The 72089-nt window shown below is 38.0% G+C and overlaps 4 protein-coding genes across 4 annotated transcripts; 1 reads left to right on the forward strand and 3 right to left on the reverse strand.

The window, feature by feature from the left end:
• Window positions 1–31364: 31364 nt before the first annotated feature.
• Window positions 31365–32039, reverse strand: LOC141587967 (uncharacterized). Its single transcript, XM_074409428.1, has one exon. It carries the CDS (start codon window positions 32037–32039, stop codon window positions 31365–31367), a length of 675 nt encoding a protein of 224 aa, XP_074265529.1.
• On the reverse strand, window positions 32036–32761 carry LOC141587968 (uncharacterized). The gene has a single exon (XM_074409429.1). The coding sequence runs from the start codon at window positions 32759–32761 to the stop codon at window positions 32036–32038; it is 726 nt and encodes a 241-aa protein (XP_074265530.1).
• Window positions 32762–40441: 7680 nt separating this feature from the next.
• LOC141587969 (uncharacterized) lies at window positions 40442–41215 on the forward strand. Its single transcript, XM_074409430.1, has one exon. The coding sequence runs from the start codon at window positions 40442–40444 to the stop codon at window positions 41213–41215; it is 774 nt and encodes a 257-aa protein (XP_074265531.1).
• A 10674-nt stretch (window positions 41216–51889) lies between these two features.
• LOC141586703 (putative transcription factor KAN4) lies at window positions 51890–56488 on the reverse strand. Its single transcript, XM_074408012.1, has 6 exons — window positions 55733–56488; window positions 55459–55535; window positions 54951–55011; window positions 54198–54342; window positions 52339–52429; window positions 51890–52235 (listed from the first exon to the last, which is right to left on the reverse strand). The coding sequence occupies exons 1-6, from the start codon at window positions 56145–56147 to the stop codon at window positions 52074–52076; spliced, it is 951 nt and encodes a 316-aa protein (XP_074264113.1). The 5' UTR covers window positions 56148–56488; the 3' UTR covers window positions 51890–52073.
• Window positions 56489–72089: the final 15601 nt, after the last annotated feature.

Raw genomic sequence — 72089 nt, forward strand, 5'->3', positions numbered from 1 at the left:
TGGATGTAATGAGATGTGTTGTAAATGTTGGATGTTTGAAGTAGGAGTTGAGAATATGAATGAAATTGAGGAGATATATATATATATATATATATATATATATATATATATATATATATATATATATATATAGAACGGTGTTGGAATGAGAAGCATGTTGAGTAATTACTATGTGGTATTAATAACATGATATAATTGTTTGTTAATCGCATGAGCAGTTGAGTAGCATAGTATGCATAATTATGAAATGATATCGTGTTTATAAGCTGTTTTACATGTTAGAATATGTTATAGCATACGGGTAGCATATTCGAGTTAGCATGACTCGATCGAGTGGGACTGACTCGATCGGGTGGGTTTTTGACGATTTTGAGTCCAGAATCGTGTTTTTGGGTACTCGATCGAGTAACTAGGGGTACTCGATCGAGTAGGGGGTCACTCGATCGAGTAGCCTGGCTACTCGGTCGAGTATGTTAGAGGTCGGAAGGTCCATTTGTGTTCGAAGTCGGGGTACTCGATCGAGTATGTTGGGCACTCGATCGAGTAGCCCCTTACCCGATCGAGTAGGTATGGACACTCGATCGAGTGTCACCTGGGCAACTTGTTTTTGTGTTTTGCGGTTTAGTGCACGTGTTTATGTCTACCCTTTCTTATATATAGCTTCAAGATACCGCCTAAGAGAAACGCTTACTATGCGAGAGCTGAGACCATGAATACGGATGATATTGTTAAGATGTTGGAGCACCAGGATGCTCTTACTGAGGCCTTAAAGAAAGTGAATAAGGATAAGGAGGTTGATCACTCTAAGATCAGCCTTTACATAGCTAGGTTCAACCCAAAGGAGTACAAGGGGATCGGGGAACCAAACCTTCTTAACAACTGGCATCGTGAGATGGAGAATATACTAGACACTGGTTCATTGTCCGATGAGATGAGAGTAGAGCAAGCTGCGTTCTACCCGAGGGAGGCGGTGGTGAGTGGTGGGATAAGGTGAAGGTGAGTGCCAAAGAGATGTATGCCAATTAGGGCTTACCTGCTATACCTTGGGATGAGTTAGTAGGGCCATGAGGAAAGAGTTTGTGCGAGCATGTGAGAAGTAAGTGAGAGAGGAGTTTGATGGGTTTAAGATGACATCGACATGTCCGTGGTGAGTACTATAAACAGTTCAATGAGAAGTCTAGGTATGCTGAGGATATCGGTTTGAGTGAGGAGAAACGGCGCCGAGGTTTGAGAGGGGGTTGACTCTAAGATCATGGATAAGCTACCGTAGGAGTCCTTGCGATGTCAAGGAAGCTTATGAGAGAGCTGGGAGAGCGAGAGGTTAGTAGAGATGGCTCAAGAGAGGTCGGTGTGGAGAAAATAAAGGCGGAGAGTGAGAGTGGTGGCCAATCTAGTCACAAGAAAGGCAACCACAATCAAGCTAAGGGTTTTCTTTGGGTCGGGGTTTAGTCTTTGGGGCTTCCTTCGGGCGTGGCCGTGGGAGTAGTGATAGTAGTTGGGGTATGACTTGCTTTGTTTGTGGCAGTGTGGGCCACAAGAGACATGAGTGTACGAGTATGCCGGAGCTTTTGGGGGGGAACGGCTCTGGGAAGCTATTCTCGGGGACCGCACGAGTTATGCGAGCAAGGACCAAGTGGGTCATGGTCTAACCGGGAAGTCGAGCTATCGGGGTGGTGGTAAGCTCGCAATGGCGGTAATTCTTATCGAAACCAGCTACGAACAACAACAACAATCGGGGTCGGGGGCTAAAGCGGCCACATCACCCGATCTTGTCCGGGAGGTGGAGCGGAGAAGACGAGTGGAAAGTCTGTTCATGATGGATAAGAAAGCGGTGAGGAGGATGCACATGTTATCTTGGTACCTTTCTTGTTAACGGTATTCATACCTTTGTTTTGTTTGATTCGGGGCTTCGGTCGTTTGTATCGTCGAGTCATGCTAAAAGGTTGGGTTTGAGAGTATATGAGTCTGTGAGTGAGAAAGTTTTTATACCATCGGGAGAGTCTGTATCTTGTGGGAGGTTGTTTAGAGATGTGTCTATGATAGTTGGGCAAGTTGATCTACCTGTGGACTTGCTAGAGTTTCCTTTTAACGGTTTTGAGATGATAGTCGGGATGGATTGGCTGGGAAAGTATAAAGCTAAGATAGACTGTCATCAAAAGAAAGTATCTTTGAGAGGGCCTAAGGATGTTAGTGTGTCTTATCGTGGGTTTTTAGTCAAACCCAAAGTTAAGTTGATTGCAGCTGTCACCTTGAAGTCTTATGTGAGGAAGGGATGCCCGTTGATCTTATGCCATGTGAGAGATGACCGGATAGAGAGTCCGACAGTTGATGAGATACCAGTGGTGGGAGAGTTTGCCGATGTTTTTCCTGACGAGATTCCGGGGTTACCGCCGAAGAGAGAGATAGATTTCACCGTTGAGTTGAAACCGGGGACGGGGCCAATCTCTAAGGCACCGTACCGGATGGGTCCTAAAGAGATGGAGGAACTCGGAAGCGAGTTAGATGATCTGATAGAGAAGGGATACATTAGACCTAGTGTATCGCCGTGGGGAGCACCGGTTCTTTTTGTGAAGAAGAAGGATGGGAGTTTGAGGTTATGCATAGATTACAGAGAGCTGAACCGAGTGACAGTAAAGAACAAGTATCCTTTTCCAAGGATAGATGACCTGTTTGATCAGTTGAGTGGTGCATCAGTCTTTTCTAAGATTGATTTGAGGTCGGGGTACCATCAAGTGATGATTAGAGAGGTGGACATACCAAAGACAGCTTTCACGTTGAGGTATGGTCACTATGAGTATGTGGTGATGCCGTTTGGGTTATCTAATGCACCGACAGTGTTTATGGATTTGATGAACAGAATCTTCAGACAGTTTCTGGACAAGTTCGTGGTAGTGTTTATAGATGACATCTTGGTCTACTTTAAGACTAAAGAGGAGCATGAGGAGCATCTGAGGATCGTGTTGCAGACTTTGAGGGAGCATGAGTTGTATGCTAAACTGTCCAAGTGTGAGTTTTGGTTGGAGAAAGTTGATTTTCTGGGGCATGTGATCTCTAAGGAGGGAGTAGGCGTGGATCCAGCAAAGATTGAGGCAAAGTGTGGAAGTGGGAAGCACCAAAGAATGTCGCCGAGATTAGGAGTTTCTTGGGTTTAGCTGGATACTACAGACGGTTCGTGAAGGATTTCTCCAAGATAGCTAGACCTATAAATGACTTTGATGAGGAAAGAGAACAGGTTCCGTTGGGATGAGAGTTGTGAGAAAGCGTTCCGGACATTAAAGGAGCGTTTGACCACAGCTCCTATCTTAGCATTACTTGAAGGGATCGAGAACTTTGAGGTTTATACAGATGCCTCAAAGAATGGGTTGGTATGTGTGTTGATGCAGAGCGGTAAGGTGATTGCCTATGCTTCTAGGCAATTGAAGCCGTATGAAGAGAACTACCCTACACATGATCTAGAGTTGGGTGCGGTGGTGTTTGCTCTCAAGATTTGGAGACATTACCTTTATGGGGCGACCTTTAAGGTATTTTCGGATCACAAGAGTCTCAAGTACATCTTCACTCAAAAGGAGTTGAACATGAGACAGAGGAGGTGGATGGAGCTGATTGGCGATTATGACATGGATATTATCTACCATGAAGGGAAAGCCAATGTCATTGCAGATGCTTTGAGTAGGAAGAGTGTACACTCCACGTGTACAAATGACTCTATCTTTAGTGAGGTGAGAGATGAGGTGGGGAAGTTCGGGATACATATGATTGAGAGAGGAGATGATGTGGGAGATTTTGATGCGGCCTTATCTTTATGATGATATTCGAGGTAAACAGGCTTTAGATCCTAAGATGGTTGAGTGGAGAGCTGGAGTAGAGAAAGGGACAGTGTCCCGATTTTCTATTCACACAGATGGTAGTTTGAGGTTTGATGGTAGGTGGTGTGTCCCTAATGATGAAGAGCTGAAAAAGACAATCATGACAGAGGCACATTGTACACCATATTCAGTACATCCAGGCGAAGACAAGCTATACAAGGACTTGAAGAACACATTTTGGTGGCCAGGATGAAGAAAACAATTTGAGTTCGTGGCTCGTTGTTTGACATGCCGAGAGAGTTAAAGGGGAACAGCGACCGACCACAAGGTAAGATTCGGTCTTTAGAGGTACTGAGTGGAAGTGGGAATCCATTTCTATGGATTTTATCGTGCGTTTACCAAAGAGTCAACAGGGTAATAACATGATATGGGTGATAGTGGATCGATCGACCAAGTCACTCACTTTGTTACAATGATGAGATACATGGACTAAAGCACAATTGGCTATGGCTTATCGAAAGAATGTGCTTAAGTTACATGGAGTCCCTAAGGACATAGTGTCCGACAGAGATGCGAGGTTTATATCAAGGTTTTGGAAAGAGTTGCAGGAATCTTTGGGAACAACTTTGAAGATGAGTACTGACTTTTCATCCCTGCGTGCACGGTCGGACCGAGAGAACAATCAAAACTCTTGAAGATATGTTGCGAGCTTGTGTGATGGACTTTGGTGGTAGCTGGGAACAGAGGTTGGATTTGATAGAGTTTTCTTACAACAACAGCTATCACATTAGTATAGGCATGGCACCGTTTGAGGCTCTATATGGGAGGAGATGCAGGAGTCCGATTTGTTGGGACGACAGTGCTGAGGCATTGGTTCTAGGACCAGAGATGGTACATGAGATGGTTGAACGGATTAAGATGATCAGGGAACGGATAAGAGCTCGGGATAGATAGAAAAGAGTTATGCAGATCTACATCGTCGGGACATAGAGTTTCAGGTTGGGGATAAGGTTCTTCTGAAAGTGTCTCCTATGCGTGGGGTTAGAGATTCGGGAAGAAAGGCAAGCTGAGTCAGAACTTCATCGGTCCTTATAAGATCTTAGAGCGGGTTGGAGAGGTTGCTAATCGTCTGGCTTTACCTGCTGCGTTAGAGAGAGTGCATAATGTGTTTCATGTATCGCAGCTGCGGAAGTATGTGAGTGACCTGTCACATGTGTTAGAGGTAGAGAGCTTAGAGCTAGATGAGTCTTTATCATATCTTGAGGTACCTAAGCAGATTCTTGACCGGAAGGTTAGGAAGACTAGGAGTGGTGAGACAGTTTTGCTTAAGATCCTTTGGTCTAACCACGAGACTGAGGAAGCTACATGGGAGGCAGAGGATATCATGAGAGAGCGCTACCCTTTCCTTTTTGATCAGGTATGTTTGGTTACGAGGACGTAACTTTGTTTCTTTTAGGGGGGTAGGAGATGATCGCAAAGACTTTTTAAGAAGTTTGATACCCTTTTTATGTTGCGTCGGTATGGTTGTTGTCGTTTGAGTCGGGTGGAGTTCGAGTCAGTAACATGTTTTATGTTGAGTGTTGTTTTGGTTGTTGAGTCGGGAGCGTTGTAGTGTGAGTCTTTGTTTGGTGTTGGTTTGAACTTCGGGGACGAAGTTCTTTTTAAGGAGGGAAGACTGTAATACTTCGTATTTACGAGTCTTAGGGTACTCTATCGAGTAGGCTTTACTCTGTCGAGTAAGGAAGTTTTGCGAAATAAAATAGTTTCTGACCTGTTGGGTACTCGATCGAGTAACTAGGGTACTCGATCGAGTAGGGGGTACTCGATCGAGTACCATGAATACTCGATCGAGTAGCCGGTTTACGGGGGTTGTTTTCTCGGGTTTTGTTAATTATGCGATTAAGGTATATAATCTGTTCGTCATTCATTCTAATCACTTTTCTAAAACCTAAATCACTGTGAGAAGAGAAAGTAAACTACGTTCATCACCTTAATCGCATTGTTAACAAATCCCGGAGCTTGGAAGGTCGGATTTCGCTTTTCTTTACATCATTGTAATCCTTGCGTCGAGGGTAAGACCTTTATACCGTTTTTATTATATTTCGTCAAAGTTAGTTAAACCCTAATTTTGGGAATTGGGTATTTTGTTGTGTCATGTGCATAGTAGTGATTATGTGTTTGTATAATTAGGAGGAGGATTCGTAGAGGAAGCTTTCTGATATCAGCTGTGAGATCGTCTGATTATTGTGCTTTTCAGGTAGGGTTTCCCTACTCAGTATTACTTACATGTGGTGTGGTGTTGTGCTGTAATTAGTATAATTGGTTGATTCAGACGATGTTGCGATTGTGATTGTGATTGTTTGTCTGTGGTTCTCGAGATGCGTTCTCGGCTGAGTGGAGTCACTTGCGGGAGTGGCTTCACGCCCTAGTTTCGCCCTTCGTGGAAACCGCCACGGAAGGGGATGTGCACATTAATGGGACAGGGTTATCGCTCGGTATTATGAGCGGGGCTTAGGTGGGAACGGCTGCGGTCCCCCACTGGCAGGGCTGGTCCAGTGGACAGTCGGTGACGGATATGGAGTAGAGTGCTTGATCGTGTATGATTGTTTGAGTTGTGTTGGTTACTGTATTGTTAATTATATCACTTGTGTAATTAGTACTGACCCCGGTTAATGTTTTTAAAACTGCGGTGATCCATTCGGGATGGTGAGCAGATATTGAGCAGGTATGACATGAGTCTTTGGGATAGCTGGGATTGCCACGATCCGATGATAGGAGTCTTCCACGTAGCTTAGTAGTTTTCATATACATTCAGTGATTCGAAGAGATGACCATTTTGAGAACATGTATTAGTATTTGGTTTGGTTTTTGGATTGTAACCTTTCATTAAGTAATTCTATTTAAATGTTGTTTCTTCATTGTTTATTTGATTATCATTGCCTCGGGTAACCGAGATGGTAACATCCTTATACCTGGGTGGACCTGGTAAGGCACTTGGAGTATGGGGGTGTTACACTTTCCGCATCATTGCCCAACTACTATAATATGTACAAAGGCCTTCTAATCGTGCCTCTCCTTGATGCTTGGTCATTGAATTCAATCAATTTAGTCTCATTTTGCCATGAAAATGCAAGGTTTGCACTCCTTTCCTACCAAGGACACAAAACCTCAAAGAATATGCAAAACAAAGAATTAAAGACAATAAATGACCCAAATATGTACTAAAAATCATGGGAAAAAGGCTAATTTGGGGACTAAATATGCGCTAATTATGGTCACATCAAATATCCCCAAACCGAACCTTTGCTCGTCCCGAGTAAAGAGGTGACAAAGATTAGGACCATTATTTAAACTAACCTAATAATATAGCCGATATGAGACAATTAGCGGGTCTCACTTCGCCCCTTCAACTCACAACAAGACAACCATGAGGTAGGATGCCTTCTTGCAAGGCAAGGTGGGTCTTGCCAAAATGGCGACACATCCAAACATTAAGCACACAAAATCAAATAATGGATGCATCTACAAAAGGAATAGCCACTTCCTCATCAAGTGGCGAAGTCAACTAAAAGAGAACAAATTTAAGAGCATATATTCCGTCACAAATACTAGTTCAACAAATCACTAAGGCTAAGAGGATGGCACTAAATCACCTCCAAATGGTGTTAAACTAGACTACTTTCGTCCTCAATTTCCAAATGCTTTCGTCAAGAGCGATCGGATGGTGTGGAATGATGATCCCCATGATGCTAGTAGCATATGACATGACAAGTCTCGAGTTCTCTACAAAAGTAAAGGTCATGGATCGTCCCAAGCTCGACAAAGTGGCTTGACAAAAAGGCTTTTTGGGAAAGAAATGCTCAAATCGTTATAAACAAGGGTGGATATGACTAACATTCAAAAATTGACCTCATTCAACTTTCACATTTCAAAAATTAGAGATGGGGTTTGTCCCTTCCGTAGTAATGTCCTTTGCTTTCGTCAATCGCTTATTAGGCATTCGGTTAACCTCTAGACAATAGTTTTTCGGGGTGATAGTCACTCTGTCTCTGGGCGGTTGAATTCACAACCGTGTGGGGGCCCAATTCAATGGATCCCTCTCCAAAGCACATTGAAGTGGTACGCCTCCATCAAAACAACTAAAATTCTCAATATTTCAACATTTCATAACATTTGAGGTTTCCTTGGCAATAAAACGTTTCCACATACAAAATCTTTGAAATGAGCACTTCAAACTTATTGATAGAAAGTATTTTTGGGTTGCCATACCACAAGGTCAATCAAGGTCACCTAGACAAGTTAACCAAGTCCACATCGCATCACGGGGTTGGAATAGGTGACTTACATGCAAACCCTTGACTAGGCTTTGGGTCATGGGTCGAAAGACACTAGTATGACACAACCTAGGGTGTTTTACATCCATTCTAGTAGGCAAAGTCTTAAGTTGAAAAAGTATTTGTAATGGCTTAGTTGCACTTGTCAAAGTTCTCAATTAAACACTTTTCAAAACATTTCATCTAAATGCAACTATATGCCATGATGCAACTATTATATACATCCTAATGCAAGTGATTCTACCAACTAATATGACATATAAACTAAATGTAAGTCCTAAGTTCACATTGTTATACGTACCGCATCAATCAAAATAAAGCCACATAGTCATTAACATAAAGAGGAAAAAGGAGATTGGAAAGATCATACCATGCGGTCTTCAATATCCTCATGTCTCGGATGTGGCGTAGTCGATCAATGTGAACAAGGATAGAACAAACACAATATATACACTAATATATACATGACTACACTACAAAGGAAATGAAATTTTTTGTTTTTTTTTTTTGGATTTTTGAATAAAAGTTAAGCTAGAATTCCCCATCCCCACACTAATATGGGCATTGTCCTCAATGGCCAAAATGATGGAAAATTATGCAAACATGATGCATGATTTCTACACTAAATGCAAGCTACACTAGTCTACACTACATGATGCATGGTTTTTGTTTATGACGGAGAGGATAATTTAGATTACCTCCCGTTGTGTATGCATGTACTTCCCCAAACCGAGTTAGACATTATTGCTAATGTCCTAAGGTTGGGTGTAGTTCATGCACACACGATGCAATGCATGAAACTAAATTTTTCATTTTGGATTTTCAAAAGGTGGGAGCAATAAAATGAGAACACCTCAATGGGGCCGAGGTGTTAGTCCTCTATGGTGCTAGGACTACTCCAACAATGATCAAGATTAATAAAATACAAGTTAACAAAACACAAACTTCTTTTCATGAAACTTTGAAAATAAAAGAGAGGAGATGAGGAAACTTCACTTAAACTTAGGTGGGTGCCTCTCGCCCGCTCCACCTAGCTTTGAAGTAATCCTCTAGAGATCGGCATCATCTCCTTCTAGATCGCTATCCCATTTCTCCTTTGATGCATCACTCATACTCGGGTCCATGAACTCGTCCTCTTCACTTTCAAGCTCCACCGTGTCCCCTCCGCAAGAATTGTTGCTTCCCTTCTCTTGTCTCCAGTGTGCTCCTTCATTTGCCCTCTCCGAATTGGGGAAGAGTAAGTCCATTTGAGCCCATGAGGGAAATGCTCCTTTCTCACTAATCTTTCCCTTTTGAACCATATCTTGGTATTGAGGATAGAGTGCATAGTAAATGTCCACGTTGGTTTCGTATTGGCGGAAGTGCAAATCTTGTAGAATTCCCGTGACAAAATCGTCACGGGGAAGGATGAAGGGATTGGGATGGTTGTACGGTTGATAAGGAAATGGGTAGGGAGGCACTTTGATCTTCTCATCTTGGGATTGTTGCTCTTGTTGTTGTTGTTGGGGATTTTGAGGTGGTGGTGCTTGTCTTGGCTGGGTTGGGTTTGGAGGGATGAGGTAGGATGGGATTGGAGACAAAGGTCCTCTTCTCGGGGAAATTCGTGGTAGGCCGGTCATCGGTAGATATATCGGATCACTTCCTTTCGTTAACCACTTGATCTGCTTATCAACCCCCTCAAGGGTTATCCAATGATGATGAATGATAAGAAGATCTTCATTTATCCTCGTGTTTCCCGAAAGTGGAGCATACTCATTATTCTCATTGAATCTCGGATTGAAATGCTTCGCAAGCCTAGTAATGAGTCCTCCATTCATAATGCGTTTCATCCCGTCATCATCACCATTCCTAAACTTTGCCCATTTCTCGAGTAATACTAGAGGTGCATTGAAGTGGTACACACTTCTTCCTTGAATATTGAGGTAGGATTCCATAAACACAAGGTCTAATTGGTTCACGATCGCCGGATCTCGGTGAGCAAAGAGGGTGCCCGAGAGGAACCGGTAAGTGACTCTTAAGATCGGATTTTGAATATGAAAAGCAAGACATTCCTTGTTGTATATGAAGTCCCGGCCGGTCATGGCCCTCCACAAAGGTTCAACACTGTATTTCTATGGCTTCGATGTTCGGGTAGGCGAAACATCGAGTCCATGCACATTTGCGAATTCTACAAGGGTCATCATTCTTGGGACATTTTCCAACCTAAACTCTATGCATATTGTTTTGTTCAAGGTTGTAATCTTCAAAAAGCTCAAAAACTCAAGCATAAGAGATCGATAAGTTTGCTCATACATGTGGAAGAGGGTGGAGAGGCCAAATACTTCAAAGAGAGCTTCCACTTGGTGATAAATCCTAAGTTTCCTTAAGGTATCATGACATAAAAACTTAGTAGGAAGAATGTTCTTACTTAGAAGCCGGTGGAAGACTAATCTTTGCACATCATTGACAAATTCCACATTTGAGAAGTCATCAAGCCTTGTAAGATCTACAATCTCTTCATGCTCCCTTCTTAATGTGTTGACATGGGAGGTAGAAGAACTTCCCCTCATCCTTGGTCTCCTCCTATTCCTAAAAGAGGATCTCCTTGGTGCCATTCCTTGATTATTGAGCTGGATTCTTTTGATTTGTGAAGGAATAAAGATGCTCCTTGTTGATTGAGTGTTGCCTTTGGAACCCTAGAAATTTGAGGGTTTTTGATTTTGTGGGGTTAAGGAGTGATTGGGATATGCTTTGGAGTCATAAGGGGGTGGGTTTTTATAATGCAAGTGGAAGGAAGGGTGATGTGTCACTAAATGTGTGGTGGGGTGTAATTTAATTAAGAAAAGACGGGCCAAATCACCGCGGGAAGACGGGCGGATTCGAGCAGAAGACGCTCGGATTCAAGCTCTTCGGGCCGGGCGGATTCTGGGTAAGACGCCCGGATTCGGTCACAGCTAACTTTCCAAAAATATGACGCCACAGAGACGGGCGGCTCGAGCATAAGACGCTCAGATTCTTTCTTATCGGGACGGGCGTCTTCTGCTGAAGACGAGCGGATTCCTTTCCAGGGAAATTTCTTAAAATGCACAGGTAGAAAGACGGCCGGATTTCTGCAAAGACGGCCGGATTCTTCAGGTCGAGCGTCTTTCCTTCTGAGACGCCCGGATTCTTCTTCAGTCCCAAAATCTTCAAATTCTCAGCTTAGCAGGACGGACGGATTCTTCACAGGTCGCCCGGATTCCAGCAAGACGGTCGGATTCCAGGGAACACGCACGTGTTCAAGCTGTGAATTCTTCCTTTGACTTCCTCCTCTCATAGACGCTTCCCCACACTTGAAAATTGGTACCTTCCTTCATTAAGAATTCGTTAGTGACCCTCCCTCACTTACTCTCATGAAAAGAATTTATGCTTATTATTAAAGAAATGTAATAAAATTATAAATGCAAGTTAAAGGGTTAGTATATTTACAAGTGGTGGTTTAGGGAGGACTCCACCAAACTCTCCCTTTGATGGTTCTTTCAAGGATGAGAAGGCCCGAGGTAGGTGACCTCGACCTCTCCAATAAACGCTCCTTCATAGTATGGCTTCAATCTTTGACCATTGACTTTGAACTTGCTTCCATCTTCCGCTTTGAGTTCAAAATTTCCATATTTTCCAACTTCGGTTATCACATAGGGACCCATCCATCTAGAATTCAACTTTCCAAGAAAAAGTCGGTAGCGGGAATTGAATAGAAGGACTTTGTCCCCTTTGTGCAAGGCCTTTTGTCTAATTCTCTTGTCATGGAGTAATTTCGTTCTTTCTTTGTAAATCTTTGCATTCTCATAGGATTGTAGTCGGAATTCCTCCAACTCTTGAATTTGAATCATCTTCTTTTGACCACTTAACTTGAGATCGAGATTAAGAGCTCGGATCGCCCAAAAAGCTTTGTACTCCAATTCAATTGGCAAATGACATGCTTTTCTATAGACAAGCTTGTAAGGGGAGGCTCCTATGGGAGTCTTATAGGCCGTCCTATAAGCCCAAAGAGCATCATCAAGCTTTGTGCTCCAATCTTTCCGGGTCTTGTTCACAACTTTCTCAAGGATTTGTTTGATCTCTCTATTTAAAACTTCAACTTGACCGCTTGTTTGAGGATGATATCCCAAGCCGGTTCTATGTTGGACACCATATTTGGTCAAAAGAGATGTAAGTTTCTTCTCATGGAAATGCGTTCCTCCATCACTTATAATTGCTCTAGGAACTCCAAATCTTGGGAAGATTATCTTCTTGAAGAGCTTGGTGACCGTTTTTGCATCATCATTTGGAGTGGCAATTGCCTCCACCCACTTTGAGACGTAGTCTATGGCCACAAGGATGTATTTATTCCCATTGGATGTCACAAAGGGACCTTGGTAGTCGATTCCCCAAACATCGAAGATCTCCACCTCTAGAATGCCCATTTGTGGCATTTCGTTCCTCCAAGAGATATTCCCCGTTCTTTGACAAGCGTCGCAATGAATGATGAATTCTCTTGTGTCTTGAAACATTGTAGGCCAATAGAAGCCCGATTGAAGAATCTTTGCAACGGTCCTCCTTGCTCCATGGTGCCCACCGTAGGGTGATGAGTGACACCCGTCCAAGATTCCTTGGACTTTCCATTGAGGGATGCATCTCCGGTAGAGCCCATCACTACACTCCTTGTAGAGGTTTGGGTCATCCCAAAAGTACCTCTTCACTTCGAATAGGAATCTCTTCCTTTGGTTGTGGTTCAAATTTGGAGGGAGTACTCTTCCAACAATATAGTTAGCATAATCGGCAAACCATGGGGTGATGTGCCTTTCAAGTTGTGTTTGAATGGCCATCAAAATATCGTCGGGAAATGAGTCATTGATCGGGGTTTCTCCATTTTCATCATGAAACCGGATCCTTGACAAATGATCCGCCACTACATTCTCGGCTCCTTTCTTGTCTCTTATTTCCAAGTCAAATTCTTGAAGAAGTAAAATCCATCTCAACAACCTTGGTTTTGCCTCCTTCTTTATCAAGAGATGTCGGAGAGCACGGTGATCCGAAAAGACAATCACTTTGGATCCAAGCAAGTAGGAACGGAATTTGTCCAAAGCATAGACAATGGCAAGAAGCTCCTTCTCGGTGGTATCATAGTTCACTTGGGAGGGATCAAGAGTCTTGCTTATATAATAGATGGCATGAAGAGCTCTTCCTACACGTTGGCCAAGAACCGCTCCAACGGCGTAGTTGCTAGCATCACACATAATCTCGAATGGTAGCTCCCAATTTGGAGGTTGGATGATCGGTGCCGAGATTAGTGCTTCCTTGATTCTATTAAAGGCTTCAACACACTCATCGGTGAATTGGAATTGGGCATCTTTAAGCAAAAGTTGAGTGAGGGGTTTCGCTATTTTTGAAAAATCCTTTATGAAACGGCGATAAAAACCCGCGTGACCGAGAAAACTTCTCACCCCTCTAACGTTCATGGGAGGTGGGAGTTTATATATCACCTCAACTTTAGCTTTATCGACCTCGATGCCCTTTTCCGAAATTAAATGACCCAAAACAATTTCTTCATTGACCATGAAGTGACACTTTTCCCAATTTAAAACAAGACTAACATCTTCACATTTTTGCAACATAAGAGAAAGATTATGCAAACATGAGTCAAAGTCTTTTCCATAAAAACTTCCATTATGGTCTCTAAGTAATCGGAGAAGACACTCATCATGCATCTTTGGAAAGTGGCGGGGGCATTACATAAACCAAAAGGCATCCTCCTATATGCAAAAGTACCATAAGGGCATGTGAAGGTGGTCTTATGTTGGTCATCCGGGTGTATAGGGATCTGGAAGAATCCCGAATACCCGTCAAGGTAACAAAAGAATTTGTTGGAGGCTAGCCTCTCAAGCATTTGGTCAATGAATGGTAGGGGGAAATGATCCTTTATTGTTACGGAGTTTAATTTTCGATAGTCAATACACATACGCCAACCGGTGATCATCCTTGTGCGTATTAGTTCAATCTTTTCATTTGTCACTACCGTGGTACCTCCTTTCTTAGGTACCACTTGGACGGGGCTAACCCACAAAGAGTCCGATATGGGATATATGATTCCCGCATCAAGTAATTTCATAACTTCTCCTTTGACAACTTCTTGCATGTGGGAGTTCAATCTTCTTTGAGGTTGAATGGTAGGTCTATGGTCTTCCTCTAGATAAATTCTATGCATGCAAAAGTTGGGACTTATCCCCTTAAGGTCATCTAGACTATAACCTATAGCCTTCTCATGTTGTTTCAACACATCAAGCAATTTTCCCAATTGGTTCTCATCAAGTCTATCATTAACAATCACGGGTTTGGTCTTTGATTCATCAAGGTAAGCATATTTCAAATTTGGGGGAAGGGGTTTTAAAGTAGGAGTTTGTACCTCAGTTTCCTCCTTTGGAGTTTCATTGAGAATTTGCTCCATCTCCATTAGACATTCCATTCTCATAGCATATTCAACTTGTTCTTCATTCTCATCAACCTCATCATATTCAAATTCCATGATGGGTTCCTCTTGCTCTTGAGCTTGTAAAATATCTTCTAGGATGGATTGCTCATCTTCTATGGGTTGACATGCTTCCACAAGGATGTTATGCACTAATTCGGATTGTGCATGAGTAAGTTCTTTGTTAGCTAGAGCGGCCTCAAAAAGATCCACCTCCAATTCCCAATACATATTTTTAGCCTCGCTTGTTTCCAAGACTTCCAATGCTTGCATGGGATATTTGAAGAAAGGTATACTTAAGTGGTCCTCTACAAAACAATCTATAAGGTCCATCTTGCAAAATATCGAACAACTTGAAGACAATTAGAACAAACCTTGAGGAGTTTTACTTCCCCAAGGCAAAGAAAGACACAACTAATAACAATATAAGAAAATCTAAATCAAGTTAACGCCGTCCCCGGCAACGGCGCCATTTTTGGTCGGTCGGAGCTATATTCTATTTTTTGGAACAATTGTCGTTGGAAGCACCTAGACCAAAACACAATTTATAACTTCACAAACAACTCTACAATTAGTAAATAGGCAAGTAAAGGTCGGATCCCAAAGGACGGGAATTGAGATGAGATTTCTATTGAAACTAGTGGTGTCTTAGGGGTGTCACAATTTGGGTTGATGTAGAAGGTCACTAAACTAAATAGCAATGAAAGTAAACAAGCAAGATGAATTAAAAGGGTTGTAAACAATTGATAAAAAGCACTAGGGTGTCATGGGGTCATAGGGGATTCATGGGAATTGATCATACAAACATGTTCTCAAATTATAAGCAAGCAATTATTGTTGTGATGGATTGAGTTGGGTTATATCTTACAATCCTAGGAAAGTTTGGGTCCTGAGCGAATCGATTAGATTGTACAACACCTACAAGTCGACTTAGTCTTTCCTACTCAACAACATGCATGGTCTAATGAGACTCGAGTTGGTTTATGTCTTACAAGTCTCATTGAAAAGATAGGTGATGGGTAAAAAAATGCAAGGATTCATAGGCTCGCATTTCATCAAACATAACATGTGCATGAGTTGAGATCAAAACAAGCAAGCAAATAAACCATGAAAGCATATTAATTTAAGCATGAATCATTCCCCATGTTGGTTTCCCCTAATTACCCATTAACCCTAGCTAGGTGACTACTCACTCATTATCATGTTGATCATGCTAGCAAGGTTGTCAATCATACCAACAAAGTAAAACATGATGAATAAATGAAAGTAATTAACAATAATTAAAAAAGGATTAAGAGAATTATATCTACTAATGATTCCAATAATAAAGCAAAGAATAAAAGAAGTACTTGATGCTTGATTGAGAGGTTGTCAATCTCCCAATAATAACCCAAATAATCTTCAATTACCCAAAATAAAGGATGAACAAGAGAGAGATTAAGGAAATAAAACTTGTATTAAAACTTGATTAATTGTTGATTACAAAACTAAAGAGAGATTTGATTGATATTAACTACTCTAAGAATTGATAAGAAGAACATATCTTCAAATTAGACTAATGGGGTATTTATAGTGGAAATTAGGTGGATGCATTAGGGTTAACTAAGGGCTTAAATGACGATTAAGTCCCTACTTAAGGAAACGCCGGTATTTTCTGAAGGATGGGCATCTTTCTTGAAGCTTGAAGAAACGAATTTGCGTTGTCTTGGAATCCGTGCGTCTTAGGCTCGGGACGGCCGGATCCTGTGTCTCTGCCCGGGCGTCTTTGGGAGAAGACGGGCGTCTTCTGGTAGCTGCTGCCCGGGCGTCTTTGGTAGAAGACGCACGGATTGTAGTGCTGGGGACGGGCGTCTTCTTGGCAATCCGCACGGATTGCTGCTCAGACTTGTTTCTTCTTCTTTTCTTCCCTTTTCTTCATAAAATCCTTGGGGATTTCCTTGGGGATGCAAAGATCTTTCCTCATCATTGCCCAACTACTATAATATGTACAAAGGCCTTCTAATCTTGCCTCTCCTTGATGCTTGGTCATTGAATTCAATCAATTTAGTCTCATTTTGCCATGAAAATGCAAGGTTTGCACTCCTTTCCTACCAAGGACACAAAACCTCAAAGAATATGCAAAACAAAGAACTAAAGACAATAAATGACCCAAATATGTACTAAAAAGCATGGAAACAAGGCTAATTTGGGGACTAAATATGCGCTAATTATGGTCACATCAACCGTACAATGCCCTCATTGTACCAAAACATGGAAAGGAAACGCAAACTAAAAGAGAGAGAGTAAATGCGGAAAACTCACAAGAGTACGCAAATAAGGGACCTCCCCAAACCAGCCAGCAACGTGGGAGGTCGCAAACAGCTGCCAAATACCATCATAAGAAGCTAATCCAAGCAATGGGCGTCCAAAGGCACTCGATCGAAGAAGAATAATGGTCGATCGAAGACTTCTGTCTTTGCAGGTACTCGATCGAGTAGAATAAATGCTTGATCGAGTAAACTTAGCAGCAAAAGCTCTCGATCGAGTACAAAAAGTACTCAATCGAGTCACTCTTAGTATATTCCTGCAAAGACGCAATAAAAACAGCCCGCAAAACTAACAAAACAAGCTTAGCCGAATAGTCTATGGTATGAAAACCAATTATTACACACAACTAAAAAGAAATGAAATATTCGAAAAACAATTAAAAATAAAATATCCGGGTTGCCTCCCGGGTAGCGCTAGTTTCAGTCAGGTCCCAGCTTGACCTTTTTTTCTTCGAGCCTCTCATTAATTAGCCTGGTCAAAACAGCTCAAAGCGCGCAGCAACCGATCAAACAGCTGCACATGTGCTACACAAAAATGTAAGTAGCACCATAGTAGAACAGAAGCATAGGAAAATAAAATGTACAAACGTTTAAGCCTAACAAATTTCCTATGACAACTCCTAAATTTGTCAACAAAATAAAGGAGCTCATGAGCAATTAATAATAATCTAGGGAAGCGTTTCAGATTATCAAAATTGAGATGACAAGAACGATGAAAAACTGTTAAATTACCTGACCAACTGGGAAGGGGTAAAGCATCGGAAGAAGAAAAAATAGGAGTCAGTACTATTAATACCAACAATAATAAAATTATCGTTAACCACCTCAGGTTGGTTGCTCTCAAAGTCGGAATTATTAACAAAAGAATTTATTACCTCATCTGTGCTAGGAGCAATTACCGACTCAGCTGTCTACTCGTCACCCTCCTCTGTGGATATCGTCCTGTAATTCGCAGCCTCAAGCGCATCCAGCTCGGCCTTGAAAAGGGGCGATTCACCGTAACCATTATCATCATCAAAATCATCATCTAGAACAAACCCACATGACGAAACAATGCTCTCACTGACCAAACTACTCGATCGAGTAGAATTATTACTCGATCGAAGGATTTCTTCCTGATTTTTACTCGATCGAGTACATTGAACTGCTCGATCGAGTGAATTTTGCAGTGCATCGCAGAAATCTTCATAACTCGCTTCATTTTCGGATAGATATTCGTAATCCGAGTCATCCAAATCATTAATAGCGCTAGGCAACTCGGGTCTTTCATGGGAAAGACCACTCTCGGTAAAGTACACCTCCTCTGGTTCCCTGCTATTCGACTCAGCAGATAGCTGAGCTATTTGAGGCTCCAGCTCAATGAGTTGAGCTTCTATACGTCTATCATACTCTTGCCTTTTGGATGCAATTGTCTTCAACAAATATTTCAGCTCCGCAATCTCTTCTTCCCGTATATCAGGAGGAACTTGTTGTTGCGGTGGCCAGATAAACGGAGGCTGTTGGTAGCCTTGTTGATAAGGTGGATGTGGCGGAGCAACTACAGAAGGTTGACTAACTCGTCTACACTGGTTGAACGTGTAGACCTCGTCATTCTCAGCTAAGCAAACAGATGCATTGTGCTCAGCAGCACCACATCTCCCGCAGTAAATCACCTGCTCCGCTAGGTGACGGGTCAAAGGTACTCAAGCCTTCCTTTTGAAGATCTTTTACCTAGAACTGTCTAGGTAGGACCTGTAGGGCCTATCAAAATAGCACTAAAGAAAAAGATTAGAACGGCCTCAAGGGGAAAATCCCTTGAGGCTAAAAACAAACATAATTAAACAAATAAATAAAGTAGTTGCCTCCCCGGCAACGGCGCCAAAATTTGATACCGTCGTCAGCTACCAAAAATAAAATACCTAGTTACACTAACAGAAGCTAGCAGTAAGTAGGGTCGATCTCCACAGGGAGGCGGTCACTATCTACTTATCTATTCGGTCTGTCTACGGTCATAAGATGGGGGTTTGATTTTTTTGACTAAACTAACGAGATTAAGACAAGAGAAATAGAGAGAAGAGAAATAAAACAGAGGGAAAGGAAACTAGGATGTCGGTTCATTAATGAATGTCAATTAATTGCAGTTAAGGTCACAGATTAGTCGATGTGTCGGTCTAAGGGGCAATGAATATCTCCTTCCGGTCTCAATTTGCCCTAAAATACTATTAGCTTAGCTTCCGCCCTCACTAAACCATTCTATTGTTCACTGCGGGTCTCACCCCTTCCAACCTTCCGGTCTAGGTCAAGGCTTACCAAAATTAAAAAAGGCTAATTGCATCGATTCAATCAGCAAGATACAATTAAAGCAGTGATTAGTAACATAGACAAAAACATCAACAACAATCTGCAAACTAATTAGCAATTAACATTCATTCATTGAATCCCCTAATCCTAGCAGAGAGAAATTAGCTACTCATATTACTAATGTTGTCAATACTAATAATAATGAATAAACTAATTAAAGGCATGATAGAACAACAATAATTATGCATAAGATGAATTAGGGCAGAAATTAATATATAGAGAAACCAGGATTAAATCAAGGAAATAATAGATTAAGATTAATAAGGGAAGAAAGATTACAATCACAAGAGTTTCGGCGTAAAGAACAAATCCACTAGCAAGAGATTAAAGGAAGAGCAAAGTTACAGTGGAGAGAGATTAGAGAGATTCAGAAAATGAGAGAAGCGTAAGTAAAAAGTGTGTTTATGACCTAATCCCGACTTCCTTTATATAGGGAAGTCATTATTAACATAAAATAAACCTAACACGGGTTAAAAATCCCGAGTATATAAGCTAATCACTCGATCGAGTAACTTTATATCACTCGATCGAACAAAACCAAGCTAAAACCTCTCGATCGAGTACTTATTAAATAGGCACTACTCGATCGAGTAGAAAAAGGGGTCGATCGAACACAATTGTACTCGATCGAGTACTTTCCAGCGCACAATTCCTGCTTCGCGCACTGAACTTCAAACGGCTGCCATTTCTTCGTTACGTGGGCAAACAGGGAGATTCCGGTGGCGTTGGAAAGCTAAGAGGACACCATTTCATATCCAATTGGAATCAACTAAAAATAAGTTGTAGAACTTGAGATATATCTCTTCAAAGTAGGCACTAGTAATTTGAAGTTCTTCCTTTGCTCGCCTTGCTATCTTACTTCTTTGCGCATCTCAAAATAGCTACATTCCCGCTCCAAATTCACTCTTCCTCCAAATTCATGATAAACGGACGGCAAAAGGCTCGATTTCACTATTTTCTGGTCCATTCCTGCAAATAGAATAAAACAAACCAAAGTAGCATATTCGGGGCATTTCGTAGCATAAAACTACGATAATAGCATAGAAATACGTGCATAAAAAGGCCAAAAAGACTATATAAAATGCACGTATCACACAACACATCAATTACTCGACTATTTCTTCAGTTATTTGCTGCCAGTGACATCCCCGGCCGCCGGCAGGCCCCTCCTGCTCCTCAATTGCATGTTTCAGTCGAAATGTCATTGCTGTTGTTTTTGTTTCACATTGACTTTGGCTATTAGCTTTAGTATTTATTATTATTATTATTACTATTATTATTATTATTATTATTATTATTATTATTATTATTATTATTATTATTATTATTATTATTATTATTATTATTATTATTATTATTATTATTATTATTAATCATTGTAATTAGTATTATAGTTAGTATTATTACTAGTGTTATTATTAGATTATTATTATTATTAGTTTAATTAAAATTGTAATTAGAGGATGCTATATAAGTCCCCTCTCTCAACCTACCTTAGACATTAGAATTAGTCTATCTTACATTAGACACTCCATTAAATTAGATAATTAGTCTCTCTATTATTCCCTCAAATATGTAAGAACCCTAATTAATTTCTTTATGCTATCAATCTTTCATTAATCAAATTATAATCTTTCTTCCATATTAGTCTAATTCCTCTCTAGTCCATTCAAGATCTACACTAGTTCAATTTTTTACATTTAGATTAGGGGTTGTAATTAGAAGAAAGAAGAGATTCCTCCTTTTATTTTCAATCCAAGTTCCTTCCTTTAATTAGTGTTGGTATAATTCTATCTCTTAGTTACTCTTTATTTCAATTGTTTACATGTTTATGGTTTGTTCAATTACTTGTTTCTATATAGTGTTTCATCTTGTTATTTTCATCTTAAATTGTTCATCTTTTATTCTCATCTTCATTACCATGTTTGAGTAGTGTATGTCTAGGGAGGAGGGGAAGGTCTTGTAGGATTAATGGGTCGAATTTGAGTTGTATTTGAATGCTAATTGTTATGGGTAACTTGTCTTTTATCTCATGCATACAAGGTGTTTGTTGAAATGCTTAAGTGAGAATTTGAGTTTTTCATCATCCTTTAGCTTGTTAAGGTGAGAGCCTTAACTTGTGCTTTGATTGTGTGCTTGATCATGGGGTTTTGGGTAGTTTGAGGGAGACCTTGACTAACCTTCACTTTGAAACCTCTTAGACCGAGAGGTCAAGACTTCACCTAGACAATTACCCATATTCGTAGCTTCATTTGCTTGTGTATATCATTGGATGTTTGCCTCTTGCCTTGTGTATTGAGCATGTTGGGGGAGTGGTCTAGACGAGAGTTTGGTCTCTTCCTTGCTTGGTTTGACTCGCCTACGGCGAGAGTCGGGACTAGTTAGACCGCACCAGGCAAGTGAGTTAGGACTGGTTAGGATGAGAGTTCAACTAGAATTTACCCAAGGATCATCTCGTATCGAGAGATAGAGACACACCTAGACTTCATTCTCCATTATATCCTTTTGCATCGACTCAACCTTGTACCCCTCCTACTTGAGTGACCCCGACACCCTAGCCCCTCTTCTCATTGTGCTTACCTTGTTTGTTTACTTACTTGTTCGATTATTTCATGTTGTTAGCTTAGAATTTAGCATAGAAATCATATCAATCTTCTTGATCGACTAGACTAAAACGGAGACATAGACTCATAACCCGATTCTAACCTCACCATCTCTTGGGACCGACCTCCTTACCCTACTACATTTCATTAGTTTGGTATTGAGCTTTTATAAATATTGTTTGATTGAGGGGACCGCGACATCCCTACTATCGGCAAATGAACCACATGTTTCCTATAAGCCAAAGCTAACTGTATCTTGGTCCAAGTATCTTTCATCGGAAAAAAGTGAGCTGATTTAGTCAATCGGTCAACCAAAACTCATATCATGTTTTTACCCTGTTGACTCCTCGGCAAACCCACTATAAAATCCATGGAGATAGACTCCCATTTCTACTCAGGTACCTCAAGAGACCGAATATTACCTTATGGTCATCTTCTTCAAATATTTATATAACTTGTCACCACATGGATGTACTGAATATGGTGTGCAATGAGCCTCTGTCATGATCATCTTCCTCAATTCCTCGTCATTAGGTACACACCACCTGTCATCAAATTTCACACTGCCATATCTGTATGAATAGAGAACCTGGACACTGTCCCTTTCTCTACTCCAGCTCTCAACTCCTCAACTTAGGATACAAGGCTTGTTTCCTGCGAATATCATCATAAAGATCTGGTTCCACTGTTAAGTCCCCTCTAGCATCCCCTTTTTGTATCATATGGATTCCCATCTTCCCCACCTCATCTCTCAACCTCATCAAAGACATAGCTGTGCATAGAGAATGCACACTCTTCTTGCTCAACGCATAAGCAACCACGTTAGCCTTCCCTTCATGACATATAATATCCATTTCATAATCCCTAATTATCTCCATAAAGATAGTGCCTCCAAATCTTGAGAGTAAACACAACTGCACCCAACTTCATATCATGTGTCGGGTAGTTCTCCTCAAAAGGCTTCAATTGCCTAGAAGCATAGGCAATTACTTTCCCGTTGTGCATCAACACACATCCTAAACCATTCTTTGAGGCATCTGTATATACCTCAAAGTTCTCACACCCTTCAAGTAATGCTAAGATTGGAGATGTGGTCAAACGCTCCTTTAATGTTTGGAACGCCGTCTCACAAATTTAATCCCAATGAAACCTGTTCTCTTTCCTCATCAACGCTCTCATAGGTCTGACTATCTTGGAAAAGTCTTTCACAAACCGACGGTAGTACCCTGGCAAACCCAAGAAACTCCTGATATCTGCCACATTCTTCGGTTCTTCCCACCGAGTAACTGCCTCTATCTTTGCCGGATCCACAGCTACACACTTCTTTGAAATCACATGCCCTAGAAAGGCAACCTCCTCGAGCCAGAACTCACACTTAGACAAGTTTGCATATAGCTGATTGTCACGCAAAGTCTGCAACACTATCCTCAAATGCTCCTCATGCTCCTTCTTAGTCTTAGAATAGACTAAGATATCGTCGATGAAGACCACCACAAACCGATCCAAAAACTGGCTGAAGACCCGATTCATCAAATCCATAAACACTGCAGGTGCATTAGATAACCCAAACAACATCACAACATACTTATAGTGACCATACCTCGATGTAAATGTTGTCTTCGGTATGTCCTCATCCCGAATCTTTACCTGATGATAACTTGACCTCAAATCGGTCTTAGAAAAGACCATTGCCCCGTTCAACAGATCAAACAAATCATCTATCCTTGGCAAAGGATACTTGTTCTTCACTGTAACCCTGTTCAGGTCTCTGTAATCAATGCACAGCTTCAAACTCCCATCTTTCTTTTTTACGAACATAACTGGTGCTCCCCACGGTGATACACTAGATCTAATATATCCCTTATCAATCAAATCATCCAGATGTTTCTTTAGCTCCTCCGATCCAACTCCTTATGACCCATGCGGTACGGGGCCTTAGAGATTGGTCTCGTCCCTGGTTTCAGCTCCACACTGAAATTTATATCCCTCTTTGGTGATAACCCTAGTATCTCCTCCGGAAAGACATCTGGAAACTCTCCCACCACCGGTATCTGATCAACTGTCGAACTCACCATACTATGGCCTCTCACATGGCATAAGATCAACGGACACCCCTTCCTTAGATAAGAATTCAAGTCACTGCTGCAATCAACTTGACTTTGGGTTTGACAACAAACCCACGATAAGACATAGTAAGTCCCTTAGAACCTCTCAAGGAGACTCTCTTTTGGTGACAGTCTATTCTAACCTTGTACTTACCCAACTAGTCCATACCAACTATCATCTCAAAATCATCCAAAGGAAACTCTAACAAGTCCACTGGTAGGTCAACCTGCCCAACTATCATTGATACACCCTGATACAACCTCCTCGCCTGACGGTACAAGGACTTCCTCTTTTACAGACTCATACTCTCTCAAACCCAAAAGCTTAGCATGACTCGATGATGCAAACGACAGTGACGCCCCGGAATTAAACTAAACAAAGGTAAAGACTCCATTAATAAGAAAATTACTCGTGATTACGTGAGCATCATCCTCAGCTGCTTTCTTCTCCATCATGAAGAGTTTACCACTGGTCTTCTGTCCACCTCCCTGGACAGTACTGGCAGAAGTAGATGGCTTAGCAGGCGACCCCTGGTTGTTGTTCATCGCCGGTCTTTGATATGAATTACCGCCATTGCGGTTAGCCCCACTATTGTTGTTGTTCTGACTACCCTGATTACTCCATGACCCAGCCGGCCTATTACTACCGTAACTTTGAGATGGACCCTGGGCAAAACTCCAATGTGACTGCCTCTGAAAACCCCTGCCCGCTGCAATGGTACACTCATGTCTCTTGTGGCCCACACCGCCACAATTAAAGAAAGATAAACCCCAGCTATTACTACCACCACCACGGCCACGCCCGTAAGAAGCTCCACCACTGAACCCCGATCCTGAAGAGTAAGCCCTCACCTGGTTATGGTTGTCCCTCTTGTAACTAGACTGACCACCACCCTCACTCTCGGCCTTCCTCTTCTTGGAAGCTCTCTCCCTATTCTCCTTAGCCATCTCTACCAACCTCTCAGCTCTCCCAGCACACTCATATACCTCGTTAACATCAGTAAGGACTCCTACCGGCAGCTTCTCCATAATCTTGGGTGTCAACCCTTTCTCAAACCTCAACGCCAAGTTTTATCGATTCAGCCCCATATCCTCTGCATACCTAGACTTCTCACTGAACTTGTGATAATGCTCAGCCACTATCATATCAGAAATCATTTTGAAGTCATCAAACTCCTCCCTCAACTTACTACGCACATGTTCCGGCATAAACTCGCGTCGCATAGCCCTCTTAAACTCACCCCAAGGTATAGCAGACATCCCCTGTTTCACATATAGGTCTAAAGCACTTTCTCTAACCTTATCCCACCACTCTCCAGCCGCATCCCTCAAGTAGATCGCAGCTTGTTCCACTCTAAAATCCTCAGGGAAATGAACCACATTAAGTATGTTTTCCATCTCTATGTGCCAATTATCAAGCAAGATCGGTGCACCTGTGTCCATGTACTCATTTGGGTTAAACCTTGCGATATTTATACTCATCTTAGCGAAATCCACACCCGCCTCTTTGTCTTTCCCGAAATTCTTTAAAGCATCCGTGAGAGCATCTTAGTGCTCTAACATCTTAACTATCTCATCGATACTCATGTTCTCAGCCCTAGCATACAACGCATTTCTCTTTGGCGGCATCTTGAAACTATATAAGAAGAAAGGTAAACATGAACACACATCTCATACCTCAAACATGTATATGACCTGCACTGAACCTACCCGATCGAGCATCATAACCCACTCGATCGAGTTGAGGCCACTCGATCGAGTTGCCCACCTACTCGATCGAGTGCCTCGACTCCAGAATCTAACCAGAATGCATCCAAAACATCACTCCATTGAGCCACACTCTTACTCGATCGAGCTGACTCCACTCGATCAAGTGCCCCTACCTACTCGATCGAGTGCCCAAAAACAGTGCACTGTCCAGAAACGAAAAACACCCCACTCAATCGAGTCACACCCACTCGATCGAGTAACTCACCTACTCGATCGAGTGCCCTCCCACTCGATCGAGTCATGCTGACTCGTATACTACCCGCATGCTTTTTCAACACTTTCCCAACCAACAACTATACGTATATATGTAAAAAAACGATAATATACGAGTATACGTCACAAACAACACCCTATTTCACATGTTTCTATCAAGCCACGTTATAAATCATTCATCATACAATTCCATTATCCAATCAACATATATACTCATGCTACTCGTCACTTTCACCACAACATTTTCCATCTCCACATGCATTCATCCACCAATTCACACAACATCTTTTCTACATAAACATGCAAAATACTTAAATAAACACATAACGATCCCAAGACACACCCCATAGTGACCGGTTCAAAGTTTTAGGGCGAGATCGCGACTTTAGGACGTCTCCCAAGTCTTTGCATTAACTCCTAACAACTCTTACCCGGGTTCATTTTATTTTGACTCCCTAAGTTCATTGGGTTCATTAGTTAGAGGTTCCAAAATCGTCGCTCTGATACCACTTTGTAAAACCCCTATACTCCAAGTGCCTTACTATGATCACTTAAAGCATGAGAATGCTACCATCTCGGTTACTCGAGGTAATGTATATCAAATAGACAATAAAAAACCGTACTTAAATAAATAAGTTTAAAGTGATATAAATCCAAATCCCAAAACTGATAAAGTAAATGCAAATGTTTCTCAAAACTGTCAAACCAACTGAATTAAAAGTAGTTCATGACACAGCAGAAGACTTCTAAACAGCTCGTGGTGACTCAACCCAGCTATCCCATGCGCATCAACTCATATCTGCTCAATAACTTCTCACCATCCCCGAATGGATCCCCATAGTTTTAAAACAATTAAACGGGGTCAAACTGATTACACAACCCATACAACAAAAGCAATACAATAATCCAATCCAACCAAACCAATCTCCATCATATCGCCACACACCTGACTACACACTAAAGTGTGTAGTTCTGCCAGAATACTCATCGCAAAAAGTATTCCACACCGTCATGAGGGACCGCAGCCGTTCCCACCTAAGCCCTGCTCATCTCATCCGAGCGATAAACCTAAGTTCCTAAATGTACACATCCCTTCTTTAGCAGGTTCCACAGAAGGCGAATCAAGGGCGTGAAGCCACTCCCGCAAGTGACTCCACTCAGCCGAGGACGCACCTCGCAAACCGCAGACAGTTATACAACTAACAATACAATCAACCATTATCCAATTCAATACCGATATGATATACAACAACCACAACAACCAATTATCAACAATGCCATGTAAATAATACTGAGTAGGGAAACCCTACCTGGAATAGCAATCACACGACTGTCCCAGCAGCTAATCAATATCGTTCCTCTACGAATCCTCCTCCTATAACACATATACATACAATTACCACTAAATCCACACAATACACCCAAAGCCCCCGAAACTACCCAATTAGGGTTTTAAACAAACTTATTAAAACATTATAAAAATTATACAAAAAACTTACCTTCGACACAACGATCACAGCGGCGTAAAGAGGAAGATAATCCGACGGTCCTAGCCTTGGGATTTGCTAATAACGCGATAAATGCAAACTACGTAACTCTTTTTCTTTTCTCTTGAAAGGTTTTAGAAGGTAAAAGTGTTTAAGAATAATGACGTAAGCCTTTATATATTAATCTCGCGTTATTAACAAAACCCGGCTAAATCAACTCGTAAGACTCACTTACTCGATCGAGTAAGTGACTTACTCGATCGAGTAAGTGACTTACTCGATCGAGTAAGTGACTTACTCGATCGAGTAAGTGACTTACTCGATCAAGTGCCCCTTACTCGATCGAGTGTCACACGTACTCGATCGAGTACCCATCAGGTCAACTACTGTTTTGCGTAAAAACATAATTACTCGACAGAGTAAGCCCCACTCGATAGAGTACCCATAGACGTAGAAACTCGTAGTATTACAAAGCTCGTTTAGAAAGCTCGCTTCCACTCGCTCATGTCCAAGGTTGGCCTTACTCTTTAACCATCCATCTTGCGGGAGCATGTCAAGGATATTACTTAGTATATGTTAATATTCCTATTTCTTTTGTAATTATATTCCCTTTTATTCTCTCCTTATTTAGTGGTAGTCACTACAAAAATAACGCGGGAAACATACGGAAATTCTGACGGATTCTTAAGGCCGTCAGATAATTAGGGAAACTGACGGAATAATGACGGAAATTCCGTCAGTAATACAATACTGACGGATATTCCGTCAGAATACGTCAGGTAAAGATGGCGCGTTGAATAGTGTTAATGTCGCTAATATATTTTGACGGATTTCTGACGGAATATCCGCCAGAATGTATATTTTACTTACGGAAAAACAGTCGTATAGGGATAATCCTGATAAAGTAAAAAAAAAAACATGTAAAGTAAGGATTTCTGACGGAATTTCTGTCAGAAAAGTAAAAAAACTCTTGACGTAAAATCCGTCATATATGTCAACTATCATATTCCCGTAACTTGACTCCCCCTTCCTCATTCATTTCCCAAATCAATTACGTAATTGCTAAATCTCACACACCATTTTACTTAATCCTACACATTTTGCCATTGTTTTCCATCACTACCCTCCATGTTTAAATAATAAAAATAATAATAAAAAAAATTCACCCAAATTACCAGGCCCCAACCCGACACCCCCTACCACCCCAACCCTTCCCTCTTACCATCATTGACAACCCTTCCCGACCACCCAAACCATCCCGCGAATGACGACTCAGACCGTCTCGCCGTCGACCACCCATCCCGGCCTCGCCGACAACCACTCTATCCAACACCGACGTCGATTTCAATGTTCCTCTCCGTTGATCACACCTTACCCAGCCCTGACCACCCAGACCATCTGCCGGCAACCACCCAGACCATCCCACCCGCGAGTACCCAGGCCGTCTACGCCGTCTGCGCACCCTTCCAAACCCCTTCTCTCTTCCACGTTGCCGACGACCCGAACCCTTACCCCTATCGTCATTGTCGCACCATCCCAACCCCTTCTCTACGCCGGCTACCCCAACTCTTACTCTCGTCGTCGTTACCGGCGGCTGGTGGCTTGACTAAAGGGTGGCTGTTACATTGTCTCACCCCTCTCTCTCTCCCCCCTTTTCTTTCTCTCCCTAGGGTTTTTTTGTTTGTAAAAATGTGAGGGGTTAAATCGGAAAAAGATGGAAAAAAGTGTAGGATTGAGTAATTTTGTGTGTTGGAAATAGCAAGTCCCATCAAGTAAACCCTCAGTCATTTCTTCTTCTAGCAGTCCTCCTGCCTCACCCCATGATCTATGATCGTCGTCCGTCTTTGTGTTGCGTCGCCATTGCACGCACCGCCGCTACCATGCTTGTGTTTTTTTATATTTCTTTCTTTTGTTTTAATAAGGTATGTGGTATTCTACTACACTAGATTTATTTCAATTTTTATTTCTATTTCAACAAAGTGAGATCTGAGTTTTTTTGGGGCTATGATAGTTGATCTTGGGCTTAATTTACATTGTGTGATGATTGATTAATTTTGCCATTCTTATTTCAAGTTTGTTGCTCTTATTTCTGATCTAGGGTTTTTATTTTTGTATATAATTGGGGAAAATTGGATTTGATGTTTGCTTTTGTCTAAAACTTACTCTTGTCGCCAACTTTCTTCAATTGTGTATTGGGGATCTGTTGTAGGAGAGGCGGGTAGTGGGTGAGAAAATAGTAGTGTTGGAAATGTTTGTTGCATGTTTATCTATACCTTTTTAGCCGTAAAAACCCTTATTTTGACGTAATGTGCAAATATATTCTCAGTATGATATGCTTTTGTGTAGCGCAGCTCACGACATGATAACATCTCAATTCAATTCCTTCGAAGTGTATGAGATGCACGTGAATATTCTAACAATTGATGTGCATTAACTCTACCATAGATCAACATGGTTTTTGAGGTAAATGAATAGTGTAAGACTTATATGATACTCGTATCTTATGACTGTAATCATTTGACGTGGCAGACTATTTGACACTCAATTTTTTATTGTTTCCTCACATTGTATACTACACTAGGTTTGACTGCTTTGGTGTGAAAAAATGGAAGGAAAAACGGAAATAAAAGGTGGTGAGAGTTGAACCCTCCATGCTTACTACTAAGTCATTTGAAAACATATTATCTGACAGTCCAAATAAGGAATTCTCCTATGTCCTATTAGATTGTTGTATGTGGTCACTTCTTTTGGGTTTTATGATCTATTTTGCAAGGTTTCTCAGACGATAGTTCAAGTTGTCAAAATTTATAACTTCTCAATTTTTAAAGAGTATTCAATTTTGGAATGTAATTATATCTGTCAATTTTTCAGGTGTTACAATGCGCCTAGAACTTTTCTTCATATATAACAACACTGTCAAATTTTTTCCGATAACTGATGATAGTAGACTGTCTGGCATAATTGTCTGACACAATTCACTACTTGGCGAAGGCTTAGGTTGGCGCAACGAGAAGAAGGCGACTTGAGGCTTGTTTATGGATTTTAGTGGCGACACTTTAGAGCCAGGTTGACTTTTCTCTAACAATTTAAGGATGTTATAGCTCTTGCCTAATTTATTACGTATACATATTGGATACGGTATAGGAATACATGCTAACCACCCCTGTTGAGAATGTTGAAGCCAATTAGTATTGGAAAATTTCAAAAAGTTGACAGAATGCAAACGAAAGTTAGTATTCCTATGTCTAAGGACCATGTCCAAGGAGCCTATGTAACAAGGTTAACTGCCAGTGGCTTTTTGGGTTACTTTGTTATCTTGATAGATACACGTCTTGTTTGCAGACCAAAATCGTTAGGCCTAAAATTCTGTAGTTGCTTATTTTGCGTTTCATTTTAATTATGGTGAGTACCAAATCTTATTGTTGATGGTTTGAGTCGTTTGGGTACTTTACTTATTTATTAAAATCAGGCGCTTGTTGTTTGACACCAGGTACATTTACGGGAGGTAGTAGATCAAAGTAATAAAGGAGAGCTCCTTCGCACTTTTTCATCATCACACCAGGTATGATTTGTGTTGCTAAGAAAGTTAAATGCCTGCTTATTTTTGTGTGCTATTCATTTTTGGTTCTTTACTACAATCTGCCTCATTTAATAAAATCACAAGTGTTACAAAATAGGAGATTCTTGTAAGCAAATATAGGGTAACTTACAAATTCTTAAATTGATTGTTGTAAGCAGATATATAACGACAAATAGGAGTTTTATAGTTTTATACTTGATTTTACCCAGCGAAACGTTCAGGTACTTTCTTATGGTCTTCCCTTCACATTTATGTTTGTTTTTTTGGTGAAAGGTTAGCTTCTCATTAAAACCAAAGAACAAACAATTTACAAACTACCAACTAATGGTACAATTTTAAGGCAATGAATAATTATAATTAGGAGCTAATCATAACTATCCATTCCTTATCTCTAGTAGACATTACATTTTGAAGCCAAAAAGTACAACGAATTTTCATCATGCTAACTATATCACGGACAACCCTATTCGGATGAGCTAGGGTGCCATCCACAAAGACTTTGTTTCGTTGAATCCAAACCATATAGTATCGCTGAATCCAAGCAATAATGACCTTCTTTTTAATCTTCGACCATGGCTTGCTATGAATCCAAGCCAAGGTACCAGTGAGGGGAAGACTAACATGAAGCTTGACACTGAGCATCCCAATAATTCTTCTGATGAAATGGCACTGATGGAAAAGGTGTAAATGAGTCTCATCAGCCATTCCACAAACCAAACATAAAGTATCCTTACTAATGCCCAACAGAAACAGTTTATCCTTCAGACGCAGGGCCTCTCTGACTATTAACCAATTAATAAAGGTGTGCTTAGGCACACTCCAGACATTCCAAGTGTATTTTGACCAAGGGACACGTGGGTAGTGAGTCCTGATCAACTCATAACCACTGGAGACAGAATACCCAGGAGGGGTGGTACTCCATACACCAGTAGAGAAAACCAATGGGAACTTAGATTTTAGTTTGTAAATAGACCTCCAACTCCAAGCAACATCTGGTTTAGGGGAGTAAGAAGCCCAAGGAGTACCCTTCATATAAATGTGATTGACCCACCTAACCCAAAGAGCATCAGGCTTGGAATGAATCCACCACACAAGCTTACCCACAAAGAAATTTGCATTCCATAATAACTATTTCTAACACCCAATCCTCCTTCATTTTTTGGCACACTCAATTTCTCCCAGCTGACTGGAGGTGACCTCAGGAATTCAGTGGAACTATCCCAAAGATAGTTCCTACACAAGGTATCAATCCTTATGAGTACACCCTTAGGAATCATAAAAATATTGGCCCAGTAGCTATACAAGGAAGTCAGGACTGCATTCACCAAGGTTAACCTGCCACAATAGGAGAGTTTCCTGGAACCAAACCCTCTAATTCTGGCTGTAACTTTATCAATCAGAACAGCACAGTGATTAGTTGAAAGCCTACCAGACACAATAGGTACACCTAGATATTTGAAAGGCAAGGTACCTTCCACAAACCCAGACACCTCAATGATATCAGCTTTCACAGAATGATGAACTCCATTAAAATAGATATTAGATTTCATAGAATTCATTTGTAATCCAGTAGCAATGGAGAAAGTGGCAAAAGCCCTTAATAAGATCATAATTGAATGAGTATCACCCTTTGAAAATAGGAGCAAGTCATCGGCAAATAAAAGGTGAGATAATTGAAGCCTACCACATAAAGGATGGAATTTGAAGGACATGGTAGTGGTCACATGATCCAAAATCCTGCTCAAATACTCCATAGTGATAGTGAACAGAAGAGGGGATAGAGGGTCCCCCTACCTCAAACCTTTAGCCCCCTTAAAATATCCAAAATTCATGCCATTCAACACTAAAGAATAAGAGGCAGTTCTGACACAGGTCATTAGTAAATGAGTAAAAGGAGGAGGAAACTGCAAAGCCTCAAGCATTTGTTCCAAGAAACCCCAATTGACAGAGTCATAGGCCTTCTTGAGGTCAACCTTCATCAAGCATCTAGGTGACACAGATTTCCTATTGTACAACCTCACAAGATCTTGACAAATTAAAATATTCTCAATGATGGTCCTACCTTTTACAAACCCCCCTTGATTAGGGCTAATAATATCAGGGAGGACCTTAGACAATCTAGTAGCAAGAATTTTTGAGATGGCCTTATAAAGAACATTACAACAAGCAATAGGCCTATATTGTGTGACATTTTGAGGAAGATCAACTTTAGGAAGGAGTGTAATAAAAGTATGGTTCACCTGTTGAAGTAATTTGCCAGAGGTGAAGAAATCTAGGACAGCATTGCACACCTCATCCCCAATAACAGACCATGAATCTTTACAAAATGCACTGGAAAACCCATCAGGGCCGGGTGCCTTGTGGTTTGGAATGGAAAAAATAGCATTTTTAACTTCATTTTTACTGACAGGATGCAAAAGAATATCCCAATGCTCAGAAGAACAAACCTTCCCCAGCTGAACCACAGACTTACTAACAGGGGTAGTAGAAGAAGTAGTTCCAAGCAACTGGTGATAATAATTGAGGAAAGCTTGCTGAATTTTATCCCCATCAGTGTGAGTATGGCCATCAATATCAGTGATCTTGAAAATTTTGGAATGAACATGCCTATTTTTAAGAACACTATGAAAATACTTAGTGTTATTGTCTCCTTGATTAACCCAAATGGCCTTAGTCTTCTGAATAAGGAAATTATCACAGGCAGACTGAAGCTCTCCATAAGTTTTAAGAGCCTCTCTTTCCTGATCAATAAGAACAGCATCAGTAGGGTTGTTATGAACAGCAGTTTGAATAGCTTCTAAAACCTTCCAAGCATGAGCTGTACTATTTTCAATATCAGCAAAAAGTAGCTTGTTCAAATTCTTCAAAGGCTGCTTCAAGCTCTTCATTTTCATTACCACTTGAAACATTTTAGTTCCCTGCCTATGAGTATTCCAAACTTGCTGAACATAGGGTAAAAACTCAGGCACTTTACTCCACATGTTAAAAAATTTAAAACTCTTCCTCCCAGTAAAAGAAATGGCAGAATCATGAATGATACAGGGGGAATGATCAAAATAGCCTTCATTTAAAAAATTTGCATAGGCATCAGGTTTGGCAAGTAGCCATTCCTGATTCACCAACACTCTATCCAAACGAGAGTAAACCCTAGTAGATGGCTCCTGCTTATTGTTCCAGGTGTAAAAGGAACCAGTTGCAGGACTGTCTAATAAGGAGCAATGATCCACACAAGCCTGAAAATCTTCCATCTCCTCAATAGTAGTGTGACCCCCAAGCCTTTCAGTAGGAGTAAGGACACAGTTGAAATCTCCACACAAAAGCCAAGGACCAGTAACATTAGTAGCAAAAGTAGACAGATCAGGCCAGAGAACCTTCCTATCTATGGTGTCATTGAAAGCATATACCATAGTGAGATGAAATTGGAAAGAAAGTACTAATCTCGTAATCCTCATATGCATTGCCTGGGGCACTGTAGTGAAGAAAATTAACTTGATATATGTTAGGTTTCCAAAGCACCCAAATTCTACCTCCAGGATGGCAAGAAGTATTGGTAGAAATAGACCATCCATCACACAAATTAGTTCTAATGGCATTTAGAGACAAAGGCTTTACCTTTGTCTCAAGGAGACCAAACAACTCTACCTGATGAGTATGTAAGAACCACTTAATATGCTTTTGCTTAGATAGTTTGTTTAGCCCCCTAACATTCCAAAATCCAAACCTAGGCATTACTCCCAGGGGGGAGTAATGCACTACCATTAGTACCTATGCCAACTTTAGGGGTAGCATTGTTCAGAGCATCAATGAATGTATACTCCCTGAAGTTGGATGTAGCTTTGCCAGCAGTAATGATATCCCTCCTACTAATAGCAAGGGGTTTGGCAGGTGTATTTGCTGGTGCTGGAGTATTAACTTGCTGGTATGTTCCACTTTTATTCCATGTCACCTGAAGTTTATGCTGAACCTCTTGAGGAGTAGTAGCAGCACCAGAGGAGCCAGCAAACCCAACTGCAGCGGACACAGGTTTAGGTGTAGACACTGGAACAGGCTGAATGATAGGGTCAGACCTAATAGGATTAACAGGAGGAATGGAATCAATCCTAATAGAGACAGCAGGTTGAGACACAGCCTTTGGGATTACATCTTTCTTTTGGACCCATTCTTGCTTTGGTTGAGTAGAAGGTTTCTGATTTTTGGACTTTGGTTTCCTGCATTGTTCAGTAGCATGACCAGTCCCTCCACACACACCACACGAAATGGGTTGCCATTCACATTCAACATTCAATTTAACAACATGACCATCCTCATCCAAAAATTTAACATAATTAGGTAAGCTTTCACCAAAGGGAACCTCTAGCAAAACCCTAGCAAACCCTAATCGTGTTTTCCCCTCAGTGGACTGGTCACATCGTAAAAATTTACCTAGCAAGCCTGCAATTCGAGGTAGACATTTACCCCAATATTTCAGAGGTAAATCCATGATTCTCACCCAAACAGGCACCTTCTTAACATCATCCTTATTAAGCTGAACATGAGACTCCCAACTCCTAACTATAAGCGACTTATTATCAAACAAAAAATGGCCTTGCTTAAGAACAGCCAACTTACTAGCCTCAGAAGAGAAACGAACCAAAAAGATACCATTTGGCAAGAAAGATACCTTGTCAATTGGATAATTTGCCCAGATTCGTCGAACAAACCCCTCAATAATTTCCCATGGAGGATTAGCGCCCAGGATGAAACAATAGACCGAAGATTTCCAGTAGTTAAGCTCTTCATGTACATCTTCAGTGGTAAATTGCATCAAACCCTCAGGCTCCTCGTCAATTCGTTCCAAGACAGCTTTCCTTTTGCCTTGAACATACCATCCTTCCCCAGATTCATCAATTTCAATAGAATCCAAATTAAAAGGAGCAACACCAGTAATCTCATTCACATTTTTCGTCTTCCCAGTATCCGTATCAGAAGGTTTATTAATTTGTGTAGCAGAAGATGATGAACCAACATTTTTTTTGAGAATTTGTGGTGATTTGGTGGCAGTACGAAGAATAGTCGATGAAGATCGAGCAGCAATCACCATGACTGCGCACACAAATCTAGGGTTATTGTTTTCTCTTTTTTTTTCCTTTTCTTTTTTGATTAATTTCAGAGCTTTTCTCTCTCTAGATTCTCTCTCATCTCTATAGATTTTTTGCCGGCACATTTATGTTTGTTGTTGTTAGTACTTTATTATTCGAGACGCATCCTTTCTATTCTGAATTGAAGAATGGTGATTGAATGATTAAGTTATGAGGTCTAGCCATGTATAAATGCTTGTTCTGGTATTCATCAATTTTATTATGACGTAGTGTTTCTAGTCTGCTTTTTGTTCTAATCACTGATAGAGTAATATGGATAGAGTAATATGTGAGTAACAAGGACAATATTCCTAGTTTTTGTAAAACGTTAAATATTAGTTAAATTTGAAAAAGTAATCAAGTTAACAATAGCTTTGTATTTGGTGTTCCAAGATCCAAAATTTTGCATATAAAGCAGAAACTAGTCAAGAGATACCTATTGTGCTTGGCCATTTTGTTGTTAGAACTGTAAGCATGGGGTCTTTCAGGGTGCTAGCTAAATTTTTGTGTATTGTTATTTGTGGGTGTATAGGTTATGGCTGACTTGGTTAAGCTTCAAGTTGATAATCTTTAAACTGATATTGCTGATTCTTATATGAATGTGAGCCTTCCCAAGCTGAAAACTCAACACAATGTTGCTAGTAAGAAGACAACTCAAATATAAGGAGCAACCGAGAAGACGGCTATAGGTACATGTGTAGCTCAAATAGGGTCAAATGACCATTGGCAATTATTTATGGTGGATGTACATAATTTAGTGTTTACATTTAAAAATTAAGAATGTAATATACATTTATATTGTATATTAGATGATGTAATGTTTTAGTGTGCACTGGAATACTTCAAAGAAGCATTTAAGAAAACTTTAGATGCGGGTGAAGGTTTTCAGATGCTGTTCAGAAATCGCATTTTTTTAAAAAAAAATCAATTTTCTGACGGAAATTCCGTCAGAATTTGTGAGTATTGTTGACAATTCTGACGGAATTTGCGTCAGAAAAACAAAAATTCTGACGGAATTTCCGTCTATAAAGTTGACTTTTTTGACGGAATTTCCGTCAGGAAAGCCAATTTTAGGTTGACTTTTTGCCAAATTCCAGATAAATTGTTTGACGGATTAGCCGTCAGTTTTCCGTCAATAATACGGAATACTGACGGAAATTTCGTCAGTATTGCGTTTTTCGTGACGAATCGTAGTGACGCGCATTTCTGACGGATTTTCCGTTAGAAAACCGCGTTTCTGACGGATAATAGCCGTTCTTGACGGAATTTGTCCGTCAGTTTTCCGCATTTATTTTGTAGTGAGTGTATCCTCTTATTTAGCTAACAATATTTGTGTAATCTTTGGTTGTTGCTTATTGTAATCGGCTGCCTTGTGCATTAGGCTTAGAAGCTCTTTTTGTTATTGTACTATAGAAACATTGTAACCTAATTGCAATTAATATACAAGAATCACTCAAACTTATATACTTCCTCCGCCCCTGCCACCACCCTCTGAATTCTGTTCGCGCCATTATTCTCCTTTCATTGCCCTCTATTTATTAATGTAAGGAAGATTCATATTTCTGCATCTTTTTAAAAGTAAATTTTCTAACGAGTTTATTGTGGATTGTTCAAAGGTGTTGACACAAGTTACCCGAAAGTGGAAATCTACAAGATTGACAATAATTTGAAGGATTAGAGTGCTAATAAGGTAAGGTGATGGGTTACTACTTGATATAACCTCCCGGCCTTTTTTGTATTTTATATGCTAGCATAAGTAATTTTGAATGAAAATGTGACAACTTTGTGTGTGGTTCTTTGTTCAGAGTAAAGTTCTCAACTTTATGTCTATCTTTTATCTTAAATACATGTTGGTATGTCGAGATGTGATTCTTGTGGTTCATATGATGTTGGATATGATATCATTGTTGGTTTGTAAAAAAGTTGCTTAATAATATTGAGATTGCGTTTGGATTAAAAAAAAAAATATAAGTAATATATATGGGATTGAACATGGCACATTTGGTTATGAATATCGAGTGATAAATGTGACCCATAGATAATATGAAATGATATTTATTTATTGAATGTAATGTTATTTTAGAGTTATTTGTACCCAACATTGATGTTGGGGCAACTTTGGGTAAACCCGGGATCTGTGTTTTGTTGTAATAATGTTGATCTTAATGTTATTTTAGTGTTGATCTTAATATTTTTTTTAAGAGTATTGGCAGGAGAAATCAATTGTGAATGAGTTTGATAGAAAATTAGGTGACAAATTGAGTGAATGTGCCAAACTATGCTTGACAGTGCCAAATTGGTTCAATGAAGCTTGGACCGCGCCAAACTTACTTTGGCTGTGTCAAGCTCTAGGTTTCGCCAAACTTACTTTGGCCGTGTCAAGCTCTAGGTTTGGCAATGAGGACTGTAGTGTTATTTTCCTGCATTGTTTTGATTCTTATGTTTTAAAACCTGTGTTCTAATGCATGTGTATGATGTATTGTCACGTATCTAACATTAAGACCCTTTTATTATGCCTCTTGTTCCTTTACTTGATTATCATCTTGGATCTGGACAAGTGTTATGGTTTGTTTCCATTGAATGGTCATTGAATTATGTTTATTATGCATTGTTGAGTTGTCTTACACGCTTAGGTGAGTTGAATAAGTACGACAACGTTGTTGAGAGGTTGACTCTTGCGTTGATCGACCGGGCTATCAAATGTTATATTTACATGTATGGAGGTCATCCACGATATCATACTTTTGTTCATGTGACTTAATGGTGGTGTTCGGTTCACAAATTCGTACTTTTTTTTGTGAATCTGGGCTCATGATGTCAGACTTTGGACTTTTAGTCGTGAGCCTAACAAATCTTCCTCTACGATGTAGCGCTTTTAGTCTGCGGGATTGAAGCTTGGGGTTTCATTAATTTTGATTATGAAATGCTCACCGTAATATAGCTATAGCTATGTGTCATGATATCGTACTTTTAGTCGTTGCCTTATGTTCCTTGCCTCAGGATGATGTTGTAGTTTTGGTCATTGTGATGTGAGATACTTTTGTGTAGTTGTATGCCTTGCTTCACTATGATATCATACTTTTGGTCCTATCGTTGAGAGTGAACACCCTCTTCTTTTGACCCTTTGTGCCTTGTGTCATTATGATGGCGTACTTTTGGTCATATTGATGTGAGTCATGTGTATACATGCCTTAATGGTTTGCATAGTTGTGATGTCGTAATTTTGGTTATGATGATGTGGGTTCTTTGTATTGCCGCAATATCGTTTTTTTGGCCATAGCCTTCGGAAGAGGATTTGCTTGTATACTCTTAGTTTGTGTGTCTTTGCGTGAGTTGCTAATGGTTAATCTTTGATGATTAATGGATGTGCTTAAGACAAATATCCCTTCTTCTTTTATTTACCGCTTGCATATGCTTCATATGCTCTTTTTTCACTTGTTCCCTTTTTTTAATGTCGATTTATGATGTAATGTGGCTTGGAGAACTTTAAGCTATTTCGCACTGACTATGGCATTCATGTTCATTGTTATTGCGAAATTATGGGGTGTCACACCAACTACACTAAATGAAATGACGTATTCACTTAAGGGTTATTGATAAACACTATTAACTTAAAAAAAAACATTCAAAATCACTACCAACATAATGAGTCATACGGTCCTACCTACTATCACTACTAAATGGCCGAAAAACCATACTCCGTCTCATCCACACCAAAGGTAACATGAGAGGGGGCACATGTTTCAAGCCTTTGTGGAAAAAGCAAGGATAAATATGTCATAAAAGTGAGGTCCACCTGTTTTGCTAATGAAAATATGGGAGTGGGGTTTAACGGTTAACATCACTTTGTTTGCTAATGAAAAAGTGAAGATGATGATTCTCTACAAAAGAGGAACCCAGTTGATATTAAAATATTGTTTCCAAAAGGTACTGTCCAACTGAAATTACAGCCAAAAATTTCAGTTTTGCGCCAAATACATGAGCTAATTGTGATTACAAAAGTTTAAGGTTTGCGACAAATTCATAAAAAAATGTGATTAAAGTACCCACTTCAATCTTCCTTTATCATTATCTTCTAAATCTCTTCCAAACAAAATCTTTTCCTTCAATCTCTCAAATACTGCTTCACTGCACACAAAAAAAATTTAAAGACATTCTCAAAATTTGATCACAAAATTAGTTTATCAGGATACTTATCTTAATTATGGGGAAGACTAATTTGAGCAATGACGAAAAGGACTCTATTGCTCGTTTTCTTTTGGTTAACTTAGCAAAAGGGATCCCCTTCAAAGGGAAGATTTCTGAAGTGGCTACAAAATGGAACATAACCAGGAAAACCATATGGTTGTGATGGAGTCGAGAAAACTCAAAGTTGTTGATGGTGAAATGATACATTTACCATCTAGAAGGATTGGTAACACAAACGCAAGAAGAGTTTACATCGACAAGGAGAAGATGAAGAACTTGCCTGTGAAACATCGTTTAAGTATTGATAAACTTGCAAAGAAGCTTAAAATTCTGTATGGAACAGTTCAGCGATGGGTTAAACAGAAAAAGATACGAAAACATACCAATGCAATAAATCCAAGTTTAACTGATTCCAACAAGCTACAAATGCTCATCTTTGCACTTTCCTCCATAATTGTTGAGAGAAATTCAGGTGTGGCGAAATTCAAAGACATGTCTCTACAAATTCACATCGACCAAAAATGGTTTTACATAACAAAGACAATAGACAGCTTCTACATTCTTGAAGAGGAAGAACCTCCATATCGATCTTGTCACTCAAAGCGATTCATAACCAAAGTTATGTTTATTTGCGCTGTTTGTAAACCATTGTACGGGGACAATGGAGAACTAATATTCAATGGGAAACTTGGAATATTCCCCTTTATCAAAGAGGTACCAGCAGCAAGGACAAGCAAAAACAGGCAGGCTGGTACATTAGAGACTAAACCAACCACCTCACTCACAAAACAAGTTATCAAGGACTGCCTGATCAACAAAATTATCCCATCCATCAAGGCCAGATGGCCAGAAAATGCAAGGAAAGGCATATGGATTCAACAAGATAAAGCAACATTCACTTAGTTTATCAACATTCACTTAGTTTTTCAACCACCAAATAGTCCCGACTTAAATATCAATGTTTATGTTTTTTTTTTCTGATTTACAATCACTTCAACATGAAGTAGCAACCACTACAGTTCTTGAATTAGTGGGTGTAGTAGAGGATGCCTTTATACAACATGTTCACAAGAAGCTGAACTTCAACTTCCTTACACTACAAACTGTCATGATTGAAATCATGAAATGCAAAGGACACAACAACTTTAGCATACCTCACATGAGGAAGCGTGTCCTTGAAAGGCTTGGCATACTTCCTAGGGACTTAATTGTTGATGAGTATTTGGTAAGAGAGTGTTTAACCTACTTAGATGAACAAGGACAAGGGGCAGTCCTACCTCATCTAAGGGGAGAAATGCAACAAGTAATTCTAGGGGAAGTAGCTGTTCTTTAAGCATGATGTTAGTGCAAGTCCTGTTTTGAAAAAATAAGAAGTGCAGAAGACAAGTCCTTTTTTGAATAAAGAAGAAGTCCAGAAGACAAATCATTTTTTGAAGTAAGAAAAAGCAGTCTGTTTGTCAACAACGGATGAAGAAGTTTCATTTTGAAGAAGTGCAAGTTAATTTGTGAACAATGCTTAAAATGTTTATGAAACAAACATTATGAGGTTGTGCACTCTCAATGTTTAGTTCCTACAAGAACTTTTGAAATGTAGTGATGAGGGTCTCATGTCTATTGTTTAAGTGCACACTACTTGGTAGTATTTAATTTTTGTGTTCAATACTTTATCATTGTTAATACTTTTAGTCATCATATTTACAGCAACTCATATGCTCTCAAGCTGGACTCCCTTCTCATCATTAAGCACGACAATTGTTAGAAAACATTGAGTTGATGATGTCAAGTCCCCTTATTATTTGATTGTTTGCTCTTAGTTGAAAATGACTAGTGATTGAGGCAACCAAATGGACTTTCAATGATGACTCAATATGATCAAGATAATCAAGAAAGTCAAGACAATGATATTTTTCTAGCCTTAGTCGAAAAATGTAAGAGTAAGTGTAACATTCTCATTCAAGTCAAGTTACGGCAAAACCATGCAACAGTACGTTGTACCGTGGTTTCTGGTACTACCGTATGGAGGACGTTTTTCAACAAAATGTTTTAAGTGTTAAAACTTTGCAAATTTCAAACCTTAAACATTTGAATCTTCAAAAGCTTGAAAACAATCTGAAATTTTTGAGTCACAAATCCACTTGAATAAACCTCTAGATTTGTGCAAACACCATTTACATAAATGGTAAGTTAGACTTGTCAAACTTTTAAATCTAAAAAAGTTTTTTGCCATTTTTGTAAAAGGTCACATGTTGAGTGTATTAGCGTAAATTTTCTGATTTCTTAAGCCTCAAGCCTATAGTCTAACACTTACCATCACTCAAAGCTACTATTTTTATATTGGATTTAATTTTCCTAAGTTGTACTTACTTGAGATCAAATCCACTATAAATACAGTGTCTTAGTCTCATTTATTTCTCAAGACTTTCCTAAGCATTTATTGTAAAACATTGCAAATCATTTGTGCATTTAAAACTTTGTTCTTCAAGTGTGTGCAAAACGTTTTTCAGATTTTAAAGTCTTCAATTGTTTTCGAAAAAGCTGTAAAACCTCCAAGTATCAGTTCGATGTACTGTGACATAATGAGTTTGTTCCATGATTCTTGTGTTAGATCTTAATTGTGATCTCCATGTTCATTTAGTGAACTCTTGAGATTCAACATTCTGTAACACCTTGAGATAGAACCCATAAACTCTTGAAACGGAGTAGCTTTAAGTTTGAGTGCAACCGGAGTAGCTTGGCGAGTTATTTTCATTGTAAGGGGTTTAGTAAGTTTGAGTAAATTTCTAAACAAGCAATAAAATAACGGTTGGACGTAGGCCTCGGAGTAGAGGCTGAACCAATTATTAAAATGTTGCTTGTTTGTTCATTTATTTTTACGTTCTTTCACTTTGCTATTTCTCGCTTGTACCTAGTCAAGGTCTGTGTCACACTCACCTATACTGTGACATAAAACTATTGTACCTTCTTGTGAACTTATATTCAATTAAGTTTCTCAAGTTTTGTACTTCAATATTCTTCACTTAAGTTAATCAAGTAACTAAGTTAAGGATAAAATTTTTAAAAGATACACCTAATTCACCTCCTCCCTCTCTTAGGTGTTTATCGTTCGTAACTCTTCAACAATGAGCATTCAGTGCCTCCTTAACCAATGTAACATTGGGGTGGCATCTAAACTGACCGTTTAATCATTTAAAGCCGCCAAACCATTTAATCAATTAACCAATTAACATGGGGTAGCATCTAAATGACTTTTGATATGGGGAACATACAGAAGACCACAATTACTATAATAAAGACCCTCAATAAAAAATATCATTGGGTCACAAACCAAGCATAAAACAGAATCGTCTGCAGCATGAAACCCACATAAGCAACAAATCAGGAATAACATGAAGACCACAGTTAATAAAGACCCTCGATAAAAAGATCATCGGGTCACAATTAATACCAGAAAATAGAACCGTCATGCAGCCATTTAATCGTAGAATTAACAAACCAGCAGATGAATGCAGCATTAACATACAGCCACATACAGTATTAAATCAGTCTTTAACATGTTTACCATTAAAGTTTTAACAACACAAAATAAAATCAACAGCAGCATCAACGTCAACCAGTAGTAAATACAAGCATTACAAACAGGCTAACAACATGATGGCCCATAAAGATTAAGGTTTAGGATTAGAAGTCAACCACTCAGCTTTCAAAATAGGCCATTGAGAACGAAACCTAAGCAGCAAAGAACAAAGCATCTCAAACAAAGATGTGTTTTCAGGCAGATCATAATCAATGTAATCCCATTTATCAACTTCTTCAGGAACAACTTCAGAACACCCAGCAACACCCTTTATTTCTTCACCAAAAGATTCAGACCACCCAAATAGACCCTTAGTTCTTCACTAAAAGGCTTAGCGCATCGACCAACAACATCCGTAATTAGATCAGGAATAGGTTCAGAATACTCACCAACAACATTAGGTAGTTCACCACGAGCCTGGGCAGCTAGAAGACTCGCAATAAAGCCAAGTGGACGATCAGGCAAGTTAGCATACTCAGGGGTCTCCGGAACAATTTCAAGATCAAGATCTGGGTCTTGTGTCTCTTGGACCTCAGTTCCAAGATCAAAAGGATTAAGAGTGTTTGGAACAATGGTGACAGAAGGAAGAGAATCCTCATAAATCTTAAGGGGTGGAACATTCTGAGGATCCAAGGCGATGATGATTAATTGAACATGCAAGACAATCAAATGGACAATCTATATGATGATTATCCATGCAAGACAATAGGAAGAATCGAGGGAGAAATTAACGATTTTTCTAACAAACGATGAAATAAAGAGAGAGAATTGAAGAGAGGATAAAGGGAGTATTAGACATTTTAGCATTAAATGAAGGGAGAGTGTGGAAATTTTGATGCGGCGGAGAAGATGGAGAGAGAGAGGGGGAGAGAGAGAGAGAGAGAGAGAGAGAGAGAGAGAGAGAGAGAGAGAGAGAGAGAGAGAGAGAGAGAGAGAGAGAGAGAGAGAGGGAGAGAGAGGGAGAGAATTGGGGGATTAGGGTTTTTGGAGGGAGTCATTAAGGGGAGTATATTGAATGTGTGTGGCTGGGAGGGTGGGTTAGGAGTTTTAATCTTTGTGGGTTATCCGGGTAATGAGGATTGTTGGGTGGGTGGGTCCATATTTACCAATGGCATATTGTGTAAATATGTAGAGTATATTAGGATTAGTTGGTCTTATTTTTTACCTAAAAAGAAATGGGTAGTTGGTTTGGATGGGCCGAATATAGTAATAGTAACCTTTGGTGTGGATGCGATGGAGTATTAAACTAGTGATTTCAAATTTTCGACCCAAAATCTTCTTTTTAATCCTCAAACTACGCCTTCCCTGTTAATTAAAACCCACTCTCCTAGACTCTTATTCCTCTCCATCTACACACTCACTAGTCACCAAACATCCACCACTGACGGCCACCACATACGTCAAAATGACCACCACCTATGGCCACTACCAATGCCACCATCGTCTCCTCCATTGCCCACATCAACCAACCTAACCTTCTGTACCTCCCACAAACCTAAACTATCATCCATCTTCCTCTCATATCTGGCATAACCTCAACACTATTGCTGGAAAATTGACATTGCCTTTTAGGAGAAACAACCGGCAACTTCGCCTTATCTCCAACGATCACCTTTGTCTTCGGTTACCCCCACGCTGGTACACCGAAGACCGCACACCCCATTTTTTTATTTTCTTTTTCATTTTAGAAAACTAAAATGTTAGATCTACAAAAACATATAAGTTGGAGAATCAAAAGAACGATGCACATATTATAATCTTACAATTTTTTGATTGGAAAATCATTTTATAGATCGGAGATGCGGCGACATGGTTGGTGGAGATGGAGCGATACTGCGGTGGTGGTGAGATGGCATAAAAGGAGTGGGGGTTGGTTATATTGAGGTGGTTGTGATGATGTTGTCGTTAAGGTGACTGGCCATAAATGGGGGAATTTGAGAAGATCAACGAGGTGGGATAAGGTGGATGAGGTGGCAAGGTTGTTCTGGTCAAATAATACATAATTCGGACGGAAAGTGACATTTGGTAGTGATAGTAGGTCAGAGTCATTATGTTATAAGTGATTTTAGAAGTTTGTTTTAAGTTGGTAGTGATTATGAAAAAAAAAGAGCATATATTGATATTGTTTATCAATTTACCATTCACTTAAATCACCAACATGCATTTTTTTTTAATATTTATAGTCTTCCCATGTCTTCCCCTTAAGCCAATCATCATAGAATGAAGAATTGGGGCGTGTTTGAATTGAGAGATTTGGAGGGAAAAGAAAGGAAGGGAGAGTAGAGAATTTAAAATCTCTTGTTTAGATAACAAATAAGGGTAGATGAAAATGGAGAGAGAGAGAGAGAGAGAGAGAGAGAGAGAGAGAGAGAGAGAGAGATTCATTTTCCCTCCTTAAGGCAAGTCAAAATCTCTCTAGAATCAATATATATATATATATATATATATATATATATATATATATATATATATATATATATATATATATATATATATATATATATAGTGTAAAGATCAAGAGAGTCCACCTCTTACAATTGAGTCCGTAAGTCCCCCTTATAGCCCTTAGATGAGGAAAATGGAAGGCTGAGATTTGGTGAAGAAAAAAGGAGATTAAGGGTAAATAAACCCACTCTCTCACTACCCTTCCTAATCTACATTAATCAAACCCCTAATTCACTATAAAAGATTATTTTTCCACCCACTTTATCTCTCATCTCACAAAATAACACTCACCACATCTATCTAAAACCCTCAAAAAATAAAAAAAAACCCAAAAAACAAATCACTCCCTCACTCACCAACCCACACCCACCGACACAAACCACCAAATCTGCCACCACCACACACACCACAGACAGCCACAACTCACGGCCCCCACCATCACCTTACCCCCTTTACTGCCGTCTCCTTCCACCTCGCACCACCAACACCACCCGCGACACCACCTCCTCATTCCCACTGGTCTCCACGCCTTCCCCCACCTCCTCACCACTACACCACCACGACCCACCAGCCACCTCACCTCCTCTTTTCCGACCACCATCACCTCCTCCACACGTCACAACCAAACATCTCAGCACCACCACTCAACACCTCACAACCCGAAAACAAGTTACACCCGACGACCACCTTCTCTCAGATCTGCCGCCTTACACCACCACCGTCACTCTCGACACTCATCGCCGCCCCTGCTCTCCACTTCCTCTGCCGTTTCTCTCCTCTCCGCCGCGCCTGCAAATAATATCATTTTTCTTTGTTTTTTTCTCCAGATCTGGAGGTTATGGGGCAGTAGTGCCATTTCTTTTTTTTTTTTCGACTTTTGTTTGGTAGTAGTGGTGCTCGGGTGGTGAGAGAGGAGGGTTGGTGCTTAGTTGTTTATAGCGGATGTGGGTTGTTGTCGAGGGTGTTATTGTGAGGTTGTGGTTGTCGTGGTTTTTTTTATTTTTTTCAGATCTAGTTTCGTGTTTTTATTTTTTTGTTTTGTTTTAGATATCGTCTTGTTATATAATTCGTATTTTAAATATCGTCTTGTTTTTGTAAGATCTATCTTTTAGAAGATAATAGATGGTTTTCGACTTTTTTTTTTTTTTGGTTTACTAAATTCCGTTTTCTAGATCTAAACATAAATCGTTTTTTTTTTCGAGTTCCATTTTAAAGATCTACCTTTTAGAGGGTAAATCTTCTCTTTTGATTCTTTTTTAAATCTTCTCTTTTTATCTTATTACATAATTTTTTTTTCAAATGGTAGTATGAGATTAGGTATATTTTTTAAAATTTAGATCTAGTTTTTTGAAAAGAAATTGTGATTTTTAAAAATTTTGGTTAATTTATGAATAATATAATTTTGGATGTGCAATTTTTTCTCCTAGAATTACTCTTTTTCCTGCTAGAATTACTCTTTTTTCTGTTAGAATTACACTTTTTTCTCTTAAATTACACTTTTTTCTACTAGAATTACTCTTTTTTCTACTAGAATTACACTTTTTTTGTTAGAATTACACTTTTTTCTGTTAAAATTACACTTTTCTTCATTAAAATTACACTTTTTTCTGTTAAAATTATACTTTTTTCTGTTAGAATAACACTTTTTTCGGCTAAAATTACACTTGTTGTTGTTAGAATTACACTTTTTTCTGTTAAAATTATACTTTTTTTTGCTAGAATAACACTTTGTTCGGCTAAAATTACACTTTTAGTTGTTAGAATTACACTTTTTTCTGTTAAAATTACACTTTTTTTTTTGCTAGAATAACATTTTTTTCGGCTAAAATTACCCTTTTTTTGTTGTTAGAATTACACTTTTATCTGTTAAAATTGTACTTTTTTTTGCTAGAATAACACTTTTTTTGGCTAAAATTACACTTTTTGTTGTTAGAATTACACTATTTTCTGTTAGAATTACACTTACCTCTATTGGACTAATGTTACACTCTCATTGGACTTGGTCATATTCTCATATTCTCATTGGACTAATGTTACATTCTCAATGGACTAAAATTACATTCTCAGTGGACTGAAATTATACTTTTCTGGACTAAAATTACACTTCTCTGGACTAAAATTACATTCTCCTTGACTAAAAATAACAATCTCATTGGACTGAAATTACACTTACCTGGACTAAAATAACACTTTTTGTCATTAAAATAACACTCGTAAAATGCTAAATTACAAGAACTTGTGATAAAATGACAAAAATTCAAAATATTATTCGTTAAAATCACTCGGAAAAGATTGAAGTTAAACTTGTAAAACGCTAAATTCTCGAAAATATTCCTTAAAATTACACTTTTTGCTGTTAAAATTACAATCGTCAAATACTAAAATGTCGAAAACTTGTCTCGAAAAAAAAAAACGAAAAAAACGAAACAGTCGAAAACTTGTCTCGAAAAAAACTAAAAAACGAAAAAAATCGAAACAGGAAAAATGTTAACAAAATTTTCATAAAATTTGAAGTATAAGACAAAATATGGTGTTAATTGTGTATGATAATGAATTAGTGAATGTATTATTAAAACTAGAGAGAGAAGTGAATTCATTAGTGTTAAGTGTGTTTTTTGCTTTCAATCTCAACCTTCCACCATGCATGATCCAAGGGTTGTGAGAGGGACTTATGGACTCGAAAAAAAAAAGGGACTTAGAAGAACTTTGCTCTATATATATATATATATATATATATATATATATATATATATATATATATATATATATATATATATATATATATATATAAGAGGCTTTTTCAGAGCAATTTTAGAGTCTCCAACGTTTGTAAAACACCTATATACTTTAAATATTAATATGTACGAAAAGATATAAATTTGGCCACACAGATAATTCAAAATATATAATAAATATATAATAATTATATTATAATTAATCACAACTGACAAAAGATAACAATAGATAAAATTGTAACTGTAGTTAAAGAGTTTATATTTGTGTGCACAAATCCTAAACCAATTCAACTGCTACCTATTTCTGTATTTAAATTGGGTCTTTTAAACTCCCTTCCCCTTGCCCGTAGCTATTGAGATTTACGTTTTTTGTTTTGATCTTTAGCTAGATTAGCTTATTTTCTGTAGTATAGTTATTTGTAATATTTATTTAAGCATATGACCCCTATCCTTTTTCATTCGCCTTGAGTTTTTTGATTTATTTTTCATATGTTCAATTGCCCATGCAGCTAGCCAAGCTATTATAATTGTGTGATTTAATTTAATAAACATGAATTTCATATTACTTTGGTTGTAGAATTGTAGATAGACAAAGGATGCAAAGAGCAAAGGCGAAAGCTATCTTATTGAAGTAAGACCATCAAACTTTTCTTTTCTTTGGTTTTGATAATTTTCTTTTTCCCCTATGGCCCTATCTAATTACCAATTTGGTTGGATTGATAATATGTTTTGCAATATGATGACAAACGAGTTAGGGTGGTAGATGACTTATGGTGATCGGCCAAAGATACATATTCAGTTTATGTAAGTCTAATGGAAAACAGGAAAAGGGCATCCTTGAATAAACTTAGATATCACAATTATTCGTACGAAATGGAATACATTTATACAATACCTCATATTTAATTGGCAGTCTAAATTATTTTCCTTTTGCTTTTACTTAGAGTTACTTTGCTATGACAATATTTGCTTCCAAACTAATTGTATACGTCTTTCATCCTACAGGTTTGAATATCGCCGAAGTTAATGGCCGTGAAATAAGGAAAATACTACTCCCTCCGTCCCAGTCAATAGTTTACACTTGCATTATTCTCGCTAACATAATAAAGCAAGTGTAAACTATTTAATGGGACGGAGGGAGTACTGTTCTGCTTATTATTGTTTATTGTAATCATAATTTGAAATCTTATGTTTTATCATTAAGGTTCTGTTTGGTAAAACTGACTGAAAAGGTACCTGAAACCTGGATTTAAATTATAGAATTTTCAATTATTTATTTTTCTCTAAAATAAGTTTTGAACTATTTTTCTCTAAATTAATAATCTCAAGCCAAATTATTACTTCCGCAAAATTTTGGGATATATATATATATAACGCTAAAATGTATACATTGGCGAAAGATTAAGCATGAGACTGACGAGAATCTGAAAATTGAATACACTCTTAATTGTGGAGATCTATGATTACTATAACAATTGTTATACGAAATAGTGTGATTATTCAATAGACGAATGCATTAATACAACAAAAATTCCGTATAATTAATCACGTATGAAATAAGCATATATGCCTAATGACCGAGTTCTGAGAGTGAATTATTGATTTTTCTATGATTTGTAGAAAAACCTATTCAATTTGTATGCGGAGAACTACTCTATTAATTAGGAATTAGGAACCAATGAGATACCAACCGTATAAGACCTCATGAGGCCATGACTAAGCTGGATTAGAAAACTAAATTGGCTAAACATTTGTAAGTTATTAGAGCATCTCCAATGGTTGAGAAAAAGGACTAGCTTGCAATTTTTTAAAATTGCAAACTAGTAGCTCAACCATTGGAGTGGTCCAAATAGATTAGCTTTGCTCAAAAAAAATTGAGCTAGTAGCTCCATGAAGCTACTTGCTTAAATGGACCCACAAAAAAACATAACCAATAGGAAAATAGTTGTCTCATTTATAATGTTTTAATTTTATATTTAGAAATTAAAAATTGAATAAAAAAAATAGGAGAGTGTGTTAGGTGGGTCACATAAAGCTAGTAGGTAATCGACTTCACCGTTGGAGTAAGTTGTAGCTTGAAATGGTTGTAGCTCAAAAAAATGATGTGGCAAAGGTAAGCTAGTACCAACTAGCTTACCATTGTGGATGCTCTTAGGAGGCGACATTTTTATGAGTTTGTTTTAATAAATAACCTATCATCCTTTATTCCTATATATATAAATGAAAAAAACGTGTCCAATTTATTTATTATAAAAAGGTACATAAAAAATGCTCTTCACAAATTTTGTTGATAATAATATAGTTGGTATCCTTAAATTAAAGTATGATTCATTTTTTATGGCATGTTAATAATTATAATTAGACCAAAATATACAATAATAACACTATTGTCCAATTGTTAAATCAAGACAATATAGGAAAAAAACGCATGAAATTCAAGGCTAAATAAAATTGGATTTAATATATATTTTAGGTACAAAGTGGACTCTATCAATATATAAAGAGAATAATTATTGCTAATACAATTATTAATTATCTGGATTAAATTAGTTTTGATTAGATAATTATTTAAATTAAAAATTATAAAATAAAAAATTAAATTTAAATATTTTTTTAAAATAAAGAGGTTGATAAATTAAATTTGACTCTAACAATAATTTCACATTTCTGTTCATGTCATCCACAATATCTTACCTTTTTAGTTAATATTGAGAGGTGAACTAATATTATAACCCGTGCAATGCACGGGCACAAAATCTAGTAGTCAAGATTTTGAGGAAAATTGTATTCAAACACTCGCATCCTATCCATTAGGTTAATTAAAAAAAAAAGACCGCAGCCTAAATCACCATTTCTTGATTTTACATGTTTTTGTCATTGTTATCGAGATGTTAGTACAATAAGGCCAGTAGTAATAGAAATAATGGTGGCCTGGCCTGGACATAACACTAGATCTGCTACCATCTAGTCTATCCATTAAAAGATAAAACCTTAAACTAGTAGAGGTTTAACACTTGAGAAGAGTTGGCTCATTCGGGGCGCCTGCGAAATCCATGGGTTGCCAACTCGAGCTTGGATGTCCTAACGTGAACTCTAAACTCAATCTGTTATCCGACGATGAAAAATAGCCACCTGATTTCCGTCTTTCTGATTCATTGCCGTCATCCACCTGATACAATTCATCAATTGCACCCATGTTAATATAATTCAATCTGTTCTTAAAATAATTCATTGATAGACAATTACATTTACCAATCCAGCTAAAAGTTTACCTTCAAGTATGCTTCGCCCAGAGCAGTAGAATGCGAATACTGGTTCAATGTATCTCGCTCATCTGGATTCAAGGATAATAGCCATGAACTTCTGCAAACAACAACCGTACAATATTACTTTTACTGATAATTGGTACTCCGTCATACATCCATTAAAAAAAGGTGTTACTTGAGTCGCAGCTCCATGTATAATACCACACCATAAATCGATCCGGTAACTCATATAGTCTTAACGTTAAAATCGATCAGGTAACTCTATCGAAAATATAAGATAATGAAGACAGTCAACAAACACAAGCATCAACGATCTAATCTTCCAAGCTTAGTGTTCATTTTTTCTATATGTTCAGGCCTTTATTAAAATCAAGCTACATAGCATCTTAAAAAAGTAAGTCAGATTTGTTTGAAAATTTGTTGATTGTCTAGCTGACTTTTGTTCCTTTGACCTTTTCTCCAATAGGGAAGAAAAATACAAGAACATAAAAGGCACATACATAGCTAGTTGGAAGACAAGAAAACGAAAAACGAGAACGAGTCGATACTAAGGGATCATCAAAATATTTCTAAACAGAGTGTGAGAGGTGACGTCTTATTATTATCCAAATTCTACCGGACAATATTTCCCGATCTTCTAGACAATAATAACTCAGAATTAAACATCTAACAAAGAGTTAAATTTGAAAATATAAAGTTGACAAAAATTGGTGCTTTATAGGGAGCAAAAGACATAGGATGCTAGGTAGTAGGCATCTCTCAAAACCAGGTCAACATTTTAAAACATTAAAGAGAAAGAGACGAGCTAGATAAACCTTGCAAAAGATTGACAAACACATACACAGGCTTGCTTTGTTAAAGAAACTATCCTACTTGCTACAAATTAATGTCCCTTTGCCTTGAGATTTGAGCTACTATTTAGTGTTTGACTTTTTTTAGTGTGTTTTGGGATCTGTACATTCACTATGATCTACGGTAGTGAGTAAATTATAAGTTTATTTTCAACAATAAAAACAAATTAATTGATAAATGTAAAACCATGGAATAAAACAATACATCTAATTTTTTCTTTGGGTGGATACTAGATATTATTTGTTTTTGTTCGGATTTGAATGAGGTAGAATTACTAAAACGTTAAAACTCTTCCTCGTGAGTTTAACTGTGTAGCTTTTGACATTGCTGCATGTTTCTGACTTGAACCACAAACCTTTAGATAAACAAGAACAATTTCTTATCCGTGATCTAACTGCTCATGGATACTGATACGGGTGGTAGTGTGGTACTAATATCACTAGACTCATTTCTAGTGCCAGTAGAATTGTGAAGGATCTTATTTATGGGAACAAGGTGAAATACCAGTGTCATTAGTGAATTTAACTGTGATAATATAAAGTTTGTGGGAGGGTGATATCAAAACCCAGTCCATCCAGTAGTACCCTCATAAGTTATTATTGTGTTCTTACCTAGGTTTTTGAATCTTATTAGTAAGAAAAAAAATGTATCTTAATCACCACCACAAATTTTGGAATTTGCCATGTCTCACCATAATTTATGGGAAGAAAGAAAACCATGATTATATCTCAACACCATCATCAAAGCAAAGACAAGTAGCTTCAACAAACCAAAGAAGACAACATACATTGGACCAAAAACAATTTACCAATACCAAGACAATTTCTTGTGTACAATTGCACATCTGTGTCCATATGTGTTTTTCCATTGATTTACTGTTTTCCACTTTTTGTGGGTTTCTTTTTTGTTCACCCAATTAAGGAAAAATTCTTTAGGGAAAACAAAAGTGAAAAATTAGGCATACTGAAAAAACAACAGTAAAAAAAGCAGTTTTTTTAGGAGACAAAACTTACAAATTTGTTTTTTCTATTATTGTTGATGATGTAGGAGTTGGAGATGGGTTGATGAGAAAATCACAAGGATTTGAGTCAGCTTTCTCACAAGACATCCCTCTCTCTCTTCCTTCTTCATGAATATTTCCCTGCTGCATCTGTATCCCTGCAAATATTGAGTACATGATGAAAATAACATGCATTAGTTTCTAGACTTTCAACAAATAATCTCATTTAAGACCGTCTTTATCTTAAGACGGCTTAGTTTAGAGTAACGTTTCTCTAACCCATTCGGTGTTCCATCTCGTGTCCTATACTCTCATTGTAAGACATCAACAAAAAATTAAGAAATATTCCATAATGTATTTTATTTGTTTATTTGTCTCGAAGAGATAGCGGAACACAAGATTTAATACCGAAATGGAATAAATGATCCACATCTCCTAATTTCTTTCGAGGTGGTTTCTTTTAACGAGAGTAAGTTTAAGACGAACTTAAGCAAAACTAGCTCTAATTCCGAAATTATTAGGTTGATAAGAGTAAATCACATTATAAAACTTCTCTGTCTCAATTATTTGATCACCTTTTTTTAATACTCGGTATAAACTTCACAAAAAACATAAAAAGTAAACAAATAATTGGGACTAGTAAACCTTTATATCATCGAAAGTAGAGTAAAGTGAAAGCAAAAGAATAGAAATGTGTCATGATGATTGAATCATGGAAGGAATAATAGGAGAGAAACAGTATATAGAAGAAAATCCAAACAAGTACCAGATGATAGTGATGATGCTCCTGGTGATGTTTTTTCAGTGCTCTTCACTGTCCTGTACATCTGCATCATTATACATACAAACAACAAATTAGAGCAACCAAGAACAAAATAATCTTACAAAAAGGGTCCACATCTCTTAAGATTATTCTTTCTACTCTTGATGACTTCATGACCATATATATTCCTTCCTTTGTTTTCACATCTTTTCCTTTAATACCCACTAATTGTTTTACTAAACTTAGCATTATAATCAAAGATGGCACAAAGTAAAAACAAAGCATAATCATTTAGAAAACAACAATTTGAAGTTAAAGTTCAAAACTTTTAGAAAGATTAACTAGTAATAATGAATAACTAAGAAAAAAATCGAAAATTCGACTTAAAAAGTCCTAATTTTCATCATTTAGGGAGACGAAAGTCCTCGTTTGATGAAAGGTTCAAGAATGGGGTTAGATGTAGGCAACCATACATTATCGACTCAAACATAAATCAAGCATAATTACTCACCTGGAGGTGACTCTTAACATGTGCCAAAGTTAGATCCTTTACATTCATCAACTCAAGAACTGATTTTGGTGTTGCTCCTGTTCAAAATTCATCAAATTTAACATAAAAAAAAAAAAATGAACATTCAGCATTAATAAATTCCAAATCCAAACAACATTTTAAGTTCATACTTTTTGGTACTTATATAATGTTAAAACACAAATTATAGAATAAAACCGTCTTACAACGTCACAACGGTATTACAAAATGCGAAGAAGAAAAGAAAGGAGCATACTTTCATGACCACCAAGAAGTTGAACAGCATGAACAAAATGAGCATGAAGAGTAGAAGTCCATCTCATTCTAGGAGCTCTAATACTCCTCTTAATCATTGATCTTGCTGAACTCCTTTTAAAATCTCTACCATTAATTTGCGGCTGCTGACTATTTAAATAATGCTGATGATGATTATTATTATAATTATAATTATAATGCTGATTATAAACAGGTTGATTAAGATGATGACCCATATAATCAAACCCTAAACTTAACCTAGGTTCCGGACAGCTTATCTCGCTACCCACACTACTCCCCGCCGACTCAGAACTCCGATCACTAATACTATTATTGTTATTATTATTATTGTTATAATAATAAAAATGATTATTGGAAGTAATAGTAGGTGGGCTAATGTGAAGTGAAAGATCCATTATTATTATTATTATTATTATTATTAGGAGAGAGGGGAAAAGGGTGATAATTAGATCATGAGTGGTAAATGATTTGCATGGGAGTTAAAGGAAGAGAGAATGAATGAATGAATGAAAACAGTGAGTGAGTGATGAGTAATATAAACAGTAAGGGGGATAGGGGGGGTGGGTTAGGTTATGTGTGTATATAGGGTAGATAATGGGAATTAAATAATTGCAGAAAAATCAGTAGAAGGAGAAGAAAAAGAAAGGATTCCAGAAAAGTGAAGAAAAAAGTTGGGAGGAAAAGGGGAAGTTTGTGTATTTAAAAAGGGTGCAGAGGGATCTGAGAAACACTTTAGGAGAGTAATGTGTGAGAGAGACGAGGTGAGAGACAAAGTGACAAACCCTATCAAATTAATTACTCTTAATTTTATTTTATTACTCCCTCTATTTTTCTATATATGACTTTCTCACATTTCGAGACACACACTTCTCTCTTCAATATCTCTCAAATTATATGCTTAAATATAGTGATATATGTACTCATATGAAAGAGTTTTTCATAAGAAATTTAATGGTATAATTTTTATAATTTTTTACCAAATATATTTTTGTAAATATTAAAGTCAAAGGCTCACCTCGAAAAAGCAAAACGTCATATATTAAAAAATGGAGGGAGTATTAAAAATGAAGCCAAACTATAACATTTAATGAGTACTATTTTATTATATTTAATTTATTTAAGATTTATATTTAGTTCTATTCAATTTTTTTTATAGAGGTTGTAGAAGATAACAATTTGATATACTTCCTTCCTTTCATAATGATTTTCCACATTTATTTTGCGCCATTTTCGATACTAGAATCTTACTATTATTTTCAACATTTATATGAAGTTTTTTCAATTAGAAATTCGTTTTTATGAAAGGGGTTTTTATAACATAGGAAAACATGTTAATGTTACATATACATCATATTTGTTTTATTGTTTATGAATTTTTAGATCTTTAAGAAGGGAATAATGGTGTATTTTACTTTTTCAATGACAAAAAAAAAATGAAAAAGAGGGTTTGTCACAAATAAACCTGGCCGCGGACCTAGTCTACGAGAACCTAAATCAGCCCATGGTGGTGAGTCCGGGGACAATAAGGTTAAGCATGGTCGTGAATCGGCCCATGCATGGGTCAAGCCGAGCCTGGACTTTTTAGCTGGTCCGTGTAGGGTTGTTATTATTGAGGCATTTCGAGTTTGACTCATTCAATTCTACTTAGATCATTTCGGGTTGATGCATGTCGGGTGAGGGTGGTTTAGGCCGAGTCACTTCTAGGTAAATAAAGATAATTTTTACAATAAATTTTTGAACAAACTTTCTACATAATATTAAATGTAACCTTCAAATTAGCTATTCCCAGGTTATTAAGCTATGGTCATTTCGGGTTAAGTTTGGACCGGGCCAAGTAAATTCGGGTTTGGATCATATCCTGCTTTTTCAACTCTCATCATCAGCATTTTTAAATCAAGTCATTCGAAACGAGTTAGTTTTGCCATGTCTAGTCCTAACCCCACATAACATTTTATTTTATTTTTATTTTTGGTGATTCTTTGTAAATTCTTGTACATTGTAATTACACGCCTAGTCTTGCTCTCTCAAAGATTCAAACACAAAGGGTCCGGTACGGTAATGTTGAAAGGAACATTAGAAATTGAAGTATAAAGATTAATGAGTATATCAATTATTAGTCGAAATTAGTAGTACTACTAACCAGTCAATACAGCAGATCCATTCATTCTTCACTTATCCCTCTAATTCCTGTAGTGAGACAAATGTGGACCATCAATGTTTAATTCTCTGTAACTGATACGCAACATTTAATTTAGATATCAGCTCTTGCATTACCCTTACAATAATTTGCTGTTTTTAGCTTCTTTCACTTCACATTCTTTCTCTGAATTTGACTAATATTCCGTATATTTCTTTCATCAACTTGGTATTCCAATATGTGACTGCTCTGCTTATGATGCGTGACTAGACACGCCTTTGTGGCTGTAACAAGGAAGGGTTGGGAGAGAATATAAACATAGTTTTTATCATTTTGGAGAAATATCATGTACACTATAACAATTTTATTTAAAAAATTTCATTGTTTACTCCTACAATTGTTTGTGTTTATATAGAGAGGGAGGGTCTCTTTGGCCTCTTATCACTATTGCTGATAAATTCTAGAAAGCGGAGTTTCATAGACGTAGTTTGTATTATTATTAATGTATCTTTCACAAACCTAATTTTAGAGTATTCCATAATATCATAATTTATTTTAATGTATTACGTCGATATCTCGACATATTCCCTAACAATTGTCGTTGGTTTAACATTGACGTCAACGGAAGGAAAATAAATAATGGCATCATATGACATAAATCTATTGTTATTGTCGAAAAGAATAAAAAAAAAGATTTGTACGAATCAACTTATTAATGTGTAGTGTTTTTGGCAAACCAACTACGAATTATGTAAACGTCATAAGTCATAACCATATTCTCACAAAACCTCAGTCTTACCTATTAGCCTAAGACTTCTTCGGTATATATAACATCGATTCTATTAGGGTATGCTCAAACATCTAAATTTCTAGTTTGTAAGGGTTAAGGCTCCTTTCTTTTATAAATAAAAAGAAGAAGAAGAAGAAGAAAGCATATCAAGGTGTATACGTGCAAAACAGGTGAGAAGGATCGAATACTATGAAGAAAGAAATACTTCGAGCCAACACTATCACACCATTTACATTAATTAATTTCACAATAAGACCACTTGGACTAATTAGGTTCACAAAAAGACAACTTGAATCAATAATTAACGTTGATTTTCCTACTTAACTAATAAAATCTTGAACAAAAAATTGAAATAGATCGGTGTTTATACTCGAACATTATTCTCTTTATGTTGAAACAGGTTTTTAGATGAATATAAATAAATCAATATGTTTGACAAATGAATATAGTAGAAAAAGTCAAGAAGCGTATGAAGTGTCACGAGAGGTGGGATTCCGGCGACAGAAATGCTGATGAGTCACGTGATACTGAACAAATGCACAAGTTCATTCCAATTTTAACTCAAGTGCTATTCCTTCCACTCGCAGAATGTCTGACACTCCAACTATTAGATCAACAATACCAATAATTCATTTGTGAGATTATTATTGGAAAACCCATGTATTATTGGTGCATGCATGCCATTTCATAATTTCATTTCTCATTTGTCTTTTACAAGTCCTTTATACACATGCTAAAACACACATGTGTACATATTACATGTATCTTTTGAAATTGTATCGTAATTTTTATTTGGGAAAATGCACGCGGTGCCCTTGAACTTTCGATTTTTGCCCGAAATACCCAATTTTTTGTTCCGGAAAACTTAAAGAGGCTATAACCCGTGTCTACGAGTTCAGAAAGTGATAATTTTTTTTTTCAAATCGATTATCTTTCCGAAAACTACGATTTGAAAAAAAAATTGTCGTATTTGGATCCCGTAGCTAGGAGTTTTTGTACGTCAAAGTTTTATTTACCGAACAAACTTTGAGTGCCCATCTCTCTTTGTCACGAATTCCAAACGCGATAATTTTTTTTTTCAAGTCGTAGTTCTCGAAAAGATAATCAATTTGAAAAAAAATCGTCACTTTCTGAGCTCGTAAACACGAGTTATGGCCTCTCAAAGTTTTCCGGATAAAAAAATTGGATATTTCGGGCAAAACATCAAAGTTCAAGGGCACCGCGTGCATTTTCCGATTTTTATAATTAAAACTAATACTCCTCCCTAGCTTCCCCTCCGAGCTCGACTTTATTCCATGTACATGTCATATATGATGAATTCAATGTTCTCTACTTCATTAATACAAAAGTAGTTAATGTATATCGAATATCTCGTTAAACTCATAGAATCACCTCAGTAAATTCAATTTTAAAAAAGCACACAAAAGACGACTTAATTCAAACCCAAAGTTTATTATGAATTAAAATAACAAAACCAATTATAAGAACGTTAAGTATATAATGATCTAAAGTTGAATCTTAACTCTAATCTCAAGGCCAACTCTAATTAGGTAAATTATCAAATTAAGTCACTCCAAATGCACACTACTAAAATAAAAGTATACTAGTTTGCATCAAAAGACTTTAACCTAAGCATATAACCCATATACTTAACAGATTTTATGTCGAGTTGAAATTCTGCCCATTCCTTAATGATGTTATAGATACCCTACCGACTTCAAATATCGAACATAAGCTGTGTCTAACACGAGCTTTATCCTACAAAATTCATCCAGGGACATAATTAGAAATGAAATTTATTTTTGTAGTTTAGTATTTTTGCTAAAACTGCATGTTTAGAAATTTTTGAGTAATAGAAATCACTAATTTTAACTATTTTTTTTTTTTGGATAATAAGTGCTACCCCATGCTACTATGTAGCTCCCCTCGCCCTGATCTCAATCAGGCAATCAGCAAGACTTATTTTCAAACAATGGCCATAAGTGTAGCTAGCAAAGATAGTGGTGGAGTAATTGAATGTAGTAGCTTCCTTGTCGAAAAAGTAGGGATGAAATCAGCAAATAAGATGGGGAGTAGTTGAGTGTAGTTGAAGAAGAATGTGCAAAAAATGAAGAGAGTAGTATTTGTCGGAACGTACAACATCTTGACTTAGTTACCCAATATTCCCTCTCCGTGTCCAAATATTCCTTTCCTTTGTATTTTCTAGTCTTTACCTTGTCGGGCCCCACTCCCATATTTCCTCACACGACCATTTACCACCTCCTTCTCCCTTATTCCTCGCCGTCTCTATGGTTTCCTCACGTGATCTCCCGACATCCTCTTGTCATCAACGCCTATACTTATATGAGAATCACTTTGTTTGCAAGTTTGCATCATAACTTCATTAGATTATATTCCCCTACTTCATATACGGAGTATGATTTGTGTAAAGGACAATTTATTACTCGTAGTAAATATATGTATGTAAAAATTTAAAGTTATTAAATTCGGGAATGAATCATTTTCTTAGTGGGATACTCAATTCGTCTCACTTATTTATTTAACTTTGATTAGTATATTTTTTACATATAATATAAAGAGTGAGAAATGCTGGAGAGTTGAGACAGAAAAGTATTTATGGTTTTGGGTCAGAAATGCTAATTACAAATAATAAGAATTATGTTATGTTTTCTTTTCAATATTTTTCTACTACTATATGGTATGTCTCATCTGATGATTTACTATTGATTTGAGTCAGGTAGGACTATAACAGGTAAACTAGGCTGGGTCAACTTGGGTGGCACAGGCATGACACCGGCACAGTAATTAGTGCGTGTCGGCACGAGCACAACACGACGGGTCTTAAGGCGGGCCACCACGATACAAGAATTAGTGTTTTGGCACGACATGGCACTAGCACGATGGATCAGACATGACTAGATACGGTGGATTAGAAGTAAATAATTGAAAAAAAAAAAAACACCTGAAGCACGACAATGGTACATCATGACACGACATAAAGGTGGTCGGGCCATAGGCCGGGCCACGATAGGAGGAGGTGAGTCGGGTTAGGCATGGGCACAACACAACAGCCCAATAAACCGTGCCTGGGTGGTGCCAAAATGTGGCTAGGCAAAATAGACCGGCACGAAACACGACCCGGTCCACTGAACCCGAATACCTGCTCTAGGTAGGACCACAAAACCAGTGAAGCTCTCTATATGTGTTTTACTCGTACTCGAGACCTTTGATCAAGTTAGAATAACCTTTTTTAAGTTGATGATCTAAGTGATCAATGATCATGATTCATGATGTACTATAATATCACGACGATGTTGATAATTGTGGTTGCTCATAAATATCACCAAAATAAATTTGATTACTTGGGCATCTTAGCTTGTTCGACTTCTACGGATAATCTATATATTGATTTTAAGTTTTAACTGACTATTAATATCACAAACCCGTATCTAAACCGCTCTAATATGCTTAATCCAAAATTTATTTTTGTACATAAGTCATAAGGCATAATAATTCAAGATCCGAACTGTTCTAACAATATTTTCTTAATTACATTAAAGGGTATGTAATAAATGAGCATTTGACAGCTCCCAATTAATCTCCCAAAGTCCAAGTTGGAAATGTGTAAATTCCAATGCGATGGAAATGGATTTGGAATAAAAGGGCTTGATTAATGGAGTGGTTACAATCAAGAAACTGTAATTTAGACGATATCGAGAAGTGCGATAGAGAATGAAACATGTAATAATAACCTTTTAATTTGGTACGTACTAATTTAATGTTTCCGAAGATGTGGTCAGCGACTGATGCGCTCTAGATTCTCCGGGAATTGCATGCCTTTTATCCTTTTCTTCCAGGATTTATCAACCTGTTTCTATGCACTTTAATGCTTCATATTTTTGACGAGAATAACTTGCACAAATTCTTGTTTCAGATGGATACTTTTGGTCTTATTTATCAGACGGATAAAATGTTTCCATTTTTTAAGAAAATGTAACCAATTAATTCACAAAATGTTATGACTAGAAATGTCATTTTTTACCCTTTATCAAAAAATAACATTTTATTGTAAAATGATGACATGTTACTCGTCTTATTTCAGACCAAAAGCAATGGTCTTAAGAAAAACGGACCGAATAACTTGAGATCTGTCTAATTCTATCTCTTCAAGTGAACATTAGCTAGGCACAAAATCTCATTTGTGACGGCACGTATCCGTCACTTTGGAGTGACGGATATCATTTTCTCTCACAAATGACCCAAATAGAGGAGAGAGGGAAGCACATGAAGGTGTCCCACCTTGTCCCCCCTGTTCCTTTTGTGAGTGGCATTACCCGTCACTTGCCCCGACCCATCTTCAGCAAGACTAATTGTTAGCTAGGTCGTATCAACTTCGCTTCAAATTTGATTATGTTTTGATTTGTGCCATTTTATATGGTGGAGTACCTTCAACATTGTAAAAAAAAAGTCTACAACATAATTTACTCCCTCCATACATCTACGTTCGCCCATTTTAATAAAATTATTACTCATATATATTAGAGAAAATGGGATGAATACTTAATCACTTATGTGCGGAGGGAGTAAAATTCAGTTACATTCAAACACAATATAATTAATAAGACAAATAAAATGGTTGAATGATCACACTCTAGAATGTAGGCGGTATGACTATTAGACAAACAATGAACAGAGAAACTTACGGAATATAGGAGAGATTTTGTCGTGGCGTGACGAGAATCACTGCCCTAAAGTTGAATTTGCCCCGCTCGATACACACGGCCTCTTGGCAACCAACCCCCAGGGTTACACGACGTCCGAGTTTAAGGTGTAGGACAAAGACTCAGAATGAGGACTACTTGCAGAACGTTGCCAAATATCAGCTTTGAATATTAGAAAATATTTAGAGAGAATGGATGTTGTTGTGTGTAGAAAAAGGCATAAACATGGAGTATTTATAGGAATAGAAGGAAAGATCTAGAGACGTATTAAATATCGTCTTGTAATTTGTTCCATAGAAGACTACACAATTAGCATGGAGAAGCCAAAAATCAGTTTAGAAGATTGAGTAATCCGTATGGGAAAACCGCAATAGTCAGCATAGAAGACTGAACTATCAGACTTGGAAATTGTGCAAAAACCACATAAAATTCCAATACTTCCAACAATCCCAACGATTATACCAATGTGGGATAAAAAGAGCTTCTTTTGAAGCAATAATTCCAACAATCCCCCACATGATTCAAAAGAAGAAGAAGAGATATAGCTGATTAAGGCAACGGAACACAAGTCTTAAGATGACAATGTTCCTGAGGAATTGAATTGTCACCCAGTGCATACAATTACCTGCTACAGTCGTATCGAGTTGCTCTCGGCATTGGACTCTCCACGGTGGTTTGTAACGGATAACTGCGCACAAACCTGCATTCGAATCTGTGTTCGTCCTCGCGAAATGTCATAAAAGGTGCCCCTCACATGCCTGGGATCTCGTGAACGCTCTAGAGGTCCTAAAGCCTAAGAACCTCATAGGGGGTAGGGCATTTCCTCCACATTCACATAGGTAAGTCCATCAGGTTTGACAGTCACAAACCACCCTTAAAAAAGGATTATGGACTTATTAAGAGCTTAGCTCAGCCTTCCTCACATAATAGAAATAGCACAATATATAGAAAGAATACTACATCACTTTTAAAAATAGGAATGGTAGTAGTATTACAACATGAGATCCTCGTGACTTCGTTTGACCCATTGAACTTGGTAAACCCAAGTGAGGGAGCCCCATCACGATTCACTCCCAATAGGCTTTAAACCCATTCCTCGTGGTGCCACCTACACCAACATCTACCATGGCCATTGGTAGGAGGATCTCAATATCCTCTTCACAATTTACGTACGTACTATCGTGATATCACATTATTGTGTAAGGGATCTCAATATCCACTTACAATTCACAACCTTTGTGAACCCGTTATCCGATCAGATTATCCATCACTCTTGATAATCTGCCAAAAAACCTGATGCTTCAAATTATGATGCATGACAATTAATGGAGCCAAAATATTCGCACAAAGGAATGCAACCACTTAGCCATTCAGCTTTTATCCTGCAAATTCTTCACAATATATTCATACTCCATTACATATTCAACAATGCAATTATGCATCTATAACTTGCATGATATTGCATTATGAAAGACACCGTTTTTCAAATTCAAATAAATATCATAATTATTCGACGTTCAATTAAACCGCAAACTCGTTCCCAAAGATATAATTGTTTTCATGGATTAGCTTACAAAAAACCATGGTGTCCATCACCTATAACAACAATATAAGCTATATCATATCTCTCATAACGCATACAAACATCATATGTATGTAACAACCTTTCCACCAATTTTATTTTGTCATGTATAAACTCCTTAAATAGCTCATATATTAGTGATCCAATTACCACCAATAACTTCCGTTAAAGAGACATCGCAAAAACCAAAACCAAATAAATATATATTATTCGTCCTTTTCTTTTTCTTGGTTTCCTATAACCATTTAAACGGAATAAAAAGTAATTACTTTAACACATGTATTACCAAACAATCATTCATAGATCCTTAATCGGATAAACAAGTTTATACAATCTCAATATCAGAGTATTCACATCTATCTACCAATCCCATGTAATTGTCATTATAACCACTTCCAACACTGAAACTCAAATAAAATACGACAGAGTCAAAGGTAGTCATACCTTCACTAGACGCCCCCACAATCCCTGACTTATCTCAAAGCCTTAGTTAAGCAAACATCCTTTAATCGGACAAATCACTCTCATAAGAATTGACAACGTAAATAAAATTTAAAAAACATCCGGCCAATAACAAAACTTCAAAGTAGTGATAATGGTCAATATTATAGGCTCAAGGCTAACATTCAAGATAACATAAAATAATGAACAAAAAATTACCCATTTCTGACACATGTCACCAGAGACCAACATTGTCATATAGGAAATTACTAACATCATAAACCAAGATGTCAAATTATTCATTGTCATAACCAACTATGTATAACAATTTATTTTAGATCCAATTTTATATTGTACTTAACCATACAATATTTTTCCGTTAGCACGCTCCATATATTTCCAAGTATATCACATAAAGGATACATTCTTCACAATTTAGAGACAAAATATCAAACTTTTCAAAAATTTGCTCAAATAATACTCTACTTCCCCCCACATGTTGTCACATTATACATAAATGACAACACAAAATAATGTTCACTAAATTATACCCATATATGGAGAGATACACACATGAATTTCACACATGAATTAGGCTTGAAAAAATCATTTTGGGAGGTAAGTACATATCAATGTATCACACAACTCTTTAATAACTGATCACCGTTTAATCCGTAAACAATCAACCTTTTTTTTTTCCAGAGAATAACGAATGTCTATACTTACCAAAGGATTGGAATAGCACATATGAAGAGCATATTATGAAGACACATAAATTGGTTTGGTACACCAAAAACAAAGCCGAGTACATTATTTGATATCAATTAAATATAACAAACTTGAGGTCTTTGACTTCAACGTCAAAACATGATTATTGTATAATCTAGCATTACTTTGCTTCAAAGTTTATGACCTTTAAACATATAAACAAGAATATTATGAACTCATTTCATGTTCTTATTCTAGTACAAATAGAAAATAGTCTTAATCGTAAAACGAAATATATACTCTAGTAACAATACTCTATAAAGCAAGGGACAATTAAAAGTTTGGTCACAAGTAGTCAAACAAACGAAATGAGAACACAAGATAAAATTTAACAAAATTATCACTATCAATTATCAGGATCCCGTGTAACAAGATTTAACAAAAATTAGACACAATGCTATCAAGAGTTGCGCAGGCCCGTGTAACAAAATTATCAGTGAAATGTTTGTTACTAATATACTTAATATACCACTATCAATTATAATGAGATAAAAATTAGACTTTTGGTGACGAATCAACATAAACAGACATAACAATATCGCCTTAAATGAAAAATTTAACGAGCAAGAAAAATTAGATTCAACTTTAGACTGTAGGCGGTATGACTATTAGACAAACAATGAACAGAGAAACTTACGGAATATAGGAGAGATTTTGTCGTGGCGTGACGAGAATCACTGCCCTAAAGTTGAATTTGCTCCGCTCGATACACACGGCCTCTTGGCAACCAACCCCCAGGGTTACACGACGTCCGAGTCTAAGGTGTACGACAAAGACTCAGAATGAGGACTACTTGCAGAACGTTGCCAAATATCAGCTTTGAATATTAGAAAATATTTAGAGAGAATGGATGTTGTTGTGTGTAGAAAAAGGCATAAACATGGAGTATTTATAGGAATAGAAGGAAGGATCTAGAGACGTATTAAATATCGTATTGTAATTTGTTCCACAGAAGACTACACAATTAGCATGGAGAAGCCAAAAATCAGTTTAGAAGACTGAGTAATCCGTATAGGAAAACCGCAATTGTCAGCATAGAAGACTGAACTATCAGACTTGGAAATTGTGCAAAAACCACATAAAATTCCAATACTTCCAACAATCCCAACGATTATACCAATGTGGGATAAAAAGAGCTTCTTTTGAAGTAATAATTCCAACATAGAAGTTGTGAAAATTGTGTGTGTACTTCATTAATGAACAATAGGGTACATATATAGGAGAGGCAATACAATAACCTAAAGATACAAGAATTCTAAGACAAGAAAGATATGGAAGATACAATAGAAAAATATATTAGAAACAATATCTACACAAGTTATGGAAACTAGGTAGGATTCTCATCATCCCTTGCAAGACGGACAAAGGTGTACGAAGACAGATCTTGGAGAGCAACATATGAAAGCGAGGACGAGGTAGAGCTTTAGTAAAAAGATCAGCAAGCTAATCATCATTGGCAACATGGACCACACGAAGACGACATGATTGGACAAGTTCTCGAATAAAATGATAATCAAGGGCAAATGTTTCATACGAGAACGAAACACCGGATTAGCACTAAGGTGCGTAGCACCAATATTATCGCAATAAATTACAGGAGGTGCAGAGAACGAAAGACAAAGCTCACGAAGCAAGTTTTGAATCCAAGTGAGTTCAGCATAGCCGCGTTAGCAATGTAGCGATATATATTACGCTTCAGTGGAAGACCAAGCTACTGTACGTTGCTTCTTGGAACTCCAGGACAAAGGGTTACGTCTCAAATAAACAACATAGGCATTGGTGGATGTGAAGTCATCTCGATCTCCCGCCCAATCAGAGTCGAAATAGGCATGAAGAGTGAGTGGATAATCGTGAAACAGAGTGACAATAATGGACAGAGAGAGCCAGTAAGGTAACGCAAGAGACGCTTAAGGGCATTCCAGTGAGGCAAGGTGGGACGGTGCATGAATTGGGAGAGTTTGTAACACTCTCATACACCAAGGTGCCTTACCAAGACCACCTAATGCATGAAAGTGCTACCATCTCGGTTACCCGAGGCATATTAATCAAAAGTGACCATCAAGAAATATCATTTAGGCATAAAGTCTAAAGTGATTACATCAAAACCAACTGTAAAGTAAAGTACAACTGTTCTAAAACCAAACTACAGCTAAAGTAACAAAAAGTATTTTGATAACACGGCGAAAGACTATTATCAGACTCGTGGCGACTCCATCCCCAGCTAATCCCGCGCGCATCCATAGTATACCTGCTAGACAACTGCTCACCACCCCGAATGGATCACCATAGTTTTTAAAACATTTAAACAAGGTCAGTTACTGATTACACAAAAACAAGATACACAAGATACAATACACAGATCACCTAATTCCGTCATATCTCCACACACCTGACTACACACTAATGTGTGTAGTCCTACCAGAATACCCATCACAACAGATATTCCACGCCACCAGCGGGGGACCGCAGCCATACCCACCAAATCCCCGCTCATCTATTCCGAGCGAAAACCCAAGTTCCTTAATGTGCACATCTCCTCCTGTGGCGGGTTCCACAGAGGGCGAATCAAGGGCGTGAAGCCACTCTTGCAAGTGACTCCACTCAGCTAAGGACACGCCTCGCGAACCACAGACAAACACAACCAACCATATTATACAATAACAATTACCAATACGATAAAAATCAACAACAGTAAACAACCAACAACAATTCACCAACCAAACCATGTAATCAATAACCGAGTAGGAAAACCCTACCTGGAAAGGCAATCACCAAGATCGTCACAATCAGCTAATCAAAACCGTTCTTCTACGAAATCACCTCCTATAATCACACAATCATACAATTACTATCTAACAATCACAATACTCCCAAAACCCCCAAAATACCCAATTAGGGTTTCAACTAAAATCAATGAAACGATATAAAAATAATACTAAAATCTTACCCACGATGCGACGGTCTTAACGGCGTAAAGAACACCACGATCCGACGACTCTAGCCCTTAGGACTTGATATCAATGAGAGGAGAAGAGACTACGTAACTTTTCTTTTGTGTAAAGAGTCTAGAAACAGTGAAAAAGTGAAAAGGAATTGATAAAATGACTTTATATAACATCCTCGCGTTGCTATCAAAACCCGACGAAATAACCCGTAAAACCGACTTACTCGTTCGAGTACGTCACTTACTCGATCGAGTGCCCCTTACTCGATCGAGTAACCCACTTACTTGATCGAGTACCCATTAGCAGTACACTGTTTCGACACCAAAACTCACTTACTCGATAGAGTACCTAACAGTACAGAAAATCGTAGTATTACAGTCTTCCCTCCTTAAAAATGAACTTCGTCCCCAAAGTTCAAACCCAACCTATAAAACATGGACTCCTAACACTAACTCTACCAACTATGTCTACCTCCACATCATGGCTCACGATATCGTATCAACTACATTATAGCCTCTCGACACTAACTCCATACACTACCGAATACCATCTACAAACGCCGCTAGGACCGTCTCACTAACATATTATCCACTAGCAAATCTAATATCAAGCCAATCCACCAAGCGAGATCAACCACAAAATGGAATGTTATATTCTACCACCCTTAAAAAGAACTTCGTCCTCGAAATTTACTCACACTCATAAACATCATCACCCAACTGTCAACATTATCGAAATATTCTTACACTCATAAACGACATATTACCGCAAGCACTGCCATTACCTTTAATAGTATCAACCACAACACAATTCCATACACTAAGGCTTAAACTTTCAAATATACCGCAACATGTACAACCATCAACTCTCTTCGTCGCATCCTACTCCTCTTAAGATAAATGTTACGTCCTCGTAACTCACTAATACTAGATCCTTAACTATATTTTCTCATTATCCTCATCACCACCGCATGTCAATGATAACCTCAACACCTACAACCATTCCTATGTTCAAGGCTCTCTTACTCTAACAGTTCTCATACCTCAATTCATTCGGCACACCACCTAACCTATACCACAAAATCCTTAGCATAACTAATACTCCAAATCTTCCACAGTACCGCAAGGCGACATACTCCTCTATACATGCGCTTATCTCCATAATCATAACTCACAACCCACAATTGTTACACACACTCACATTAGGTCCTTAAGTTCTCTCTTTTATTACCGCAAAACTCACCCATAACTTAACATGATACTAAGTCCCAACACTCCGTACTCACTGCCCCAATAAAAGGTTATAAAGCGCCTGTAGTTTACAGTTCAATACCACACATGTTCCATAATTCTCTTGCCACAACTATGTCCACCATTGCCTCATCTAAAACAAGATCAAAAGTACTCTAACAACCTCTCACAACTGTGTCCCATTAACAGAATGTTACTATACCATGACAACAACGGAAACATACCCAACTCTCTTTCATATCATACTTTACCTTCACTCCCCAGTCGACACTGGTAAGAAATATCAATAAACAAAACAACCGTCTATATGTCCGAACCGAAACGCACAGGAAATAGCAGTAAACAAAACAACAATCTACATAACCAATATACACTTTTGAAAGTTCATCTCATAAGTATCTCGCCTACTCTACCACAAACGATGACGACATCGCAACACCGCCACCAACAGCCGCACTGCAGCCCGAAAATACCCGCATCACAACACGAAGTACCGTGCCCGGATCACCACCCGAGGCACAACCACATCGATCGTCATCGCAACTTATACAATCCCATAAACACTGACTCAGTATAACTTCCTGGACAAGAAAACTTTCTCAAAACCACTTTACTAGATAACAACACAACATGTTACACGGAATAAACAGATAAGAATCCCATGAATATTATCCCTACCATTACACAGAATAAACATATATCATGAATACACATACAAGTATAACTAACTATGCCAGAACACCCAAACTATCACTTTTGAATATCATCCTTTTAGGTTACCGTACACAACATATGATGCGGAACACTCAGGAAACGACTTTATAACTATCACACCATACCACTACTCGTGAGGCCAGAGCCTCACACCAACATTTACACATATCATAGACCTATAATCACATCTAACTAGTCAATCCTGATCACGTAAGTTACCACTTGATAAAGGTTATCTCTCGCTAAGCTTAACTCGTATGCCCTTCATAGCACATTCTCCCATTCACATAACTATCGCCTCCTGACAAAATTACTCATATCATTAATACCGAACTACTAGTAATCGTCTCCTATAACCACATCCTATACTCCACCACAACCATACATACTAATCCGGCCTCTACAAAATTAACCTCTATAAGATGGCTACCTTCCCTATTAATCATCACCCTTAACCACTAGTGACACCACCACAACTCCACCACTGTTCATATAACAAATCTCACTCACCTCCAAATATAACAGTCCCCTTCCTATCTTCGGTTAACATCCCAAATAACGAGCATCAAATTCATCAACAAAATTTACCTCAACATTCTTCCCAATTCTATCCTTAATTGTATCGTCACCTAACTCTCCATCAAAATCTCATATCGTGCAGATACTCTACCAACTTCTTATTCCCTTAATTCTTCGAAACTCAGGACTAACATGTCGTCCTGAAATTCCTATATAACCATTAACTCACACCCTTACGATAGTGTGGACGTGGGCCCCAGGCCAGTCTGTGGATTTGGGCCACCTACCGATTTGTGGTCTTGAGCCACCTGCACGCCAAGCCAATCTGTGGACATGCAGCGGTCTTTTGAATGCCACGCTCGGCGGCGTAAAAATGCTTTTGACCGGATCGCTTTAGATCGGTCGATTTCGTCTCGGTAAAGGTCTCGAACGATTAGAGATGTTCGGAGTCGCCACTAAGTAATTATGGG

This window comes from Silene latifolia, chromosome 6, assembly GCF_048544455.1.
Source record: "Silene latifolia isolate original U9 population chromosome 6, ASM4854445v1, whole genome shotgun sequence".
Taxonomy (NCBI): Eukaryota; Viridiplantae; Streptophyta; class Magnoliopsida; order Caryophyllales; family Caryophyllaceae; genus Silene; species Silene latifolia.

Excerpts from the sequence above, each read along its gene's own strand:
- LOC141587967 (XM_074409428.1), bottom strand. The coding sequence starts at position 32,039 with ATGAAGGGTACTCCTTGGGCTTCTTACTCCCCTAAACCAGATGTTGCT.
- LOC141587968 (XM_074409429.1), bottom strand. The coding sequence starts at position 32,761 with ATGGAGTATTTGAGCAGGATTTTGGATCATGTGACCACTACCATGTCC.
- LOC141587969 (XM_074409430.1), top strand. The coding sequence starts at position 40,442 with ATGGAACATAACCAGGAAAACCATATGGTTGTGATGGAGTCGAGAAAA.
- LOC141586703 (XM_074408012.1), bottom strand. The coding sequence starts at position 56,147 with ATGGATCTTTCACTTCACATTAGCCCACCTACTATTACTTCCAATAAT. Across the intron at positions 55,012-55,458 it reads ATGTTAAGAGTCACCTCCAG|ATGTACAGGACAGTGAAGAG; the intron begins GTGAGTAATTAT and ends ATAATGATGCAG. Across the intron at positions 52,236-52,338 it reads TGGGCGAAGCATACTTGAAG|GTGGATGACGGCAATGAATC; the intron begins GTAAACTTTTAG and ends GAATTGTATCAG.